This window comes from Syngnathus leptorhynchus, chromosome 9 (assembly GCF_054491065.1).
Source record: "Syngnathus leptorhynchus isolate UIUO chromosome 9, UIUO_Slep, whole genome shotgun sequence".
Lineage (NCBI taxonomy): Eukaryota > Metazoa > Chordata > Actinopteri > Syngnathiformes > Syngnathidae > Syngnathus > Syngnathus leptorhynchus.
Genome location: NC_141203.1, coordinates 3179397 through 3249349, shown reverse-complemented (window position 1 = coordinate 3249349; position 69953 = coordinate 3179397). Strand labels below are relative to the sequence as shown.

The 69953-nt window shown below is 40.1% G+C and overlaps 7 protein-coding genes across 13 annotated transcripts in view; 4 read left to right on the top strand and 3 right to left on the bottom strand.

Moving 5' to 3' along the window:
* The window catches only part of mgat4a (alpha-1,3-mannosyl-glycoprotein 4-beta-N-acetylglucosaminyltransferase A), a 26169-nt gene extending 22380 nt beyond the window's left edge, over positions 1–3789 (top strand). For 3 of the 5 annotated variants that reach the window (XM_085921194.1, XM_085921195.1, XM_085921193.1), the window contains exons 16-17: positions 1025–1137; positions 1226–3789. In XM_085921194.1, the coding sequence (XP_085777320.1) occupies positions 1025–1137; positions 1226–1252 (140 nt within the window). In that variant the 3' untranslated portion in view covers positions 1253–3789. Of the gene's footprint in view, positions 1–783; positions 944–1024; positions 1138–1225 lie in introns of all 5 variants that reach the window. The other 2 variants (XR_015067319.1, XR_015067318.1) reach the window with 2 other exon arrangements.
* Positions 3790–4922: 1133 nt separating this feature from the next.
* On the top strand, positions 4923–6169 carry coa5 (cytochrome C oxidase assembly factor 5). Its single transcript, XM_085921200.1, has 3 exons — positions 4923–5166; positions 5490–5573; positions 5647–6169. Exons 1-3 carry the CDS (start codon positions 5065–5067, stop codon positions 5686–5688), a joined length of 228 nt encoding a protein of 75 aa, XP_085777326.1. The 5' UTR covers positions 4923–5064; the 3' UTR covers positions 5689–6169.
* Positions 5853–9499, bottom strand: LOC147050629 (inosine-uridine preferring nucleoside hydrolase). 2 transcript variants are annotated; one of them, XM_085921197.1, is made up of 8 exons: positions 9349–9499; positions 9186–9277; positions 8612–8703; positions 8229–8416; positions 7359–7538; positions 7003–7114; positions 6803–6939; positions 5853–6688 (listed from the first exon to the last, which is right to left on the bottom strand). In XM_085921197.1, the coding sequence occupies exons 2-8, from the start codon at positions 9227–9229 to the stop codon at positions 6341–6343; spliced, it is 1101 nt and encodes a 366-aa protein (XP_085777323.1). In that variant the 5' UTR covers positions 9230–9277; positions 9349–9499; the 3' UTR covers positions 5853–6340. The 2 variants fall into 2 exon arrangements, with proteins under 2 accessions (XP_085777323.1, XP_085777322.1); XM_085921196.1 differs by having other exon boundaries at positions 9186–9482.
* Positions 9500–12088: 2589 nt separating this feature from the next.
* On the bottom strand, positions 12089–20601 carry inpp4aa (inositol polyphosphate-4-phosphatase type I Aa). Its single transcript, XM_085921192.1, has 23 exons — positions 20472–20601; positions 20339–20383; positions 19852–19970; positions 19668–19784; positions 19498–19577; positions 19301–19418; positions 18129–18219; positions 17905–18052; positions 17449–17579; positions 17151–17255; positions 16901–17009; positions 16795–16812; positions 16540–16720; positions 16110–16379; positions 15882–16029; positions 14679–14711; positions 13965–14137; positions 13769–13892; positions 12984–13251; positions 12715–12812; positions 12524–12636; positions 12288–12442; positions 12089–12221 (listed from the first exon to the last, which is right to left on the bottom strand). Exons 1-23 carry the CDS (start codon positions 20599–20601, stop codon positions 12089–12091), a joined length of 2907 nt encoding a protein of 968 aa, XP_085777318.1.
* Positions 20602–25026: 4425 nt separating this feature from the next.
* Positions 25027–34144, top strand: slc9a2 (solute carrier family 9 member 2). Of its 2 annotated transcripts, none has more exons than XM_085920335.1 (13): positions 25027–25591; positions 26625–26839; positions 26917–27165; positions 28644–28894; positions 29080–29297; positions 29663–29862; positions 30879–30968; positions 31047–31117; positions 31664–31831; positions 31924–32029; positions 32494–32607; positions 32693–32780; positions 33576–34144. In XM_085920335.1, the coding sequence occupies exons 1-13, from the start codon at positions 25309–25311 to the stop codon at positions 33908–33910; spliced, it is 2388 nt and encodes a 795-aa protein (XP_085776461.1). In that variant the 5' UTR covers positions 25027–25308; the 3' UTR covers positions 33911–34144. The 2 variants fall into 2 exon arrangements, with proteins under 2 accessions (XP_085776461.1, XP_085776460.1); XM_085920334.1 differs by having other exon boundaries at positions 32494–32610.
* slc67a2 (solute carrier family 67 member 2) lies at positions 32894–39246 on the bottom strand. The gene is made up of 6 exons (XM_085920336.1): positions 38872–39246; positions 37979–38066; positions 37218–37261; positions 36268–36397; positions 35397–35606; positions 32894–35313 (listed from the first exon to the last, which is right to left on the bottom strand). Exons 1-6 carry the CDS (start codon positions 38956–38958, stop codon positions 34520–34522), a joined length of 1353 nt encoding a protein of 450 aa, XP_085776462.1. The 5' UTR covers positions 38959–39246; the 3' UTR covers positions 32894–34519.
* A 3649-nt stretch (positions 39247–42895) lies between these two features.
* Positions 42896–49831, top strand: tmem182a (transmembrane protein 182a). Its single transcript, XM_085920798.1, has 5 exons — positions 42896–43042; positions 46261–46384; positions 47134–47232; positions 47313–47450; positions 48174–49831. The coding sequence occupies exons 1-5, from the start codon at positions 42896–42898 to the stop codon at positions 48392–48394; spliced, it is 729 nt and encodes a 242-aa protein (XP_085776924.1). The 3' UTR covers positions 48395–49831.
* The last annotated feature ends 20122 nt before the right edge of the window (positions 49832–69953 follow it).

Genomic DNA, 69953 nt, shown 5'->3' with positions numbered 1-69953 from the left:
TGGTAGAATAAAAAATTATTTGAAAAAGTGAAGTCGTTGAATGCCACTGCCACTCTGTTAGAATTTACTGTCAAACTAAATAAAAAAAATAATTTCTCACTATATTTCAAACCATATAAAAGTCTGTATAGCTTAATGCTAACGTACCATGCAGTACAGTGGTTAACAAATAGCATCATTGCGCAGTGTTATAACCATTTAAGCAAATGATATTGGATCTTAATTACTGGTGCGACACAGGTCGACAGATACATTGATATATGTAACCAGCAGCTAATATTGCTGTAATTTATTGAGCTTAGTTTACTGATGCCCTCCATAACAGTATGTCGACATTATACTGCCCCCCAAAGTCACGCCCGAAGGAGCAGCATGATGTCCGTTGAATCGAAGCAAAAAATTTGCCTAAACTGGTTTCACTTTTTTTTTAAGATTGTATTATGATATTGCTGTATGTTTTTCTTAGTATTTCTTTAGGGTACTGTTTTTTTGTATTCTAAACACATTCCAAACACTTTCGTTTTTTTGGGTTGACGGGAGGCTGTAACTGATGATGAGCATTTCCATTTATTTCAGTGAGGAAAGATTATTTAAGATATTTGTTTGGAATGGTGACGGTTTGTTAAACTGAAATCTCAAGACACAACTGTATGTGGTTCTACCGCAAATGCGAATAAACGGTGTTCTGACTGCCATCATACATCACAGGCTCAAGGTCAAAACAGTGGCATCCTTTGTGACGTCACTAGTTATCGAAGCGATAATAACTTGAGTGTTTTACAGCAGCGGTCATCAACCACAGGTTCGCAGGCTATTATCGTGCCAGACAGCAAGACGGATAGACATACAGACAGCAAGATGGATAGAGAGACAGATAGCAGGACATGTTTGAATGAATGAATCTACATAGACACAATGAAGAAGAAAAAAATTCAGCCAGCAGGTTTGATATGCTATTATTGATGTGACCATGAGATGATATGACATGTAACATTGCCTTTGCGCTTTGTATTTAAACACACAGGTCAGTTTGAAAAGGGCGTGGCCGAAGGGGCTGTCGATCCTTCCTTCAATCCCATCGTGGCCTTGCGACTGTCTGTGCTCAAAAACTCGGCTGTTTGGGTCATCATCAGTGAAGTAAGCAAACCAAATAACATGTGCATGGTCTGTGTAATCATTGCATCTTTAACTGTATTTGACAGCATCCCTCTCTTTGTCTCATCAGATCCATATAAAGAAGACAGCAGGCTGACTTTTGTGCAGGGCGGCCTCGAATTGCCGATCCCTGGCAGTGAAAAGCTTGAGGCTTCTCATGTCGGGGCCTCAGGCAGCAATGAAGTCTTGAGACCACTTGGAGCTAGCTCATCATTATTTCTCTTTTCACCCCTTTTTCTTTCCCTGTCTGTCACTCTCTTACTTACCTCGGTAGTGAGAATGTGAATTCTGCTGTCAATGGGCAAAACAGCCGGAACCACACAAGCATTTTGGAACACAATCGGATGAACGAGGACAAAATCATGACGTCAGTCACCTGGCCACTTGTGTCCATGGATGCTGCCAAATCACTCCCGTTCAACTCAATGCTGCCACTCTTGGGCGTGCTGGGGCATTGCACTCTGACTAGCGCCACCAGCTGGTGCCCATGATTGTGCCGGGAATGTATACCCTAACCCACAAATGAGGAAATACCGTTTTAAGTCCAACACCAGCCCCAACACACAAAATACTCCAATATCTTTAAATCCTGCCTGTGCTAATTCTTGAAAGGAAAACAAAGTGATCACCGCCTGTCTGACCTGACGGGGGTCCTTGTATAGAACCCACTCAAGAGATTGCCTTGATGCCGTTTTTTTTTTCCCGGAAGGAACATACTGATAAAGAATTAGATATAAGGATCTATGAAGGTGACTTAATTTATTTAAAAAGAGATCTTTTAATTTCTACAAGAAGTAAATATATTTTTGAATCTATTACGAGATGTTTATGCTTGTGTGACTTTAGTTTTTATGTTTGCTGTGCATTTTCATGACTACCATTTCATTTCACTTGAAGCCAATTGACATTATTCCTCATTTTCATACAGCTCAAAGATAGGAAAGATGAAAACAGACTCAGTTGTGTGTGGAAAATTGTGCCTTATATCGCATTCCCCAAGTGTGTTATCAACTATTTCAATCACATTTGCCAACATCTCACTGGCTGGATATAGTATTATCATTGTTGTTATTGATGTGAAAATAGCAGACAGTGTTTGATGTGACTCCCAAGAGTTTGGTATCACATTACATTTTAAACTGCTTGCTTTGCACTGTTTGTTCGTTGCATCAGCATTGGGACCACAGTCTTTTCATTGTACGAGGACCATTAGGGCCATACTGAAGAATAGGAGGGGGAGGTGTCAAATTATGAGAACTTGTTAACAAGTCGTAACGTTATGGAAATCATAATATTGTGTGGAAAAATCTTTTTCAGAGATGGAAGATATATTGTCATTTTATTACAGGGCAAAAAAACACAAAACTGTACAAGAGCAGAAAAAAAAAGTAATTTCTTGCAGAGCCTTGGGATCGACCTCATACGAGTAACCTTTTTGAATGTGAGGTTAAAACACTTCCATTCATGTAAATTGATTTTTTTTTCTTGGACTACTTACTATTGCAAGAAAAATGAAGCATTTTTAGTTTAATTTAAATAAAATTTCATTTGTGGCTTATTTTTACTTCCCCATTTTTTTTTTTAATTAAACTATCCTGGAGAGTTTATATTTCATTTTAGAATATCCCTATAACTAGTTTTACAAGATTAGTATTGTAACATATTTCCCCCTAGCCCCCACTGCAGTTTTCTTGCTAAATTACAATTACAGTTTAATTTTTTGTTGAATTTGAATAATCTTTATGTGGCACTAATGCTCCTTTGTACTCTTGTACACTTTACCTGAAAGGACATAATTTCTCTCTGGTTTTGGAACGGAATGTCACGACTACTGATCTAAAGAGTGCACCTTTTTGTCGTAGAGTTTTAGCGGAGGATGTCGCCTTCATTGTAAATGTATAAAAAGCAATGAGCATCTCTTTCTGTCACTTGTCCAACTCGCGTAACTAGTTTATTGAAATCCACATCACTTTTTGTTATAACTTGCTGTCAATTTAAATGACAGTGGTCTCTCTTCAAGGAGGTAATGAAGTGCCTTTTGATGAAAGTGGACAGAGCTGTAAGTGTGCTGTACACACACACACACACGTTTGTACATACTTGACAAGTGTTGTTGTTTATCTAAAGCAAGCTTCTGGATTACACTTTCTTGTGTTTCAATTTATTCTAATTGATCCTAATCAGGATGTTTACTTTGTCAAAGGATGAGAATAAGATGCCACAAAGCTTCTCTTTTAACATTTACTGGATTGTCTTTATGCCTAAAGTTGTGAAACTGGTTGCACGTCAGAAAACCTCCCCGTGAATGTTAATGAAGAGTAAAGACCGAAAACTATTTCAATTATTTTAATTTATCCTAATCTGGATATTTACTTTGGAAAAGGATGAGAATAAAATGCCACAAAGCTTCTCTTTTAACATTTACTGGATTGTCTTTATGCCTAAAGTTGAATGAAACTGGTCGCACGTCAGAAAAACCCTCATGAATGTGTTGAGGGAGAGTAAAGACCGAAAACTATTTCAGGCTAGAAACCTCCTTCCCTCCCATCGGTTTGTGTGCCTTCATCGTGTTATATGTTGCCTTTTTTGACATCTTTTTTTCATGGACATGTTAGAAATAAATAAGGAAACAAATTGCCTGGTGTTTGCTTTTTGTGCATATACAGGATTGTCTCAGAAAATCAGAATATTGTGATGAAGTTCTTCATTTTCTGTAATGCAATTTAAAAAAAACAAAAATGTCTTACATTCTGGATTCATTACAAATCAACTGAAATATTGCAAGCTTTTTATTATTTTAATATTGCTGATTATGGCATCCATCTTAAGAAAACAAAAATATCAAAATATTTGAATATTTCCTCAGACCAAGTAAAAAAAATAAAATAAAATTACAACAGCAAAATAAAATCAAACATTTAAAAATGTCCATTCATGCACTCAGTACTTGGTTGGGAATCCTTTTGCACAGATTACTGCATCAATGCGGCTTTTTCCATAGCCCAAGTCGGACGCTTCTTCTGTTGTCTTGAGTTCAGAAGTGGCTTGACCATGGGAATACGGCTATTGTAGCCCATTTTCGGACACGTCTGTGAACAGTGGCTTTTGATACCTGGACTCCAGCTTCAGTCCACTATCTTTGAAGCTCCCTCAAATTCTGGAAGCCTTCACAATGCTGTTAAGGCTGCGGTCATCTCTTTTGATTGTGCAGTGTTTCCTGCCAAATTTCCCCCCTTCCAATAGACTTTTTGTGAATGTGCTTTGAAACTGCACTCTGTGAACAGCTTACTCTTTGAGAAATTATTTTTTGTCTTACCCTCCTGATGGAGGGTGTCAATGACGTTCCTCTGGACAGCAGTCAGATCAGCAGTCTTCCCCATACTTGTGATTTGGTTTACTGAACCAAGCTGAGGGGTTTTCAAGGCTCAGGAAACCCTTCCAGGTTTTTCGAGTGAATTCGACGATTCAAGTGATGAGTTGAATACCCTACTAGTATACATTTTCATGATATTCAAATATTTTGAGATCGGATATTTGAGTTTTCTTAAGCTGTATGCCATAATCAGCTATATTAATAAAAGACTTGCAATATTTCCGTTGATTTGTAGTGAATCCATAATTACAACATTTTTGTTTTTTTAATTGCATTACTGAAAATAAAGAACTTTATCACAATATTCAAATTTTCTGAGATAGTCTTGTAGATTTGTTCTCTGCGAATCAATCCTTATGTCTCAAACTACAACTGCTCCCATGGTGCACTTCTGCCAGCGTTTCCTGTTTCCCATCATGCAACGCGTTTTGAAAATGGCCCCCGAGTGTATTCACAACAACTAAAATAGATCCCTATCCCTTTGGTTTTCGCACCATTGAGGTTATTCGTGTTATTGTTGTCAACAGAATTTTGCAATGCCGAAATATTACGAAGATAAAGAGGAAGACAACCGAGCCTGTGCTGGGCTAAGAGAGGACTTCAAGTCTTGTCTCCTTCAACATGACTGTGTCCTTAAGGTAACCCACACTTGCCTATCAGTATTTTTTTTCCCCCGCTTTGCTATTAATGTGAGCGCTTTTGTGTTAAAAGTATTTAGAAAAAATGCTTGAATTATGCTCCAAATCTTCATATCAATTTACTACTTTTGAGTCACGCTCAATCTTACAATAGTTGGCATCACGGAGGTGAATGTGAGTGATTGTTTGTCAACTATATATGCAATGCAGTCCATTGTGTACCTCTCGTCTTAAGCATAGGCTCTGGATCACCTGCAACAATGGAACTTGTTCTATCCGTATGCAAGTGCATATTGAGAATATATTCCTTTACACCCTTTTAGGAGGGCAAAATGCCCAGTGAATGCTTGAAGGAAGGCCACTGCAAAGCCCTGCAGACGTCATTCTTTGAGTGCAAGAGATCTATGGTGAGTTTGTGAAAAGACCCTGCAACAATCACTGAAAATGGCCATTCATATTCTTCACACTTTTCTATCACAGCTGGATACAAGGTCAAGATTCAGAGGAAGAAAGGGATATTAAAGACAGCAAGACCAAGTGTGCCAGTTAAGCTTCTCCTCTTCCTGCTTGCTTGAACAGCTCAGGATGTCAGGGAGCAACAAAGGACTGACAAAGTTTCAAGAAAAGTGTACTTTGGGACCAGTTATTTAACACTCAAGCAAATTAAGAGAGACATTTTTGCTTTTACCATTTATTAGTTTTTTTCAGGTGGAGTATTATGAAACCGTGCCTATTGTTGGAAACCAGGCAGTAAAGCAACACTGAAAATAAAGTTGATTTATGAGTCAAGAAAAAAATCCCAGTAAAACACAGAATGAATATAAAAATGTTCTGTTTGAATTCTTAGTCACAGTGGCCCATCATTGGTGAACTATTCTTAGAAGTGAACCAGTTGCTGGTCATGTTATCCTTGGGGCTAACAATACACATTAGAGCAAAAATATGTGTGCATATCATCTTGTTCCCTGCATTATGAGTAAAAAAGGTAAAAATGCCTCCAAAATGTTCATTTTAACCAGAGACCAGCAGCTAATCATATTGTGCACGACTTAATCGTCCTTTCAAAAAAGAGCCATCATACTCCTTTTATTGATGTTAAGAAAAACATTAACCTAGTTCAGTGTGACTCAGTTCAAAAAGGAGGCAGCTGGAATCGATCTTCAAGCATTAAGAACTATTTCAAGGCGGCCATCATCATCTCCTTAAACCTCTCCATGTCCACCTTCTTGATGATAAGAGCCTTGTGAGTCTTCTTGAGCAAGCCCACCGTGTCCACCACCATCATCCCCCGTGTGTGCGTGCCTGTCAGCTCCACGCTGACCGGGTAACAGTCAGTCTCGGTGACTAACGCGTCGTCGACGGCGGCGGCCACAGCGTACGAGTCGCAGGAAACGAAGCCGCTGCCTCCCACAAACTCCTTCTGGGCGCGATCGCTGAGTGAGGCCTCGATGCTGTGGCGGAAGATGCGCGCCATAAAGCGAGCTTTGTGTGTGGGCTGCGCCAGCCACGCGTCACAGAACTCCTTTTAGAACATGTGAAGCAGAGAGATGCTGTTGAGGTTCAATGAAGCTTACCTCTATTTCATCATTAACTCTGCTATAATGTTTGTTCCACGAATGACCTGTTAAATGCTCACCCAGGACAGCTTGCTGTAGCACGTGAACTCCCAGCACGCCAAGTAGGTTGGACACTGGTAATCGTTCAGCACGATGTACGCCGCTTCCGGATCAGCTGTGAAGTTAAACTCCCCGCACACCGTGGTGTTCCCTCGAGCTGCTCGAAGCAGCCACAAATGTGTCACTTAACAAGTACTCCACTATTGTTGACTCGACTGACATTCAGTGTTGCCTCCCATGATGTAGAGCCCCCGCAGCTTGCTTGGCAAAGACGGCTCCAACCTCACAGCTAGAGCCAGGTTGGTGAGCGGCGCCGTGGCAACCAGTGATACCTAGCAGAGACGGAAGAGAACCACACACACAGGTCACATAACAGCATGGATTGTATTTTCTTTCGTGGAGGCATCAGCAAGCAGATGTGACAATTGTTTTTCAGACAGACCTGGCTATTGAATTTCACACGAGCAACTCAAATCTCAAATACGTCTCATGCGATGATAAACTACCAATAAATGTACAACTTTATTAGTTAGTAAGGAACTTAGGACCAGTGTACCTAATATAGTGGTCGCTCACCTCTCCAGGGTTCTCATTGACAATTCTTATCATAGCTGACACGGCGCCTTCGTCCTGCACCAGGTCCACGCTGGGAGCATTCGGGTCAGGAGCGTCTCCGAGGCCGTCCAGCCCGTGGAAGTGGCTCGCGTTCATCGTGTTGCCAAGGATTGGCTTGGCAGCACCTTTAAACACTGGAATCTAGCACATGAAATGAAGCACTAAAGGGGTTGAGTTTAAGATTTGACCTGAACAAAATTGACAAGACTAGAGTTGTTCACGTAAGATATTGAGGGGAAAAACATTTAAAGATCAGGAAAATTAAGTTCCATTTTTTTTTTCTCAAGAAAATTGTAGCTTTATGAGAGTGTTTTCCAAGCCTATCCAAGTAGTCTTTTTTTTTGCAGACACAAGTCTTAATGATACAAGAATACTTTAAGTCAAAATACCACGGTGTAGTGATAATGTTGCCAGAAGTTGTAATCGTACATCAAACAGTTGTAATAAAAAAGTAAGTCATATTTTTTCACCAAATTATATGTGAATAATCATAATGTCCTGAAAATCAATTCCATTTTTTCTAACAATGTTACAAAATTTATTTACAAGGAGTAACACTACAAAATAGTCATAAGGTCAATTTCTCAAAAATCGAGCCACATTTTAAAAAGTAATAATGTTGTGAAAATCAAGCCATAATATGAACAAAATCAAATATCTTTGGAAAAAAAAATGTAACAGACATTTACTAACTGAGGCTTCCTGGTTGGAGGACAAGTAAATCATTGTCAGTCCCTGAAGGTCACATGAGCACAGTCAACTCGACCCATGTGATGCAACCTCTTCCAAATCTCCATATTTCCAAGTAAAAAAAAAAAAAAATGGACCCACCTCTAGCCGATCACAAGCTTGCAGAACCCGCAGTGTGTTCCTGCACACGTTCTCCACTGTGGTGTTTCCGTGCACGCACGTCACTCCCAGCAGGTCCACGTTGGGCGCGGCTAGCGCTAACATGATGGCCTGCGCGTCATCCACACCACAGTCCACATCCATCAGCAGCTTCTTGCTCATTCTGGAGGCTTTTTGACACAATTTAACTGGATAGTTAAGTGGGGCCCATGCTTTTATGTTTACAGCAAGTACAGTTCAGTTGCTTGACTCAAGTTGTATTCTATCCACTGTGGACTTCTACGCTACTATGTTTTATTGTTTGTGATGATGGCCTTACTTGGAGAGCCAAGTATTTCTTTTAGGTGGAGAACCATTCATCTTACCTTTTGGGTATGAAAATGAAGTGTAGCGTGTGACTGGTGACGTCTTCAGAAAGTGGAAATAATGACAGTTGATAGCTGTTGTTGCCAAGAAACTGTTGTCGGAATGTTACAAGAAGAAAGTTAGATGATTTCATGTTAAAAGAAAGGGTAAAATGTTACAAAATGAAAGGTTGTTGAAAGGCATGTTGTCAATGTTTTTTTGTTGCAGGAATCTGTAGCAGTACTACATAAAAATATTATACTGTACTGAGAATAAAGTTCAAAATATAAGGTCCCAAAAAAAACTTTTGCTGAGAAAAAGTCATGTGACAAGAAACTGAAAATGACTTTTATTTTCATAAAATTAAGATTTCCAAGAAAACATGTATCAATTGTAATATTTTTAAAAGTAGTGTTGAGTTTACAAAAAAAGTCAAAACGTTGGTTGTCACTTTCTCAGCGTCTGATTTTGAAATCCACGCAAATCTGCGTTACCCTCTCACGCTCACGTCGATACTACAACAGGAAATTCACAGTGCGTATAAAGCAACAATTTTCTCTTCTAATGTTAACAATTGAATGAATTTGGGATTACCTCGGTGCAAAGCTGCGGCACAAGACGGTTACACACGGCGCCATGTACGGGAGGCAAGAGAATCCTCAAGGGAACAAGAACTTGCACTCGAGCTGATGAAGCACGAACATTTTTGCATTTTCAAATGGACAGAATCGGGGAAATGTACACAATAAAACCTTACTCGAATTTAGCATAAAATTTGTGTGGGTTAAAACATATAAATACGGAGGGCTCAACTTCAAGATAGAGGACCGGCGGCATAAAACGTCACTTCCGGTTGTTGCCTTGAAGACACCATTGTTTTGAGGGGATGGTTGATGAAGTGGTACACTCGCTAGCTTGATTGCTAGCACCATGAGTTCGATTCCCACACATGACGGTGTGAGAGAGTGTGATTTAAAAAAAAAAAAAAGCATTTTCTTATGAGCTCATTAACGCGAGCGAGATGCTTTTTCATTATTACAGTATTCGCTGAATAAGTTGAGTGAGTGAGTGAGTGAGTGAGTGAGTGAGTGAGTGAGTGAGTGAGTGAGTGAGTGAGTGAGTGAGTGAGTGAGTGAGTGATTAAATAAATAACATATTGGCCTGGTTCTGAACACAAATTGTTGAGATACAGCTGGACGATCTAATCTACCGTACCTTCTTCCACATAATAGAAAATCGTTCAGTTATGTTGTCTGTCACGAGACGTCATTGTCATATTATTACTTTAAATAAATCAAAATTTTCAACAAATTAGTGTGACAATTTTAATCTGGTTGGGAATCAATGCTTTCAAGGAACTACACGGTGCCAGACCACCCCCCCGGCCTCTTTGACGGCCACGTCTGGCCCATGTACTTGAAACGCAAGAACATCATGGTGAGTCTGTATATAAGAAAACAAGAAATAAACATTTCAGGCCACATATTCTTCTCAAACATTTTTGGAGTTGACCGTCTTTTATTCAGCAGCCATTTTTACAAGCTCTTCCACCTATGCGCATGTAACTTATGCAATAATTTTAATAACAACAACATACATTAACACAAGTAGCTCTAAGCAAAATAACTATAATTTCTAAATTAAAATTGGCAGTGTCTGTTACAGTACAGTGAGGTACATGGGGCCTGCTATGGGAGCAACAAAGGAGGTGCTGTTAAAGCTCAATACAATTTATGTTTTATTGCAACAATAATGCTTTTTCTCAATCCCGTGCAAAATCACTATTTTTTCTAACTGCATAATTATTTCACTGGTTCTTTTATCACAGACAATTTTTTTAGGTTGAATTACCTGACACGTTTCGACGTGTACTTCCGCCTTCATCAGTGTCACTGGTGTAGTTGTGATGCGTCTTTCAGTTGATGGATGAAGGCGTGACTCACCTGTCAGATTTGACAGGTGAGTCATGCCCTCTGCTGTCCGTTCACCCCTCCAGAATGCTGCTACAGGTGGTAGAGAGCATGAAAGCTCCCTCGTCTCTGTTGATGGTCCTCGGGCCCTGCTTGCGGGTCTCAATGGCCTCCCTGATCCAACACTGATTGTTTTCTTCGGTGCGGATCATCAGCATGAAGGCGGAAGTACACGTCAAAACATGTCAGGTAATTCAACCTAAATAATTTGTGATAAAAGAACCAGTAAAATAATCCACAAGTGAAGACAAAATGAACGTAGTACAACTAATGTGCATAATTCCGCTGAATGAGGCAACTCAAACCAATACATGCTGCATGGGGTTCTTATCCTCCAAGCACTTCAAGAGCTTTCAGTGTGCAATCAAATAACATTCAATTCACATCTGGTGCGCTTGTAATATTTCATGCAGCTGACTCCCAATCTGTTTTCCTGCACATTCACTCATTATATCATCGTCTGTGGCATTTAGGTATAAAGAAAAATAATATCAGTAGATTGCTATGCACAAAGAAGTATTAGGACTAAACTGATGCTGTGTCCAAATTCAAAGGGTGCGTCCGTGAAGGTAGCATTTTTCGGCTGTGTGACTTCAGTTTCAGAAAGATTTTAAAAAGACAATTGGTAGGCTGGGTCTTTGGACGCCTTCAAAAGCTCCACTTCATGTACCAAGTATCTGTGGACCATATACATTTCGACAGCAATTGCAATTGCAATCGGGTTGCCCCGGAAATGAAGTCATGCAACCGTAAAACCGGCCTTCCGAGGACGCATCCTGTTAATTTCAACACAGAGACGGGAAAAAGAAAACTGAGAATACAGTCTAATTTTCTTTAGATTAAATTTGTACTGTTTTGAGAATTATGCTGTATATTTTCAAAAAAGACATAAAAGTCGTATTTTTAAGGTTAAAGTCGTAATATTGTAAGGATAAAGTTTTATTTTTCAAAATTTGTCTTAATATGATAATAAAGTAATATATTTTTTAGATTAATGTTATATTGATTTGTATTTTCAAGAATGGTTTTAGAAAAAAATTATGGCAATCTTACAAGACTAAAGTTGTTGTTTTTTTTAGATTAAATTCATAATTATGAGAATAAAGTTTCACATTTTCAAGATAGTTTCAAGATTGAAAATTTAAGAATATTTTTTAAATAAATTATAGCTTCATTGTTACAGTTGTAATACTGCGAGAATAGGAGAAATTTGAAATTTGCTCGTTAAAATTTGAGTTAAGTGGAATAAAAATAATTTTTATTTTAAAACAAAGTATTAATTTTTTACCCGGATAATACTTGACTGTTCTCAAATGATTACTACAAATCTTGTAGTGTTTTTTTTTTCTTCAGTTTGCCACTAATAGTTCTTTGTTGTAATTCAACTGAAAGGAAGCGAAATGACTAGAAAACAATCTACAATAGCACTTGGAAATAAAGAAATCTCCTTATTGGTGACTAAACACAACAACTGTCACTGTGTGTGCGTGTGTGTATGCTGTAAATTTGTCAATCTTTCTTCTCCGGTTACGATTCAACTTTCCCGTACGTGCCCTCCGGAGGGCGATATTCTTTGGGGAAGGCCTTGAGCTGGAGTGAGTTAAAGGCGTATTTGCGACATCCCACGTTCTTCATAGTATTCTCCCGTCTACAGCCCTCACTGCAAGAATGAGTGGGTTAGGGTTAAGGCTTAGCATGAGTGATAAGCATCTGGCGAGTAACTGACCTGCGCATACAATCCAGGGCCTGGTAGAAGACCTGGGGCGCCAAGGCATGTTCCTGCTGCAGGATGTGACACTGCTCCAGTGTCAACGACATCGCCGTGCGGTCCTTGGCACTCTTGCAGCTTGTGAAGCGCACGCCGTTCAGGCGTCTGCAAGCCTGCAGCAAACATGTATATTTTGGGGTCAAAATATGACTGCGTTGAGGTCACCGAGGGTGACAACTTGTTAAGCAGTCTACCTCTGCTGCCTGCCACAAAATTTCCACATTCTTGCTCTTTTTGGCGTTGACGTTGTGGCTGAGCTGTTTGAGCAGATCGGGCAGACTGGTGGTGCTACGTGAGCGAGGAAGACCTACGAGGAGAACGTAAAGCGGAGGTGAGGGAGACATTTTTACTGCTGTCTTGATGCTTTAAAGCAGAGTAGACTGACAATCCTCCGGCAGGACTTCTTTAAAGTGGTCGTAGTACAAGCTGAGACGAGCCATGCTCTCCATATTGATTACGTCCTGCAGAGATGTGTCACCAAACCTGCACGCACACCAACAATCATTCTATGAAATCTCATCCTCATATGAATCAATATTTTTCATCCACTCTAACATGAAAACTTGCTGGACTTGATTGAATTCCTATTAAATCTGCATTTCTATAGCAATTCTGTCTTGTTAATAACAATATATATCATTTGTATCAACTTACTTCTCAGCCAGCGTTTGCTGCTCATTGATGCCTACGTTGAATAGGACGGGTTGCACGCGCAGCAGCATGCCATTTTGGATTTCCCGCGGCAGACTGTCGAAAATGGCGGCAGGGATGGGGACCCTGACATTAAAGCCGTTCCTGTTTCCTGTGATGACAGGAAGCATGTCCGGACTGAAGACCGTACTCGCTTGCGTGATCTTAAAGGTGACGTTCCTCAGGTCGGTCACCCCAATGCTCATGTCCTCCAACATGGCAAGCTCCTCACCTAAAGGTGCCAAAACACATTGGATATAAAGCTGTCTCACCACTGACGCACGTGCCAATATATTGATAGAATATAATCTACGCTTGGCGTAAAAGTGGGCGCATCGTTATTTTCCTGCAGGAGCAATGGTTTAGTTCAGCTTGTTAGTGAATTTGGTCACACGTTACGCCTCATTGGACATATCCTTGCCCATTGGCGCATTTGAAAGAAAGTGAAAGTCAATTCGACACTGATAAAAAAAAAAAAGCAGGTCTAATTCTAAATGCAAACGGCCGAACGTTATTTTGGTGTATTTGATCGAAGTGCAGACCGACAAATCGGGGCTCCACGGGTGTGAGTTACGTCGGCTATTTTAATCATAAATCTATCATTGGTGTGTTGAACAATCCTGCATTAATTGAACAGAATATAACCCTCATTATAGTCGACACGATGCTGCACTGGTTAGCACGTCGCCTCACAATTTAGAAGTGTATTAGGGTAAGCAAGCACACGTCCGTGCACACTCACACATTACCGTGGGTGCTGAGCAAGCTCTCATACTGCACCAATAGGCCGATGGTGTGGAGCTGCTTGAGGAAGCCCGAGTCACACAGGCTGTTCCTCAGCTTGAGGACAAAGCCGCAGATAAGAGCTGTTAGCTGTAAGCACACCAGCAAAAATCATGATTATCTTCATCTTCATCCCGTTGCAGGCGGCCGCAGAGAACTGACGGTCTGGCAGAAGACGACGTCGCGGCGGTACTGCAGTGTGAGGCTCATGGCGATGGTGGGGGCACTGTCCTGCATGAGGAGGAACACCATGGCTTTCTTGGCTTTGTCGCTCATTAGTGAGGCGCGGTCGCTCAACGTGGAGAGAAGAGGGTGCAGGGCCTCGGCCCACTCGCCTGTGGGAAAGAGGCAACGTTTGTGGTATACCACACCTTATTTTCCAACCCATCCTTCATTGTTTGCTGACAAACCCGCCTAGTCGCGTTTCTAGGTGTTTGTTCTGAAATGCTCCAAGAGAAATTATGAACCTTTTTAGCCGGGGTGTCTGTCACTCACTCATTTTATGTATTTGTTAATGTTACTCACATAATAATAATTATTATTCTATTGTATATTTATTCTATACCTCTCTGTGGAAAAATCTAATCTGCCCCCATGCCTACAAAATCCATGGAAATACCCAAGCACAGCAACAATAGTTAATGTTATTAAATTAATGTATATAGAGGGCATTTCATTTATTGATGTTGGAGTTTCCCTCTTAACACACCATAGTTTGGAATAGCCCCTTCTTTTTCAATAAATGCCTCCAACAATTCCAAAGACAGACTCCGTAAATTTCGTTGTACCCACTGAGAGTCTGTAAGTATGTGGAGATCTTGAGTGACATCATGCATGATGGAGAGGTAAACTTGATCGTTCTGATTCAGGCCTTACCTGGAGATGTTTTTCCCCGCTCAGGACTGCTCCCTAGCAGGGAGAGGGAGTATGAGTCAACACATGTTTGTTCAAGTGTTTCTTTTCCTGTATGCCAGAAGATGTGGTCAAAATGTGACCATTTGTTTTTCAGAATGAATTTCATTGTCTGTGCCGAGAATGAATGAATTAATTAATTCATAAAAAGAGTCCATATAGAGCTTACGACCTGACAATTTGAACAGCATAGATTGTTCAGATTTAAATGCAGGAAACAAAAGCTGAACGGTTGGTGTCTTGTTTCATTTCACCGTTTGCTGCCAAAAACAGCTAAATAAATGAATCAGCTTCACTGTTATTACTTGTTATTCCAGTGGTACCTTTCAAATATATGTGCCGTGTCTCATCTGTTTTTTTTGTCACGTGTTGGGAGGAAATGTGAAAAATGTACTCAATAGTGGCAACAAACATCCTAACAAGTAACAGACAATGAACATCCATCCATTTTCTGGACTACTTTGTCCCCACGGAGGTCACGGGCATGCTGGAGCCTATCCCAGGAGTCGTCGGGCAGCTAGCTGGCAGGGGACAGACACCCTGAACCGGTTGCCAACCAATCGCAGGTCACACAGAGACAAACAACCATCCTCACTCGCACTCACACCTAGGGGCAATTTGGTGTCCTCAATCAGCCTACCATGCATGTTTTGGGATGTGGGAGGAAACCGGAGTTCCCGGAGAAAACACACATAGGCACGGGGAGAACATGCAAACTCCACACAGGGAGAACCAGAGTTGGAATCGATCCCGCACACGTTGAACTGTGAGGCGGAAATGCTAATCAGTGCTATACCATGCTGCCGATGATAAACATTTCAATACATATTGCTTGCATCAAGCTGTTTTTAGTCACTCTCATTTCAAATTTGAATCGACACTGCACCCCGGTGGCCGAGGCACAGAAACCAAGGGAAATGTCATTGGTGCAAGTGTTTCTTATTTTAACAAATGCTCAATTCTTCTGTTGGTGCTTTTGTGGAACTGGAACAGATTGCTGGTATTTCCATTTCCATTCAGTTTAATGCTGATGATAAAGTCAATGCACCACTGTATTATGTTAATCATGTACAGCTAGTTTACCATGGATACTTCATTCTTGCAGTAAAACTGCGGAATACATGTGTGAATGACTCCTCAACTACTATGACAACATAAGAGGTTGACCTTTTTTGCTGTTTGTAGTGTCTTCACAGGCCAATGCAAACACATCATCAGAGCTGCTGTCGCTCTGTAGCTGATCCCCTCGCAGCATCCTGTCCACCTTCTGGATGACACATTCTAGACTCTTGTCCACATTCAGCCACACCTTCTCCTGCACACACATTACATAGGATAAAGGTTCGTAAAGAAGACACAAAGTCCACACATGGGGGCTCATGGACGTTCTCGTACCCACTCCTCCGCATTTAAGGAGGCTCGCTTGTTTTTAATCCCCTCGATAGTCTCCGGGGGGGTGGCTAGGCGGGAGGGCGAGGTAGCCGCCCTCGAAGGGGACGACGGGTGGTGAGCTGGCGAGCGCGAGGGCGAGCGCGAGGAAGGCGAGAGAGAGGATGAGGAAGGGGACGGAGTGCCTTGCAGGGCGTACGCCGGGCGGGCGGCGGCCAGGGCGATAATGGCCGAGGACAAGAGCTTGGAGTCGCATACGCTCACCAACTGACGAGTCTGAAAAAAGCCAGCAGATAGATTGTTCAATCAAACTTAAATGTTGAATAAGAGGCAGCACAGCGGAGGCACGTGCGCCTCACAATTCAGGGCTTTTCCCCAACACAACGAGGCGCTCTAAAGCATTGCAAAAGGACCAAATCCTCATTGTTCTGCACACCTTCTCCTTGAGGACAGCCAAAGTTCTCTCCAGCGCGTTGGCCGAGCGCTCCTTGGCCGCTCTCGTCAGACGCTCAATGTAGTAGCAGACTTGGGTCTTCAGCGTGTTAATTTGGCCGATCAGCTCCTTTGCTCTGACGATATCCTGCGGCTGGTACGCCATTCCTCTCGGCCCGGCAGAACTATGCAAAACCGTTTAGATTTGGGAGGTAAATGTGGGGCAACAACACACCAATGACATGATCATCAGTCTCACCTTTCTTCCTCGTAAGAGCTGGCAGTGCAAAAAAAACAGGAAAAGGGTGCCATGTTTATTTCTAATGACTCAATGTGGGTGCGCGGAGTAAATGCGTACTACTTACTGTTGTCTGGCCTCTTCAAGCTTTTGCAGGAACTTCCTCAGGCCGCAGCCTTTAAAGCCTTGATGATGTGCAGCGGGTGCACCGTTAGTCACCACATCATACGTGTGGTCTGATCGAACGACACGGGTCAAGGGTCAGTGACAGCAACACTAAATACGTTATAGTTCCACCTTAACCAAGATAATAATACTCAGCCCTTAATTACTAAATGTCATTCGATTGAGCATTGGGTCCGCAGTGAGTGAGTTACCATAGCCGGAATCTCCTTGTACTCTCATCCTCTGGATGTGCAAATTTGTCGGAATAAATTCCAACTTCCGCTCAGCCTTCAGTGTGCTGGATTTAAAAGAAGGTCCTAAAAGGGAAGAAATGCTACTGTTTATTTTCATTTGAACTCAGTTACCAACCAAAACATTATCACCTACCAAAGCATGAAGCGTAAAAGACCAAGCAGTTTTGTAATGTTTTTTTCTTCTGTATAGAATAATGTGGCTTTGCTTAAATGTTGTGCTCCTATATATGCTATACATTGAACTTGTAGCTCTTACCTTTGTATTCATGCAGGTCACTAATGGTCTCCTGATATGTGAGGATGATGGTCTGGTACTGAGTGATGATCTGCCTCCTGAGGTTCTCCCAGCACGGAGACAACTCGCCCAGTTCTTCCAGTTCACAACACCTGTGAGGTTAAAGGTGGACAGTCTCAGGGAAATGAAATGCAACCAGAAGTTGTATTCGTTAATAACACTCAGAGACATCATCACCACTCAATTGAATATTGCAGAAGGATTCTGGAAAATTGATGATGAAAACAGAAGAGGAAGTGAAGTAGAACCAGGTAGACACGTGTATCCAGACTGCTCAGTACAATGAAGCGAATCTCCAGATATCATGGAAAGGGCCCTGAGCAGTTTACTGTATGTGCACTATGGCTGGATTCTTTGTTCTACTATTTAGTGTTCTAGCTGACAATTATTAATACCATTCAAATCTGTCAATGTTACCTGACAGCATCTTCTTCCAGAAGCAACTTCACAAACTGTCGAGGGATGTGCAGGGAGAGCACGCTCTCAGCCATCTGCTCGAGGACACGGAGATGGTTGCCGTCCGTCGTGGGGAAACGGTACGTGTGCGACATGACACCTCCGAACACTGGTAATGACCGGAAACATCGGTGTGACACCAGAAAAACTTTCTTGAAGTTCGGATGCTCTCTGATGATACTCACCAGCTTTCAGCAGGGGATCTTTACACAGGGACGAAGACTTGGACTTGATACCTTTAGATTCAGTCAGGCTTTCGTCGACTGGAAGAACCATCTAAAACCGGATCCCATTGTTATCTCCTATATGACTTTTCATTTCAACATACTGAGGCAAAGTATTTACACACTCGATGTCGGCAGAAGTATAGATACTTTCTAAATACCCTACCATTTTAGGAAAACAAAAGACACTGAAATGCATTTAAGTACAAAAGAAAAAAAAAGATAATAAATTAATGTATATATGATACTTGATAACTTGGCAGAAGAAAAATTGTCAGCAAGCAAAATAACTCTCTTTCTCTTAACTTATTGCTCATAGTGATACAATAGTGCAAACAAAAGACACTGAAATGCATTTAAGTACAAAAGAAAAAAAAAGATAATAAATTAATGTATATATGATACTTGATAACTTGGCAGAAGAAAAATTGTCAGCAAGCAAAATAACCCTCTTTCTCTTACCTTATTGCTCAAAGTGATAAAATAGTGCTAGAGAGCCAGCTAGCATTGGCTTGGTTTTTACCTATTGAAACAACTTGGTCACAAAGCTTTGCTCACATTGTTTAGTGAATAACAAAAAATGTTGAAGTCGGTAATGATTAACAACTAAAAAAGAATAATGAGTTTTTTTCAGATTAGGTATTAAGTATTGAACACTGTTAAGAAACATGATTTTTAGGCTGGCACAAGACAAGACATTCAGCACAAAGGATTCTTGTTGCCGACAACATCAAATAAGTTTCTTAAAGCGTAAGTCAATTCAATTTTGTTCATTTTGCACCTCCACTTGTCCAAACAAAACATTCTGAATAATATTACAGTTGTGGAATATGAATTAAAAATTAAAATCGACCCGTTTTTATCCATCTCAGTGGGCGGCCATTTTGCCACTTGCCGGTGACTGAAAATGACATGACAGCTAATCATGGCTCAGGTAATGACCAATCGCAGCTCACCTGTTTTCTGAGTTTAATCATGTGATATTCACAAGCTGAGCCGTTAGGCACTGTGATGTCATTTTCAGTCGCCTGAAAAACATTAACAAGGTACTTCTACTTTGTTACTTGCCACTCCTGGATATTGACTGTTTTTTAAAAAGGCAATATCCATAGTCTACCAGCAATTCCACTCACCCTTCCGTTAACAGTGTCTCCTCGCTGTAGTTTGGCAACCGAAGCTTTCTGCTCATCTTTCTCCTCAATCTGCCAGGCGATGACTGTGAGGTTCCCCACTCGCTCATTCTCGGCCGACCTGGAAGTAAACTCAATGAGCAGGATCCCCAGTCCAGATGGGGGTCACTTGAAAGGAAGAAAACACTGAGATGGGCTACCTGAGAGCCAGGTGTAGACGATGGTGTTTGTCCTGCAGGAGCTCCTTCAAAGAAAATATGGCAGAGCCGAGCAAGTACATCTGTTTGACAGAAGGCACAAGTGGTATTTCAGAGAGTTCACGAAACGGTTTGGTTTGATCGTGACACAAAAAAATCCGGATGTGACTTACAGTGCCCTGGGAGCGATCCTTCACATCATAGACAGAGAGCTTGACCTGCGTCTGCTGAGTGATTAGAGAGTCCTGGAAGAAGGCCACGCTGCTCAAGAAGATGGGGTTACTTGTCCCCTGCAGGCAACATGGAAGAAGGTCTATGTTGTCCTAAAGAGGAGCAAGGAAGGAAGAGTTTGTGTACCTCAATAATTTCTGTTTGAGAGTGTTTGGTCCAGAAGGCTTGGGGAGGAGTGGTGCAGCTGACGGCCACGAAGCTGCTGGGCTTACGGTCCACAGTGGGTGTGACCAGCTCGCTGCAGACTGGAGGAAACAGGAAGTTGTAGAGCAGTCACTAATTCTTTGCTCTGCTTTTACATGAATACCATTTGTAATGTTGTTGGTTAAGTAAGATCTAACTGTTCTGGACCCAGTTTGAGCTATCGAAAATCCTCTGGTGCAAATCTAGAATAAGTTCCAAATTTCTAAGCTATTTGATCATATGGTCTCGGAGAGTACAAGGCCAATTCAAGGGATTTTGAATCGTTTTGTGAGTGATCCCCTCGTGATTTGGTCCCAGTTTCAAGCAAGTCACTGGTCACTGGCTCCTTTCATAAATGAAACAAAATACTGGATTTGTGAAGTCTAAGTTCATGTGATGTCAAAAGTCCATCTCCAAAACACATTCTTACCCAAACTGAACTCTAACACTGGCTCGTCCGGGTCCTGACTGTTGCCTGTAGACCGAAGAGAAGGAGAGCTCGATTGGAATAACTTTTCATCATAAATGGAGCGGTGTTACCACGGATACGGTCACATGGTTACCTGACAGAGCCAGCCCCATCATCTCCGATGAAAGATCAAACGTGTTGGCCCGGTAGACTGACCAAGGCCTGTGACGGGGGCTGCGCTCTTTCCCAGACATGGACGGGTCACGTCGCGGCTGAGGATGCATCCTTTTTGTTTTGGTAAAGACCCTGAAGAAATTTCAAGTGAACCTTCAACCTGAACTTCCCTTGCGATATGGACTCCTTGTGCGATGACCTCAGCAGTTACGTATGAGTCACTAATGAAAGGCAAACAGGAAGAGGAGTGGGGGTTAGTCTGATGTTGCCATGGAGACAGATGACACAGACACTGATGATAATGATGCTGACATCATCCTCTCACCCAGCTGGCTGCATTTAAATTGACACAATTATCTGCTTCCATGCACCGACTCTGTTGATGCGCAAATCTAGGCAGTGGCAAACCTTTCCCAGTGTGAACTTTCACACGACTAAAAATACCCCTGCTCAATCTGCTCATGTTAAAAGGTGGAACATTTTTATTCCACAAACTGTGCTCATAAAATTGGAAGCATAGAATTAATCAAAACATAAGTGAGGTGTGTCCCGATATTTTTCCCAATACTACATGACCAGTTGCTAGTTACCTGGGAATGGGAAATAATGTAACACTGGGGTTCCATCTCCACCTACAACCTTAGGTGAGATGGGAAATATTATAAATATTTCTGAGATTGAAGTCTGAAGAGAAGTTTTTAAAGGTCATAAAATAAATTGTAATTTTAAAAAGCATCATTGCAAGGTACCACCACCACCACTACTACTACTACTACTACTACTACTACTACTACTACTACTGATAATAATAATAATAATAATAATAATAATAATAATAATAATAATAATAATAATAATAATAATAAGAAGAAGAATAAAAAGGCTGATAATAAGTATAAAAATACTACATTGACCATTGACTACATTGGAGGATGGGTAAAAATTTAAATAAAATGCTAATCATAATATTTGTAAAATTTCGTAAACAAACGTAAAAGAATTCCTTAAAAAACTATTTCAAAAGAATTGGGGAAAATATATTACAAAATGAGTAATGGAGTGAGTCATAAAAATGGTTATTGTCTACACCAGGGGTGGCCAATACGTCGATCGCGATCGACCAGTCGATCGCCAAGCCACTACTGGTCGATCGCAGGATATTAAAATGTTTTTTTTTTCCAGACACTCAAATGTCGGATTTATTTGGCGGTATATAAACTACCCGTGACTTTCCAAAGCTGCGGTGCGTTCAAAACGCCGACCATGGCTCGTACATCGCCATACTCGGGCTGTTTTGACAATTGGAGGGAACTCGCGAGCTCGCGTGTTTGTGTTGTGTTGTTTGCACACGCATCAAGTGCGAACCCCCCCCCCCCCAAAAAAAAAAAACCCAACAACAACATTTTAATTTCCCCGCGGTCGATCAGTCGTGGCTTGGCGATCGACCGGTCGATCGCAATCGACGTATTGGCCACCCCTGGTCTACACTGTCTAACCGGTAAATAAAAGCATATGTATATAATTAATTGTAAAATCCTCTGAGGTAAGTTTAAAAAAACACATCATAAGTCTAAATTAGTGTCCTGTAATACATAACATCAGTCAATATACAGTAGATGATGATGTGACTTTACACCAACAAATACAGAAGCGCTTTAACCATGCGTGTGCGTGTGTGTTTGAGTACGTGCGTATGTCATTGTGTGTTCATGTGTAAGAGCATCCGCCATGGCGCTCTGTTTTTACATATGAGTCTGTTTTGACGTCACCCGCCCAGTCCCACACATGCTGCATGCTGCTCTTCTGCTCAGTCATAGATGAGAAAGGCATTACAGCTGCTCTATACCTCATATAGCCTGTGTGTGTGAAAATGTGAATGTTGTTAGGGGGGGAATAAAACTGCCCGAGACACGGTGGGATGCTCTGTAGGAGTGTCACAGTCGGTTTGGTACAACGATCCAGGGAGTCATAGATCATTGTGGTGACACATGTTTGACAACCACCACCATCCTCAGATGCATGTGGCGAGCTTCTCCATTATGTCGCTCATTAGGCGACCCCACCACAAATATGAGGAAAGCAAATGTAGAGTGAGAGTTGAGTGAAAGAAAACAAGTCAACCTGAAAAACATCATGTTGCTTTGAATGCATTAGTTGGAACCAGACATGCCAGCAAACAACAATAGTGGAGAATGATGGACTTCGTGGTAACTTATTCACAAGATGCTAATTTCATCACTGACTGAGGGAGTGTGGAGCTACAGAGCTGAGCTCATCCAGGTTCAGCTACCATTCACCACTCTACCTTTATGGACATCATTTCATTTCTATTTAGGGGTTTTTGTAGCACTCCCTGCAGATCTCCAGTGAGTTCCCTGCTGGAAGCCTACAGATGCAGTCAGCATCAGCTGTTCCCCCCAAATATTGGGTTCTCAATAGAAACGCATCATTAACATGAAGCCGCATCATGAGCCTCTCAGAAAACATGCCGCCAGGATGTGTCACACATTATTGACGTCACAGCATCACAGTGCATCACTTGAATGTGGAGGAAAGCTACAGAGTGTTTATTTGCTCAGTCATTGATCAGTCTTTAAGTTTGAACTTTGGACATTTTTCCCTTGAGAAAACCAAATCGAACTGAAGCAAATTCTAGGGAAAAAAAAGTAACTTTGCCCTATAATGTCACATGGCACCTCTTTTCCCACATTTCTGATTCATTCTACCACATTCCAGTTCCACATTCATACTCCTACAGAAATCAAATTTTGTGTTTTGTTTCACATTAGCAGAGCGGACCGGATCCAATATCACTGCGGGAGGTATGGCCCATGGACCTCAGGTTGACTACCTCTGCAACACTGACTTGTCACTGGGGTGGAACCCTTAAGCACCACTTTTACAGCACAACAATGTCTTTTTGGTCCACCTAAAAGGACTCAAACGCACCAAATCGAGTTGTAAATACAATGAAAACATCTCCCTTCCCTCCTAATAATCCACAACCAATGGCCTGAATTTTAATCCCGCATGAAACATGGTGTGTCATCTCGTCTGTTTACTTGGATGCTTTGCATCACTTGATCGGCTACTGCGCACAGTACTACACGTGTAGTAGTGTCACACAGTCACACAACAATATACATTATTCCAAATTTCCGTCATGATGTCTGCTGATGCTTACAAAACGAAGGAGGGGGAGGAGAGAGGGTGAGCGCAGATGAAAACAAAAACAGCCACATCGCTATTCATTTAGCAGCAGCAGCACCTTCTCACTCTTAATGCGTGACGTCATCAGATGGTTCATGTAAATTTCAGAAATCCGACCTTTTGGGAGAATCAAGGAAAAAAGACGTGTTGTCATCGTAAACCGAGCGTTGCTGCACCCATCCTGGCTGCTCGACGGCGTCTGCAGGCTGCACGAGACTCGCCCAGACTCCCTGTGACACCCTGCAATGTCACTTTAAAGCCACTAGAGGAAGCTAAAAGTCTGCTTTGAAACTGCCTTCATAAACGTTCTCTACTGCTGGTAGTTGGTTAATTTGTGGCCTCCATGGTACTGTGGCATACACAATTGGAATGATATCGCCATTGTTGCCGTATTTAAGAACATTATTATTATTTGGTTTTAAAAAGCAGACGCTAGCAGTAAGTCGAGGATAACGTTGTAGACTCCCATAGGATAGTACTACTGTGCACTCTTATCGGATCACAATAGAAAACGTTTTGTTTGTTGATTTATTCGGTTTAATTTTTGTATTCATGACGTTATTTTTACAAAAAAAACAAACATTGTGTTTGAACTATGTGATAGCAATTATGCTTTAGTTTCATAAATATTTGTAGACAACTTTTATGATCAAAAACATTTGGGGAACTAAAGTAGTAAAATTAATGTAATAATTACAGCATGCATAGTGGATATAATAGGTAGACATATCCATGTTCATGCCAGGTTTTTGTGAAAAATAAAATCAAGATAAACCTTTTCAAAATCTTTTCCATCATTATTGAGCCTTATATTTCATAATACTCAGTTTTGAAATAATCTAAGTCAAAGTACACCAGTGAGAAAGTGGCTGAAGTGTAAAAATAAAATAAAAGTGGGAAAATAAAAGGCAATTGACACCCTCTAACATCTCGAGTTTGAATGTGATTGATTGGTCATATCTGAACAGACATATTGTCGCACAACACTAAACCTGTCTGCCCTTTCTGACAAATTAATTCAAAACTCTTTAACCAATTGACTAAAATCTTATTAATTTGTAAAATTGTATGAAACATTACAGTATAATGAAAAAGTGGCCTATACTAAGCAAATTATTTGATAATTCATTGAGGATTAATGTTTAGTAGAAAATGCAAGACTAAAAGGTTGCAATATGTCACTAAAGTGCATTTAATCATCTGAAATTTTTAGACAAGCAAGTCAACTGGGATGAACCTGTTTTGTTTAACAAAGCGGGAAGTTGAAACTTGCGCGTCCACCGAAACCTGGCCATTGAGGGCCCATCAGTTCACGTGACATTCAATCAGTCGTGACCGCGCCCATGTAGAGAAACTCGTGCACGCGCCCCAGGTAGACTTTTCCACGGGTGTATTCTGAGTAGTGCTCAACTTTGGAAGAAAGCAGACACACCAGGGCAAACAGCACACCAAAGAGAGACACCAGACCCTAGGCATTTGGCAAACATGTAGCTGTCGCTTTTGGATGAATCAGCAAGAAAAATATAATGCGTGTTTAAAGAAGTTGTCACCTTAATTAATTGCCTGGCGGATTGGGTGGGCGCAACTCGCCGCGACGGAGACTTAAAATGGATCCTCACCTGAGCAGACCATGGCACGGTTTGCTTCTTATTTGTGGCGTTTTAAGGGTCCTGCATGGCTCCGCGGGGGAAATCTCATCTCAGCCCACACTGGGTGGTGTTGCTGCTGGCGGTGGTGTCACGGTGGTGCCCCCGGTCGAACCGGACGGGCCCCAAGCATACCCGGAGTCCGAAAAGGACAATTTACCCGTTTTCACCATGGACTACCCGAGAATCCAAATTCCCTTCGAGATAACTCTCTGGGTGCTACTCGCCTCTTTTGCCAAGATCGGTAAGCGGCATATCGAAGTAGAACGTTTCCAAAGATGTAAACCATTACAAAGGAAAACAATAATTTTACCTCCCTGAAGTCCAAGGTGGCAGAGGTAGCCTTCTCACACTCAAGTGAAAATACTGATTCAACTTGAAAAGTACTCAAGAAAGTGTAGTCTGAAATGTACAAACTGTTTTCCACGTGTCAATAATATACAATACGCATTTTGGAAACTAGGCAGAACCAAAACTTATCTTAACACAAAATACACTGTGTCCACAAAGCTTTCACTGATCTTAGAGACTCAAGATGTAACTTTATGTCTCTCTCTCTCATATATATATATATATATATATATATATATATATATATATATATATAGTAGCTTCAGATGCATGACTACATGCAGCTTCATCTAATTTAATCACCTCAAATCCACCCCCTTTGAAATTATTAGGAATGCTACTAAACTATAGCAGTCTCTCAGCCAAAGGTAAACATGATTATAATATTTGTGTTCTTTTAAATAAAGGAAAATAGTGCCTCATAATATTGTAATTTACGGTGTGAACCATAGAGTAATAACACAATTAAATATAATTTAACAATTTGTGCATCGTGATAGAATGTCACAATCATTGGGCTATTCCTTCTGGTGTTCCTGCCTTTCCATTGGGAGGCAGTATAATCATGCAGACGCCAAGAACAATTCTTAAAGCTGCTACTTACTACTGTAAGTGACTCTGTAAAATGCAGCCATTTTTATTTAGAGGATAAAGAATATATGACCATGTGTAATATTGCATTATCGGTCGACAAGTGTTCAAACATCTGCTGCTTTTAAAACATCAACTGTCAATCTTAACCATTATGTCAATGGTATTTTTCATTTGTTTGTATTACCATTTACAGTCCTTTAGCTTATAAAAATTGTAACATGACAAGCAAGTTAAGCTATCTCAACTTATAAGTTACAACTGCTCTGGATGGTGCTGATATGATCAAAATGATGCTGGTAACAGGATTTCAGAACATTGCTCTCCTCTCTCAGGCTTTCACGTGTACAACAAGATCACTGTTTGGGTACCCGAGTCATGTCTGCTGATCAGCATCGGCCTCATTGTGGGCGCCATTATGCACTCGGTCAACGAGGAGCCCCCCGCCGTGCTGACCAGCGACGTCTTTTTCCTCTACATGCTGCCCCCAATTGTCCTGGACTCGGGCTACTTCATGCCCACCAGGCCTTTCTTTGAGAACATCGGGACGGTGCGAGTCTGTTCAGAATACCCGGCAGGTCTCGCAGTGATACCGAGGTTAATGTGTCTGTGTGTGTGTATATGTAGGTGCTGTGGTTTGCAGTGGTGGGAACCCTGTGGAACAGTATCGGTATCGGGATGTCACTGTTCGCCATATGCCAGATCGAGGCGTTCGGAGTGCAGGACATCAACCTGCAGGAGAACCTGCTGTTCGCCGCCATCATCTCAGCAGTAGATCCCGTGGCCGTGTTGAGCGTCTTCGAGGACGTGTCGGTCAACGAGCAGCTCTACATCGTGGTGTTCGGAGAGTGTCTCTTCAACGACGCCGTCACTGTGGTGAGTTGTTGATGACGTTTTCTCCTGTTGCTTGTTTTGGTGACACGAGACAATGTGGGTTGTATACAGAAGTTAGTACCAATGTTTTTACCCACCACAAAATGAGGCCTGAGGGGAATATTTGTTGACAACAGTAAATCTAGAATTTAATCTTGCATAAGGAACCCCAAAAAGCTTCCCATTTTTCCTACCACGTTGTTGTCTTGCAAATGTAGCTTTTGAGTTTCTTTTGTTTACACTGAGCCAACCATTCCCCAACTCCACCCTCCATTTTAAACTCCAGTTTGGCCCCTTTTTATTGTCAATTACATGAAAGCTAGACATACTATTGTGTTTCTCTATTCTTCCCCCTCCAAGCTTCGCTCAGGTTTCGGTGCAGTTCTGTGTTCGGTTTTGCCTTTGTGTTTGGGGCATCTCGATTTAAAGAAGTTGGCTCAAAGTAACGTTCTTAGGAACATCGTTGATAAACATTCCACTTTTGCTGTTGGGAGTTTATTTGCGCAGATGTTGCCAAACCAGTTTGTGAGGGCACTCTGGCAAATGTTATGGGAGGAGTTTGCCCGCAAATCATCCGAAACTGGACTAGTGACGCCGAAGTTACCCCCCCATCCCACAGTGCCCCCCCCATCCCACAGTGCCCCCCCCCCCATCCCACAGCCCCCCCCCCTTATCTTATTGTAGTCATGCAGCCTCTATATAACTTGCCATGTAGTGGCCACTTGTCTTTAATGGCTATTGCAGGTAGTCTAGATGAAATGAAGGCAAACATTTAGTCAGCAATAAAGAAGTTACTTAGACCCACTTTAATAGGTACATTTGGAGACTGTCCTGGGGTCAACGGAAGACTTAAAAAAAAGGATATCAATGCTCACTTTGATCGACAATGTCACAGAGTCTTTTTGATTTAATAATTAGTATTGTTTTGGTTTTCCATTTTCTTGCAAATAAAGAATCAACTGTTACTCCACATCTTTGTTTTCCCTGCTCAACGACAGACATCTTGAACAAAACGCAACAGCACATATAAAGGATTAGAGGCTTCCTGTTAAGTGGCGACTTGCTAAAAAATCCTAATTGGCATGAATTATCAAATTTGATCCAAACGCTTTTGCAAATATTGACAAAATAAATATGGCAAAACAGTCACATTTTGGGTGGCGAATTTTTTTTTTTTTTCGATGTTTATAATGTTTCTATGTTTTTATACATTTAATATATGTTTTTTTAATTTTTTTAAATATGCATGTATTTCACATTGTTTTCATAGCATAATAAAAAGTATTAATATACTTGAGGTAATAAAAATGTTTGTCGTCTATTGTATCTCATGATATACCGATTAGACTTTCATAGATGAATTTATTCCAGTGTAGTGATTCTTGCATAATTGCTGTATCGTGCTATTATTAGCTGTCAAATTTTCACAGTAGCTTCATATTACAAATTGTTCCCTATTTCACCTGTGCCTGTTGTTGCAGGTGTTGTACAACATGTTCAACTTCATAGCAGAAATGCCGGTGGTGGAACCGGTTGACGTGTTCCTGGGCATGGCCCGTTTCTTTGTGGTGGGCTTGGGTGGCATGGCCTTCGGCGCGTTGTTCGGCATTGTGGCGGCCTTCACCACAAGGTTCACCTCCAAAGTGCGGGAGATCGAGCCGCTCTTCATCTTCATGTACAGCTACCTGGCCTACCTGGTGGCGGAGCTCTTCGCCATCTCGTCCATCATGGCGTGAGTAGACACTGATGACAAGCAACACAATCGTCCGCTTATGAATCAAAAATGGTGCGAGATGTCTTTTTTGGTAAATTTAGTACATCAAGTAGTAAACTACTTGTGAACCACAGTATTAACTTTCAAATGTTGGTAGTGAAAAACAAATATACTGGTTTCAATACATCTTCCCCCTTTGGCAGCATCGTGACGTGCGCACTCACCATGAAGTATTACGTGGAGGAGAACGTTTCTCAGCGCTCGTGCACCACTATCCGCCACGTGGTCAAGATGCTGGGTTCCATCTCGGAAACGCTCATCTTCTTCTTCCTGGGTGTGGTCACTATAACGACCGAGCATGAGTGGAACTGGGGCTACATCCTCTTCACGCTGCTCTTCGCTTTTCTTTGGAGGGGTCTCGGTAAGGACACGGGGCTGAGGAGGCTGTCCCCACCTTTTATTTTGCGCCATTGCCTGGTTTCCTTTAAAGCAAGGGGTGGAAAAAAAGCATAATGATCTCTCGCAGTTTAGTATCGACCCAAACAGACTGGATATCGATACTAGCCCAATGCAGATGATGAATGTTTGGAATTTTTGAATGTTGTGTTACTGACGTTGATACAACAAGATATTGCAATAGATGTCATGAGTAAATCTCAAGGCTCAGTATTGAGGCATTAGATATTGATACTAGGAAGGCTGGAAAAAATATTGATATTGTAATTGAAGAGCATTTTTATATCTCAAGCCAACTTTTAGTATGAATCTTTGCCCCCTTCTTGGCAGGTGTCTTCGTGCTGACTCAAATCATCAACCCCTTCCGTACCATCCCCTTCAACCTAAAGGATCAGTTTGGTCTGGCATATGGTGGTCTTCGAGGGGCAATTTCATTCGCCTTGGCCTTCACCCTTCCGGTTAATATCGGCCGCAAGCAGCTCTTTGTCACCGCCACCATTGCCATCATCATCTTTACCGTCTTTATACAGGTATGAGGCAACGTATGCTGGAGTACAGGAGATTGATGTTATTTTGTTTTTTTTAATGAAACAATTGGGTACACACTGTCTACCCTTTCATATGTAGTCCAATATTTTGCCTTTACAAACATAACGATGCTTGGTTTTGACTGTCAGAGAAGTATTCATTTAACATTAATATTTTGTCCTTCGGATGTCACAAATGTAGTAAATTCAAAGAAGCTCACAGTAGGATATAGTGCTGAGCTACACCACTGCAGTAAAAAAAAGTTGGGTTAATTAAAGTCTTGCATCGCGACAAAGCTCTGACGTGCTGTTACATTCCAATCCTGTAGGTAGTAGTACTTCACATTGGAAAGTCCGTACACGTTAAGTAATCACTGCACTGGTCAACAGCACAGTTTAATCAGAGGTGGTTATTTTTCGCTCTGATTAAAAAAAAAAAAAAGCATTTTATATATATATATATATATATATATATATATAGCTGCTGAATGTTTAATGAAAAGTGTTCATATGATTTTAGCATCACATTAGTCGTGAACAAAGCCTTACATGCGTGACTTGGTCGGCGTGGTCCCATTGTTTTTGTCATCTGTGAAGTCTTGAGTGTAACATCAAGAGCAAATATTTCTATTTTGAGATTTTGTTTTTAAGTTTGAATGATAAAAGCTTGCGCAGTATTGATTTTACCATGCATTGTAATTTATAGCTTTGGTGTTTCAGAAAAAAAAAAATACTCTTGCTGATGAACTTAACACATAATTCATGAATATTGTTAAATATATTAGTGTATAAATTATTATATGATCATTATAATGAATAGCTGGTGTGCTAGAGAAAAACGTGGACAAATTCAGAATCGGTGTGCTTGATATGACTGTACAGCTTGTTTAGCGTCTTACTTGGTCTAAGAAACTAAGCAATTAAAAGTCGTTTTTTTTTTTTTTTATAGCTTTTGATGATGATGTCGTTATACATGGGCGGGTTAAAGCATCTTATGTTTTCTCTTCTGATCTTTGCAGGGCATCAGCATCCGGCCTTTGATCGAGTACATTAACGTACGCAGAACCAATCGCAATCTGGACACCATCAACGGTGAAATTCACTGCAGGGTAAGCTGCGCATCATGTATTGGTGTTATTTGAATGTATGTTTTTTTTAGCTGAACAAATCGTCCTTTGTGGTCTTAGCTGATGGAACACACCATCGCTGGCATCGAGGACCTGTGTGGACAGTGGAGTCACTTTTACTGGAAGGACAAGTGAGTCTCACTGACATACATGGTCAAACGTCTGCTTTACTTTTTCTTCTTTTTTTTTTTTTCTTTTGTTTCAACCATGCTGCCATTGTCTGCTATGGCACAGTGTGGGAAGTTTAGATGTGGTGTCATGTTCACTTTTGCACAGGCCAGACTGGTTTTTCTCTGCCGAAATCTCTTAAAGGTTCCTCATTGTCTGCTGACTCATTGACCACAATTCACATTTTACTGTTACAAAAATGAAGCTCATCATCTATACCAGGGGTCCTCAAACACAAAACTTCACAAATATATATATTTTTTCGAGTCAGTCAAGTATCTGTTTATTGACGTCGGTGAGGCCACATGAGATAAAACTGTAATATTCAAAACAAAATGTCCTTTGCATTCAGTGACAATTTTTACAAGTCAGTCCAGCAGAGGAAAAAAAAGCAGAGGCTTAAAGTACTCATTTTATTAGCCATTTACTTATACGTCTGTATTCTTTTTCCTCTGAATATTGTATTTTATAGGATTCAATGTATATATATTTTTTTCTGTCATTGTCAGGTTTATGAAGTTCAACACTCGCATCCTGCGCCGAATCCTGATCCGGGACAACCGTGCGGAGTCGAGCATTGTGGCGCTGTACAAGAAGCTGGAGCTGCAGAACGCCATGGAGATCCTGGACACAGTGTCTGGAGACATCAGTGCCGCACCATCGATCGTCTCGCTGCAGTATGAAGCTGTCATGTGTCTCTGTGTGTGATTTTACCCTCCATTTGTTGTGTTGTGATGTACTGATGAGCTTTGTCCAAACAATATTTCAGTGAGGAGAAGAAAGGAGTCACTAAGCCTAAGAAGAAATTCCTGGCTGCTGACCTGAGGAGCATGCATGACATTCTGGCCAAGAACATGTATAAGATCAGACAAAGGGTGAGGTCTTTGTTGTAGTGTTTACTCAATTATACATTAGAATACAAATATTCACCCAAAAAATATTCAATTATGAACCGCACAGTGATGATGTAATATGTAATTATTTTTTTCTTCTACATCTGAAGCAAAGCATTTGACTCCTGCACATTGGGTATCAGTTTAAAGGATGTCTTGTTTTTCCACGTCATTCACAATTTTGCATAACCCATAGAGGTGCTCTGATTCTGCAGTCAAATGAGGGAGTGAGCGCATTCCTAATACATGAACATAATTTTCACCATTCACAAAGTTTACAGTGAAGGAAGAAGAGCGCCATCTGGCGGGGCACTGGCATATGACACTTAAGCCTTATCAGTTGACCAAACAAATTGAATAACTTTATCAACACTATCTAGTTTGGTGTGGTGTTTTTTGGAGAGAGTTTTGTATGCTTAAAATGGTGCTAATTGTTCTCCCATCAGACGACGTCATACACCAGCAAGCACGCGCTGCCCAATGACAGTCGCACCAAAGAGATTCTCATCCGACGTCATTCCAGCATCCGACGCAGCCTCCGCTCGGGAAGCTTCCAGACGGTGGTAAACTTTGACATGCTGGTCTGAGGTTGCTGTGCCCGCTCTGCTAATAAACAATGGATCTTTTTATTTTTTTTATTTTAAGGTGGTGCCCAAATCGCACAAGTACTTCTCGCTTCCTGCTGGGAAGAACCTGGACTCTAATTTCCCGCCTATGAGGCAGAGTGACACTGGTGCGTTGTTCCTTTTCATTCAAGTGGGACAACACAGTCTAGCTAATATGAAAATGGAAACCACTGTTTTCATACGTTTAATGTTATGCAATAGCATTACTAGCTTCTCAGTTTTCATAATTTGAATTGAGCAGGCAGTTTTCAGGCTAAATAAGGGGCCAGTGATCCAAATATATGACACATTATTATTTTACTTTGTTATGATAGCCACATTAGCATCACTAATTGGGATAATTCAATACTTACTCTACATTTGTATACTTTTTCAAACAAATAATTGATCAAAGGTAAATGACCGAAATCTTTATAAATCATTAATTCACATATTAGTGTAACAACTTCATTTATACATTATTTATTGAACAAAGCACATATTTATGTTTATTGTTCACGGCACCCAAAACATCCTAAATACGTTTAGTTTATTAAAAATAAAACGTGCACTATCTGCTGGATCAGTTTGCACCACTTTTTTCCGACGCAAGCGGACAAGGAAAAGCGCATCTACCCAAGTGCAAACATTTTATACCAAGTCATCTGAAAAAAATAAAAACCTTGGTTGTTTATATGCCACATTGATGGTAAAAATAAGTGACAGGTGCATATTCCTAAAATTTAACATTGATTCAATTGTAAACTGTATCTCACATAAAAACAGCACGACTAAACGTAAAAACTTGCATTTTCATTCCATCTTCAATTCAAAACAAGTAAGCTGTACTTAAGCTGTGATTCTTTTGCATCATTATTAATTTTGACACGGACTGCACTTCATTTGGATTGTTTTGCTCGCAGATAATCACGAAACCATGTCGGAGTTGTCGTTCCCTGCCAGACGTTCCCGCTTCGCCCCGCCCTCACGGTCCTCGTCCAGGGTGGGATTTCCTCTGCACCGGCTGGACACGTTGGAGGAAGCTCCCTCCGTGGAGCTCCTGGATGAAAGACGGCCCCGGAGAGGTCTACCCAGAACACATTCTTCTGCTGTTGCGACTCGCCGCGACCCAGACCCATCAGAAAAGGAAAACGACAATGACAGCACAACTGTGGTCGTTGCCTGGGCTGCAGAACCTCGAGAGGACACCACAAGGAACCCACTGCTCAGGAGGCCGCAATGGAAACCCCAAAAGTGAAGAGGTCAACACATGCAACATAAAAGTTTCACAGTATGGCCCTTTTGTTTCTTTTTCAAGAACTACAACTATGCAGCTTAAACTGAGAGGACAGTCAACAATGGCCGATGTGGCCCATCTTTAAAAGTTTAGGAATATATTACCTGTAGCATTTTGAATGTAAATTTTTTAAGGTGACGATTGTGTTTGTTTTTTTTACACATATATATGTCAGTAAATATTGTTTTTAATTCATGGTTGTGTGGGGATTTCCATTTTTCTTTTTAGGTCAACACAAGCTGTTACAAAAAAAAAAAGAAAGAAAACTTTTTCAGGGCGGTGCAATGAATTGAATGATTTTAGATATGATTGTTTTGAATCGCTGGCCTGGTAATGAAACACAAACTTGTAGTCAAGGCACTGCTATATAGTGATTAGGGAGTAGTGAAGGATTCTGAACACAGATTTTGATTCAGTGGTCGTTTAGTGTGATACAGCAGTGATCACTGGTGCTTCGAGTACAGCTAAAGCCATAAAAATAGTTTTAAATATATAACCCCCCCCCCCCTCTGAACAACATTGTACAGTATGAGAAAAAAGTTCAGTGCTTTGAAGAAAAGTCTGGTCTTGTTACTCTATTTTAGTTGCCAATTTTATCCCCCCCATCTTCCTCCATTTAGGGATTCTAACAAGAAGCACGGCCACCGCTGTGAGAGCCAGCAGCACCCCCAGACAGGGGGGGCCACATGGGCTGAACTCCTGGGTGACACCTGAGAGTAAAGGGGCCAGCACGCGGCCCACGGCCGTTACAGACTGTCCGGCGCCGATCAGTGTCCCGCTGTCCCGCGCCCCGCCTCTCCGTAACTCCAGGTCGGTGATGCTAGTGCGCCCAACTGTGGTGGAGATGGCGAAGAAGGTGGAGGTGAGCAGCACCTGCCACACGCCCTGGGCGGTGGCGTAAAGCGTGATAAGCAGACACGTCAGGAGAGTGGAATGCAGCAGCAGGGCTGCCATGTTGTTTCCGTAGAGCTTGGTGACGGGTCCCACCAGGAAGCCGGCCAGCGCGCCCAGAGTGCTGCTGTAGCTGATGAGGTAGCCTGTCATCTTGGGCTTGAGAGAGAAGCGCTCCTCCATGGCCAGCGAGAAATTACTGTAGTACAGCATGATGGCCACGGCCATCAGCAGGCGCACCAGGAACAGGTCCCACATGTCGGACAAGGCCACCATGCGGATCCTGGAGCCCACCGAGGACAGCTGGCGCCAGGCAGGCTGCCGGGAGGACGGCCGCGTCCTCGCAACATCTGGGTCGGTCTGTGCGGAGACGTGGCTCTTGGTTGAGCAACCATTGCTGACTGATTTGCTGGGGTTATTGGTGGCGTTACAATGTAGGATAATGTCGTCCCATGGAAGCAGCCATACAAGCCCTACAAAAGACAAACAGAATTTAACCAAGAACTGCTGCGCTATATGAACTATAGGGTAACTTTCAATATGTTTATCCACCCACCTGCATTGATGAGGAAGATGGCGGCACAGGCGAGAGCAGAGGTGTAGAAGCCGCCCTCGTGCTCCGTCAGGTAGCCACCCACCACGGGCCCCAGAATGAAACCCACGCTGGAGGCCGCGTTGAAGTGTCCCATCACCAAGGGGCGCTCTGCCTCAGACACCAGGTCAGACAGCAGGGCTCTGCAGATGGACAGGGAGTGCTTGAACAATCCTGAGACGGGAGACAGTCGACAGGCTGGCATCATTAACAAACACTCACTGACTAATATACTAGCAGTGTTGACAAATATAAACAAAAAATAATTCAGCAAAAGAAAACACTTTGGTATTCATTTAATTATTCGGGTTAAGGTTAGTACAGTCCACTTGTCGTGTACTACATTTTCCTTCAGGAGCTACAAATGAAACTGGCTTTGGAGAATAGATGGTTGGAGGCTGGTTGTCAACATCCATCCATTTTCTGTACCGCTTTGTCCCCACGGGGGTCGGGGGCATGCTGGACCCTATCCCAGCGGTCAATGGGCAGTAGGCGGGGAACACCCTGAACCGGTTGCCAGCCAATCACAGGGCACACGGAGACGAACAACCATCCGCACTCGCACTGAGGGACAATTTAGAGTCTAGAGGCCTACCAAGCATGTTTTTGGGATGTGGGAGGAAACCAAAGTGCCCGGAGGAAACCCACGTGGGCTCGGGGAGAACATGCAAACTTCACACAGGGAGGGTCGGAGGTGGAATCGAACCCGCACCCTCTTAACTGTGAGGCGGACGTGCTAACCAGTGCCCCACCGAGCCGTGAAAGTCAACACTTTCACCAAATTAAGTTCAAATGTAAATGTATGACTGATTTCTTCCCAAGGCTTGTCACTTACCCACGGGGATCCGTGAGAGCACAAACAAAGTGATGCTGGTGGACTTTCCGAGGAGGCCGTAGCCGAAAGCGCTCAGAAGTAAGCAGGTCAACAGAGACTGACGCCGACCCACCACGTCACTCCAGCTGCCCTGAAAACCGTCACATGCACACAAAACATTTTGAGCACAGACTCAATTACAGGGACGACATTTATAAAGACATCGTTTTGTGTTTTGTTAGTCACACTTTGTTGCATCTCATGATAGGTTTTCATAATGAAGTATTTAGTAATTTATATGAAGGAATTGAGGCAGAATTAATGGCGACTCTATCTCTTATTAGGCAACAGCACAGACAGTTGTATTCAATTTCTACCCTATCTCTAACACACACACACACACACACACACACACACACACACACACACACACACACACACACACACACACACACACACACACACACACACACACACACACACACACACACACACACACACACACACACACACACACACACACACACACACACACACACACACACACACACACACACACAAATAATGCAATTTAGACAGAGTGAGTTTGTCGTGTTCCACGTGCAGGCTCTTTTAGACTTGTCAAGATTCCGCCGCAGGGAGCAACAGATGCCTCCTTATCAGATGATAAGGAGGCGTCTGTCCAATTAGGACCTAATTGGTCGCATGATCCGCCACAATTGCGCCCACGTCAGGAGCTGAGCAGAGGCCTGAGAATCTTGCATCAGATGGAATACTTAACTCAGTGTCTTTTGTCATAGTATTTCCTTCCTCAAGATGAGAAAGGGTCTATTTTGTACATGAAATAGTATATGGACCAATGCTGAAAGTACGTGTGTGAGTGTAGTGAGCGTTGACCACTTTTGCATCGTAATGACATTCCAAAGACAACAATTTTGCAACTATTTTGGACAACTAAAGTTGATCCTTACCACGACTGTGCTCGAGAACAACTGTAAGACGCCATATGTGGACCCTGCAAACAAAATAAAATCATGAGTTTCTGATCAGGGAGTAGTTGAACAATGACGTACACAATATATTTAACAGGGGTAAAAAGAAAAAAAAAAACAAGTGTGGGTTAAAAACAAGATACAGGAAAAGTTACATGAAATCATAAATGTATATATAATATCCATCCATTTTCTTTACCGCTTCTCCTCAGGAGAGTCATGGGCATGCTGGAGCCTATCACAGCTGTTTATAGACAGTAGGCGGGGGACACCCTGAAGTGGTTGCCAGCCAGTCGCAGTATTTATAATATATATGTATAAAAATTTTAGGTATAATACAGCTTATTTGTTTGAGGAGCACTGAAGTTTAAAATAATAATATAAATACATACATACATCTAACAATCCATCTCCATTTTAAGAAGAGTCATCATTACGTTCTGTCACTGTCCAAATATAGTCCAATGAAGATATAGTCTAAACAAAATTATTTCAAACATTTTCAAAACATTTTTCCCATTAATGTGACCAACTCAATTTAGAAATATAGGCTATTTTACCAAAATGTATTTATTTATGTTGGGACATAGTGCCACTAATTAACCACAAATAATGATTTCTAATGGAAGCCTGAAGTTCTTGGACTAACTCTGTAGCAACACAACAATTTGGTTTTATTTGTTGCCTTGAACGTAGTAAGTAAGGTGGGTGGATTACAGCAAGTCATGGCTACGTCTCACCAACAATACCAGCAACAGTTGGACTTGCTCCGAGCGCTTTGACGTGATGACTCAACAGCGGGATGATCATGCTCACCCCAAACAAGTCCTACAAAAACGAAAGGGCGAAAAACCCAAAAGAAAAGCTAAGACAACATCTAAAACATTTATTTATTTGTGTGACGTCATCACAGAAAGGATCGGTAATGGCAAAGAGGATTTCGTAAATGTTAAGATGCGACGTTCTCTTTCCATTTTGAGAAAATGTCTTTCTAAATATGGACAATGGAGATTAATCCTCTGAAAAAGAAAGTTCTGCCTTATTTTTCTTCATTCTCCATTGCTGAGCTCTGAGCAACTGTTGCCAAACTCTTGATATAAGGCTCAAGGCAAGTAATTATGTCTTCTGAAGGCACTGCTTAACGTTATTTGAGAACATTACCTTCCTCAGTGTCTCTTCTTATCCTCCCTACTTTCAATTAGATGAAGGCAGGGTTAGCAGGTTTGGCAAGTAAAAAGTTAGTCGTCAACCCATAGAATTGTTCTTATCACATTTTACTATGGTGTTAATGTAACACAATTGGAGAGGTGCCTCATGCTGCAACATATTTTAGTGACAGCGATGCTTTTGAACAGGAGACCCTCAGAATGCACTCAGAGGTTGCTATGGCAACCTGAAATATGCACCTGACTGTCACCTGTATGACCACTTTAGTTTGGTCAAATTAACAAAAGGCAAAAGGGAAAATATTGTTATTCAGATAAGCATTACCGTTTTTTAAAGGTACATTTAGGTGTGATCATTTTCTTTGCCGAGTTTCCTTAAGATAGTTGTATCTGTTTTACACACAGAAGTGTGTCTGCAGAGATCACCAAACATTCTAGTGTGTTTTAGCTGCTGTCACTTTACTCACCATGAAGCCAACCACATAGATACATTGAAGAATTCTCGTCCGTCCTCGTGGTTTCTGATACAAAGTGCTACATTTGTGGTTGCTCATCCTCCGTCTCTGACCGCACGCGTGACGGCAACGCGGAAGCGCACATCAGACTTGGGAGTTTCACGTCAAAGATTCCATGGTTGTCTCTCAAAGGGGGTGAGCAATAAATAATCCGGTTTGTTTCTTCTTTAAAGGAAAATTTGCCACAAAAAAGCAGAATTCACAATATAAAAAAGTCGACTCTCATACCGAGATGACAGGAGCGTGGTTGTTCTTGTTTTGTACAGAAAAAAAATCGGGTAGACCCGGTCGACTACCCCATGTTAACATGGATGGTTGGTATCATCTTTGACGTCACGTCTAAAAGCGGAAGTGTTTCTTTTCGTAAAAAAAAGAACGATTTAAAATAACAAATTAACACGATTCATATCCTTGGGACTTTTTTTCTACACAAATGCAAAGTTTTGAAGGTAGAACTTTTTTTTTTCTATTTTCACAACGAGTTTGTTTCTTTTCCAAAGACAGAGTTATGAAAAATAAAAATTCTATTCATCTTGTTTATATAATTGACAAATAGATGTTATGTGAAAAGCCCTAGCTGATTTTCTTCTCATTTAACAAAATCTCAAAAACATGTTTGCGCTATAAAAATAAAAATTATACATATAAATTAAAAATTGTAAATAATAATAATTATTATTATAATTTTAAATTATATATATACGATATAATTTTTATAGCATATATATATATATATATATATATATATATATATATATATATATATATATATATATATATATATATATATATATATATATATACTTTGGTGTTTTTTTTTGCATAAGATTACGCGCACTCGCGTGTCAATACCGTTCCGACCTGTGCGTCATGGATAACTGAAACAGGATGTTGTCACCTGTTGTTGTCACTAAGGACTATCATACCTCAATAAATGTTTCAAATTTGATGGGATTGTTGTATGGTATACAACAACCCCATCAAATGTATGCCCTTTTTTTCTTTTAAAATAATATGGGGTTGAAAAAAAAAATCTAATTTTAAATTTTTTTTTTTACATCATTTTAACGTCATCTCGCGGGCCCGACAGAATAGATGGCCCCTATTTGCCGACCGCTGGCCTAGTTAGAAACCCCATTCTTAGAAACCCTAAAAGTAGTTTGAAACCCTCGCCCGAAACCCTAACCCTAGTTTTAAAACCTAGTTTGAAACCCTAACCTTGGTTTAAAACCCTAGTCGGAAACCCTAACCCTAGTTTAAAACCCTAATTAGCGATCCTAAAACTCGTTAGAAACCCTAGTCCGAAACCCAACCCTAATTTAAAAGCCTAGTTAGAAACCCCAATCTTAGAAACCCTAAAAGTAGTTTGAAACCCTTGTTGGAAACCCTAAACCTAAGTTTAAAACCTAGTTTGAAACCCTAACCTTGGTTTAAAACCGTAGTCGGAAACCCTAACATTAGTTTAAATCCCTAATTTGCGATCCTAAAACTCATTGGAAACCCTAACTCTAGTTTGAAAGCCTAGTTAGAAACCCTAATCTTAGAAACCCTAAAAGTAGTTTGAAACCCTCGTTGGAAACCCTAACCCTAGTTTTAAAACCTAGTTTGAAACCCTAACCTTTGTTTAACCTTTGTTGTCTGAAACCCTATCCTTGGTTTAAAACCCAAGTCGGAAACCCTAACCCTAGTTCGAAACCCTAATTAGCGATCCCAAAACTCGTTGGAAACCTTAGTCAGAAACCCTAACCCTTGTTTGACAGCCTAGTTCTGGGGTCGGCAATTACTTTTGGACGCGAAAAAATGTATGGCATACAACAACCCCATCAAATGTGTGCCCTTTTTTTCTTTAAAAAAAAATACGGGGTTGAAATTTATTATTATTTTTTTTAATACATCATATTAACGTCCTCTCACGGGCCAGACAGAATAGATGGCGGGCCAAAAGTGGCCCGCGGGACCCAAATTTGCCTATAACTGGTTTACACCTTCTAAGATTGTAGCACCATCTGCTGGACAAACTAAGATAAAAAAACGAAACAACGAAAAAAAAGAACCAACAAAAAACATCCTGCACTGTGCAAAATGTGCATTTTTATACAATGAGAATAAAGTATCAAATAAATAAAGTGTCAATGTATTATTCATTTTCTTCTTGTGCATGATTTTGTACATCAATCTCCTTTTTTAATTTATTTACATTGCTTTGAAGTGTCTTGAAAAATTTGCCTGAAAATGCTTGAAATTGTATTTTTAACAATGCAAATCACATTATTACCTTGTATTATATAAATTGAGCTCAATATAAGGTGAGCAAGTTTACCATATAGACATGAAAGATTGATTACATTGGCTTTTCTTCATATTCTACAGTACTGCATTACCATGAGCAGCACAGTGTATGAGTGTTTAAATTTTTTGAGCACAGGTTCAAATCTGATGTCATGTGTGTAGTTTGCATGTTCTCTTTGTCTTTGTGTTGGTTTTCCCCAAGCGATCTGTCCTCTTCACACTCTTAATTACAGTTCATTAAAGACTACTAAATATGTTGCAACTGTGATGAGAGTACAGATAGTTGTCTAAGTGTATCCTGTGATTGGCTGTGTGTGCGTCTCCTTACAAAAACTGTCTGCTGATAAAAGCGGTGTAAAAGATTGGATGGATGGATGGATGGATGGATGGATGGATGGATGGATGGATAGATGGATGAGAAAATTACCTTACCACCTGGAAACTTGAAACTGTGTGTTGCGAAACAAATGTTATGGTAAGACGATTAGCCAGCTGATCAGCATTTGGTCTTTCAGTCACGCATAACTGCAAGAGCAAGTGTTGGGTGTGGTTGGGTCACAGCAGTGTGGAAATGAGTCAAGCGTCTACATATAGGTTCACTGCTAAATATTCCCCTGAGACGCTACTTAACCTCCCGGCCAGTTGGTTTATGTCATCTTGTACCTTTTGCCCTGATCGGATATTGAGAAACGAGTAAATATGTTATCTTATGGTATGTTATACTCTGCAACCAATGGTTCCCACTGGAATGCTCAAAAGGGTCAAGATACATTTGTCTATAAAAATAAACAATATTCATATACATAAATACATATAGTATAAATTAATAGTGTTTTGATGCTGAAATTATCTCAGCGTACATGATGTCACGTGCATTGGCTGCAGCAACTGTAGCTTAAATGTACACAAACAATTGCAATTTTCTATAAGCTGTTGGTTCCTCCGCCAAAATATTGTGGCCAAAAGGCTGCAACAATGTGCAAAACTGTTGACTATACCAACTTTCGGTCTGACCAGCCAATAAGAGAACGAGAAAATGTCTCTGTTATTGAGTGCCGAATGTGAAATCAGAAACTAATATCGGTCTGTACTACTGATTTTGAAGGCCCTGAGCAGATTAAATTGTCGTTATCATTGCAACACTAATTGGACAAAAAGTCATCAACATGCATGTACTGGAAGCAGTGCTAAATACTTGGAAAAAAAGAAAACATTTGACTCTTGGGGATAAATTACCGCAATTTTGTGGAACAAATGTTATGTACGACAGTGCTTCTTCTCGTCTTTGGACCACTGACATCCCACCACTGATAATATTCGAAATAACGTGCATTCTGCTGTTGGGGCAGAATGTCGCGTCCTCACGGTCTCACCCTGACATTCCCTCGTCACTCTGGGTGTCCAGTTGCTGCTGCTGGTCCCATTCCTTGCACACTCCCGCAGCAGTTGGAGTGTTTGGGCAGCAGCCGCCTTCACTCAGGCCTCAAAATAGCACAGAGGCCTGTGTGATGGGTGGGCAGGGGTGTTCAGAGAGGAGTCATGTGCTCAAAACAGTCAACTGTCATAGAGCTTGACACGCTGGTGTGGATGTGCTCCAGCATCTGAACATTGTCACATGCGTCTACTGGTGTAGTTGATTGAGCGCATTTCCTGAACCACTGACACATTATTTCTCCCCTGCGTGGCCATGAAGCTCAGCTTGGCGTTGTTCTTTGCGGGTCTGTTTGGGGCCTTGGCGGTGGTCTTCATCCTCCTCTCATTCGGAACTGATTACTGGCTGCTGGCCTCCGAGAGTTGCCATCCACCTTCTGATGACGATCGCAACGCTGAGGAGGTAGGTGATTACCAAATTAATCACTGTATTGTTTTTGTCCCATGTTAAATGAATGACAGTCAAATGGTTTGTGATTCCAATGTTAAACTTGTCAAACCATCATCATTCTTGACATCAGGAAACCTCACGAGAAGCCTCCACAGCAATGGTGGGAAATGCTCGAGGGCCACATTTGTTTTATCAAATGAATGGATGACACCCATAGATTATTGATGAGTTGTTCAAATGTGTTTGTCCCATTAGGGTCCTGAAATAGAATCACTGCATTGTGTCATAAAAACAACCACATAACTTTGCATAAAAGTCTACTAGCTTTATGCTAACGTATAATAAGAAACGGCATTGACAGGCTAACAAATAGCACTGATGCTGCTTTAAAACTCACTCTTTTCAAGACCCACAGGAAATACACCAAACTGAAAGAAAAGCCTTTCTCCTGTCACCAAGAAAAAAACACAGCATTTTTTCATTTATTCATTATTATTATTTTTCAATAATCAGCAGTAGAAAAAAAGGTAGCTGTGCTCATAGCTAAAATGGAACATGATTGTCATCTACCGGTTGTTGTTCATCAGTAAAGTTTGAAATTTACAGTGAACTGGCATCAGACACTCCCCCACCCATCCCCCTTTGAAAACAACGTCATAGAAAAGTATACTTGTAAGTGGCAGTATGTGAACACAAACAGTGGAGCAACATATGTAGACATTTATAACAAACAATATTCAGGTATATATTCTTCATCTTCTGTGAAGAATATTATCTGCGTATTATTTCTGTAGTGTGGCTTACTGAGGAGCTGAGATTGTTCATGGGAATGTGTATGCTAGTGTGTATACACATACTAGCATGTGTATACATACTAGCATACACATACAGGTAGCAGGCTATGTATGTGTATGCTACCTGTCCCCAGGTAGCCAAATCACGCTTACTCGAATAAATAACACAATTGCCATTGAATTTGAACAGGAAATGTAAAAAAAGTTGAAATGTCATAGAACTGCAACAAATTTATAGTGTATACTATAGGGGGAAAAATCTAAACAATTTGTTTGGAATTCCTCTGCATCACTCAACAAATTGTGTTCAGCTTTGGATGCTCTACCATGTATGCTTGCATTCCTGGTGGTTTTGCCTAGTCTGGAATGTCCAATCAGGAGATGATATGCATGGCAGAGAGGCATTGCCATGGGACTTCTTCATGTAATCACACTCACAGTTGAGTGTGTGTGCAGCTATGCAAAGCTTTCAGCACCATAGAAAAACAAATACCGGCAGTCCCAGCGGTGGAATGATGTCAGATTAAATATCACGAGAACACGTCTCGCTTTAGATAGAGCAAAGGGAACCTCTTGCTTTTGCTTTCAATGACAACTATGAGATATATAAAGAGAGGGGGGGTACTGTATACCGTAAATACACCCATAGCCACAGCTGTTAGCGAGTGTAACTCAATGGCTAAAACATTAGGGACACATAAACAATCCAACGATTGCAATGGAAAGACTGTCTCACAAGTTCAAAGATAATAATGCTCACTTTTGATTAATTGATCATAATAATTATAATCATAAATAAAATAATTAATTGAAATATAATAATGCTCACTTTTGATTAATTGATAAGTGAGTGTTTATTATTGTAGTTGGAGTTGGGTGAGGTCAAATATCTTTGACAGAATCATTTAAAACAGAAAAATATTTAGACTCAATACAGAAAGAAATTATTTTATATTTTATTATTATATAATTATTTTATAAAACAATTTTAAATCTAAAACCTCTTCATAATACTGGTAATATGCAGCATTATAATGTCATCTTTTTCCAAAAATAATCACTTGTTTTTAGAATAGAATAGAAAGCTTTTATTATCATTATACAACAACAGACAAAATGTTTAACAGTTTAAGAGAGATGTGCGAGTACCGATACCAGGTATCAGTATCAGTACCAATGGCAGCTAATTTTAAGGTAACCTCGCAATGGTGGGCGAAACCAGTATTGGCTGCTCTCTTGGCTGCCATTTTATGTTCATGAACCCGAAATTAGAAATGAGAAAAAATGTAGAATTGCCATCAATTTCATGTAATTTAAAAGAAAATGTATACCTTGGCATGCTGTTTATACCGTCTTTAATATTATCTGTCACTGTTTTTAAGGGTAAATTTTCAATAGTGCTGGTGGTATCGGTACTTGTTATCAGTGACTACTCAAGATTGAGTTATTGTACTAGTATTGGTCTGAAAACAAGTCAAATCAACCATCCCTACAATTCATAGACAGTTACAATTGCATGTTTTTTCCCAGTGATGCTTTTAGTTGAGAAATGTAATTGAAAAGAATACAAAACAAATAATGTATAATAAAATAATTGCATTTTATTCCTCTGCAGTCTTGTAGAGAAAATCAAATAAATAAATAAATAAATAAATAAATAAATAAATAAATAAATAAATAAAATATTAATATAATAAAAAAACAATAATTTGGAATCATACAAAAAATGCTATTATTAATTTACAATATAATCATTGCATAGTACAACTGAAACAAAACAAAATAACAGTATTTGAAAACGAAACGAAAATTTAATGAAACGAAATGAAACAAAACAGAATGGCATTATATTTACTTTTCAAAAATAAAAAAAAGTTTTTGTTTCTTTGATTTATTTGCATTTCATTAAACGTACAAATGTGTCAGATCATTTTGCCGGACCCTGTATTCGTCGACAATTGTTCCTTTTTGTTTTGAAAGATTATAAAACATATTCTTACAATGTTGTAAAATGTAACAAGTACATGTATTTCTTATTAAAGCCGGAATGCCACATCAAACATTAGGATTTTTTTAAACTCTTGTTCTTCCTCTTCTTCTTAACCTGTAGCCTGTGCATAAATCATCATGCAACCAGTCCAGGGAGCAATCGAACCTTTGCTCAAAGTCACCTGGGATAGTTTGAAATTATCTGCTATAGAAACCGAATCGTTGAATAGAACCAGCAAGTATCAATCAACACAAAGTCTGCTGTTTGCGGGGTAAAAAGATGAGTTCCAGACAAGAGACTTCCCGACAAGGTCAGCAGCAGGGGTCGGCCCAGCTTGAACCTTGAACCCCATCGCGGCACCGCTCGTTGGCCACCATGCATGAGTGCACACCTGCCCGCCATGACATGGAACACCTCATGATGCGAACATTTTTTTCCCCCTCCAGCATGGTGATATTTTGGTACAGAACGCCACCAGTTGGGTCACTTTATACCATGAGGGCTTCTTCTGGAGGTGCTCTTTTGGGGGCAGCGTGGAAAAAGAAGACTTGCAATGGACAGTTTGGTTCAGTAAGTCAGACTTTGTGAAAAATTGGAACCCCGGCATGGTCAGTTTTATATTTTATGTCTATAAAAAAAAGATGAGTATATGTATTTTATTACTGTTTCATGCTGTTGTTTCAATCAATAAGAGTGTGACAGTAGTTTAGTCCCCAACTTAGAATATGTTCAAATACCTTAGCCAAACATGTGAAGAAAAACTTCGAGAAATGTACCTAATATTGTCAACGGGGCAACACGGTTCGGAAGTGGTTAGCACATCTGGCTCACTCTCAAGAGGTTTTAGACCTCACCAAGGTTATAACAGTTGGGGACTTTTTATAATAGTTAGTTTTTACTTTGTTTTGAGTTTTCTTAAAACCGTCAGTTTGATTTAGTTTTTGTTGAGGTTAAAAATGCAAATTTTTAGTAATATATATATATATATATATATATATATATATATATATATATATATATATATATATATATATATGACCCCCAAAGGTCACATTGCTACTTTGGGTTAACACGAATTGGGTTATCGTTGAATATTTTTCACTTTGTTGAATACGGTTTACTTTTAATTTGTTTCTATTTACTACCTCCTCAAAAGAGCTCAATATTGTTGTGTTAGAATCTCACATGTATGACTGATTGGAGAATTTGAGAATTAAAGCGTTGAGTCTTACTGCACATTGTAAAGATGGTCATGTTCTGCCTGATTTTTTTAAAATGCTTTTTTTTCATTTCATGTCCTTTTTACTTTTTCTCCACAGCAAATCAGCCTTACTCCAAAGTGTGCATCCAAGCCTACCTTTTTCCATTCCCAGTGTCCCCTCACATTCACAACTCCACGGCCTATGAATCCGCCATAAGTAGATATTTTTATCTTGTATATTTCATTCCATGATTATTCCGCAGATCCAAGTGCAATAAATGTGGTTTCTTTTTTTAGTCTACAAAGGCTTCTGGAGCATTTTCATGCTCATCGGCGTGGCGGCTGCGGTACTCGCTGGTTTCATCATCATCTGCGCTGCCCCTTTTGCGAGCCACTGCTTGTACAAAACGGGAGGTGGCTTCTTTCTGGTATCTGGTGAGTTCAACAGGACCTTGTTGATCTCTGTACAATGCTGTGGAAATGTGCTCTTTTTCCAGATTCCATAAATTTTTGGATCATCACAGCAGTTAAAATTCAAACACAACCCAAGCATATAATGGTCCCCAAAAAGGACTTTTTCCTAATAGGGCTGACAGGTTTGAATTTGGTATTAAAATAGAAACAGATTTTACTTGGGCTGTCTTTGTGAGGTATTGCGTTTAGATTGATAATCCAAAATGTGTGTGTCATAAAAAAAAAATATATAATTCAGATCATGGGCAAAAACATTTTCCCTATACTGTATAGCACAGGTGTCAAAGTCAAGGCCCGGGGGCCAGATACAGCCCGCCATATCATTTTAGGTGGCCCGCGAAGACAAATTGTGCATCAAATTGCCAATTCCAAAATTTTTAATTGTTTTCACTTTTAAAAAATTGAGATGATAGCAATTTTTATTACCATTCATTTTTTTTAAATAATTTTTATTTCTAGATATTTGATTTGATTTCAATATTTCATTGTTAAATATTTGAACAATTTTTATTAGCCTATATTTTGAAAACTAGTTATTCAGCAGTTTGTTGTGTCACCTATACTATATATACACAATATGAGACGTTCATACATTTATTTGGGTTGACAATTTTAATGGCCCTTTGAGGCAAACTATGACTATGATGCGGCCCGCGACAAAAATAAGTTTGACATCATTATTAGGTTTCTTCCTGCTGTGTGCGGTGGTGATGGACGCAATCTGGACCGTGGTGTTGGACGTGGTGGACGTCTACGAGAACTACCAGCGTTCCACCATGTGTCCAGATTTCCAGCTGAGCATGAACTACGGCCTCTCCTTCATGTTCGCTCCCATCGGCATCTTCTTCTCGCTGTTGGCCGGCCTCCTCTTCCTCTTGATTGGCCGAGCCATCAGGATCCACTAACTGTGGGGAATCAAAAGGGAAATGCTTGAAACTCAAAATACTTCCACAGTACTGTGCAAAAGACAGCCCTTCTACAAAGAAAATATACAGCCAGAAAATCACGCAGTCGGGTGCTACTTCCTTGTTCATGGAGGAGTCATAGCTATGAACAATTGATAGTGTGGCAGGCCTAAAAACTTTTTTTTCAATCCGTGACACATCTTCTTTATAGACTATATTATTTTTAAAAAAATCAACAAAAATAATCAGAATAAAGTTTTCTTTAGCTTTTTTATGATAAAATATAGTCCAAAAGTAAAAGCAGAAATTAATTGATTGATTGACACTGTCAGAGAGGTATAATTTAACAGGTCTGAATGGTGATCATTAAGATTCTTAAGGGTGGACTTTTACTTCTTACAACGACCCTTATTTATTAAACTATACCTGGTCATTTATCAGCAATCTAGGGGTGGGCAAACTATTGCTTCCATTTTTAATCTTGCTCCCCGGACAGTTATTTTGTTGCATCAATTGAAATCTATTGCCTGAAAATGGTTAATCCCAGTGTATTTTTTTTCCAATTCATTCAGGACATTAAATAATTGGTTTAATTTCTTTCTTTCAGTTTTTAATATTTAGTTTTGTGTTCAATATGCACTTTCACAAATAGAACCCTTTTCCTTAAAAAAAGATAATTAGGCCTTTAAGCACAAGAGTTTGCCCACCCTTGCTCTATAAAATCTTAATGAACATTTTTGCTGCTATCTACAGTATGTCAAAATAACTGATGTGAAGAATTAAAACAAAGTTAGTAGTGAGGATTGACCCAAGACTTTTGTACAGTAACTACATGGTTTTTGGTTTATTATATCAGGATAATAAGACACGTTCAGTACCCACCGTATTTTCCGTTTTATGTTTGATGTCTTTATATTCATGGCCTAGTAATGTTTTTCACATAAATATATTTTTTTTACAACAGCATTATCATAGGTTAGTGATAGACTAGCGGCGTGCATACAAATTCAAGTTTCGTTGGCTGATGGAATGGCACCCCGATGTAAAAACCCTCCTGTAGTCATCTGGAGCTTGCGTGATGACTGGTGGTTAACCACCCAATTATCTCAGTTATACCTCGTGTGTTTCATTTAATCTTACTGTTATATAATGAAACCTTTGAAGTCAGTTTGCATCCAAAGGATTCTCTTCAAATGTGTGTTTTATGTGATGGCAGCCTCTCACAAAACGTTGTTTATGTCTGTTTTGTAATTTACAAAGCAGTTATAACATCACTATTGCCCTATTTAAAAAGTTTATACGACTTTCATGACATTTGGTGGACTATTGTGAAGTGGTAGCCCAACGGAGAGTAAAGTCAGTACTTGGTTGCACAAATATTCCAATATGTACAGAAAACTGTACACGCTTTATGTGGATTGTATGAAGCTTGTTGTTTGGCAGGATGACTCTGCATATATTTTGTGTATACAAATAATAAATTTGTCTACGAATTACTGCTGGTCAGCGTTCATAATCATATATGAGGTTTCTAAAAACAAAATTAAATGAGTCGAGGATGACTCGAGCTGCCACTTAACCAAAGTCAGTTGCGATAGGTTTCAGCCCACCCACGACCTTAATGGAGGACAATGGATATAGAAAGTACATTGACATGTAGAAAAATGAGGAGAAAACGCTTCCAAGTAGCCACAGGAAGGCAGTATAGTGCCATGTGAGGCTCCCCTGCGGCCCCTTTAAGAGTGAGGCAGACGCCCTATTTTGCTTCTGCAGCCTCCATACAAAGTGCATGTGGTGTTATGCATCTCATCACAAGTTGAGAGGCAGCATGAGAGGAAGATGAAAGAATTCACACCTCCTGGCTGACAGACGGATGCTAATTTCACTCATGAATGGAGCATTTGATCAGGAATGAATGGATGCCGCCATTGAATCTTATGTGTCTCAATCAACTGTGCGTCTCATTCCCATATAGTAATATAATTTTCATATGTCAGTGTTGCTGACAAAAAAAAAAAGAAGATTCACACCTCCAAAATCAACTGAGGATGTATAGTCCACAGGTCCACCAAGGGACTGCATGTGTGGAAAGATGTAGGGGAGCCATATTGACGTGCCACATATTTGTCTTTATTAAACATGCTCAAGCCAATCTAGTAGGTCCAGACATGCCCAAAAATAATCAATACTGTTCATCAGAAGTACCTTGAGATACGAGTGAGATGACTCCAACCCGTTTATTCTCACGATTAGTAATTACTGTCAAAATAATCACAAAGGGAATCACATGTGGTACTCAAAACTAGCACACAACTTTGACCTCTGCGAGCTGCTCAGTGGTGTTCCAATCTCTTGATTTGGCCTAGATCAACATTCAGTGGTTTTCTGCTTTGGTTACACCAAATGTTTTTTTTAAATCAACTTTCGTGGATGGGTGCCAACAAGCATGCAAAAAAATCTACGTATGCATGCATGGTGAAAAAAAAAACCTACTTAAATTTTTATAGTATGCGGGCCAGATTATTATTATTTTTTTTTAAGTAGTGGGCCACAAATCCAGCCCGGTGGGAGCTTGGACGCTAAATTTTATGTAATCCAAAATTGCAACATATACGATTGAAGAGTATCTCAGGTCACAACAAGATCAAACTGTCAAGGAGGCTAGATGCAGATATAATGTAAGATATGATCACATGATTTATAAAAATAGATATTTTAAGATTTTTAAGATTTTTTTTCAAGCCACAAATCCAGGCCGGCCAAAGTTTGCATCCAAAATGGAATGCAATTCAAAATTGCAAAATATACTATAGAGGAGTATCTCAGGTCACTACAAATCAGACTGTCAAGGTTGCTAGATGCTAATATAATATAAGATACGATCACATGATTTGTTCAGGGTTTACCTGCAAAAAAAAAAAAAAGTCTCTTGGGGATGATATTCCTTATCTGTTTCACTTCCTGGTTTGAATGAAATCCTAATAAGATTAAAAAAGAAAAAGTGTCGCTACATCCACAGCTTTTAATGCTGCTGTGAGGCATGCTGCCTTCCACTCCGCCATGTCATCAGAGTGGGAGTTCCAGCTGAATTGAACACTGTTCTGCATGATTGCCCGTGATAATTGTGTGTTGATAGGGAACGCCGGAGATGGAGTGTAATTTCCACCGAGAGATTCCTAAACAAATACCTGACGTGAAGCGGCAGCGGCATCGGAGGGACAGGAAAGAGGCGAGGAGAATATAGAGGATGAGGTGACACACATGATGATGAAAGGTCGGCACAGGAGGAGGAAGAGGAAGGATACATAAAGTAACATGGAAATCTGTGGACAATCACACTAGAACTGTAAGATTAGCCTCAAACCTCCACTGGAATCTATACAGGCCTATAGGCCTACTATATACAGTGTGTTGGCAGTGAATTTGTGAACTAATGAATAATTCTTCATTAAAGGAGGCCAAGTGATGTTTATTGATACTCCCAGTCGAAAAACTAAAGATAAAACAAATGACATGTAGTGTATGAAACCCTCCATCCATCCATTTTCTATACCGCTTTGTCCCCACGGGGGTTGCGGCCGTGCTGGAGCCTATCCCAGCGGTCATCGGGCAGTAGGCGGGAGACACCCTGAACCGGTTGGTGTATGAAACCAATCTCCTTAATTTAGCCTTGCTGAAGTCTGCTAGCTTAATGCTAATACACAATGCAAAATGCCACAGATGGACTAAAAAAGCTAGATCGATGATGTGTTAGGTCTAATCCTTTGCAAAGCCAAAGATATTTGAACACAAATGATGTTAGAAATGTAAGTTAAAAAAAATATTTTGATTGTTTGACGGTAGAAGAAATTATTAGGGCCCGGGCAGCTGCGTGGACCCTATTTTTTTGTAGAAATTAGTATTATTAATCTCCATAAAGACATTTTTGAGGAACTAAACGTGAACAAAAACTCGTAAAATTTTGCACAAAAATTAGGCCTGGCAAAAAAATATACATATTTTAAAGTTACCATAAATGAATACAAAAAAATGGCTCTGTCGCACCTCCGGGAGTGGTTTACTAAATGTGAATAAAAACTCGTAAAATTTTGCACAAACATTAGGCCTGGCAAAAAATTTTATATTTAAAGTCACCATAAATTAGTACAAACAATTGCTCTGTAGCGCCGCCTAGAGCAGTGGTCCCCAATCTTTTTTGCGCCACGGACCGGTTACTTGTCAGAAATATTTTCGCGGTCCGGCCTTTATCTAAATAAATAATACATTTATATAAATAAATAATACATTTATAATAAATATATAAATACGATGAAATAAAATGATACGACTGGCATAAAAACAAGTATAAAACTCACCATTACGTTGAATTAGTGGGAGCACTGAGCTTGTTCCTCAGAAACGAGCCAGTCCCATCTAGGCGTAATCGGAGACAATGACACCCAAAGTGGTTAAGGCTTGTCTTTTAATGCAGGATGTTTGGTCTCCATGTGCTGAAGCAGTTTTGAACATGTCACGTGACCGGGACGAGCGTCTTAACTTCAATTAATTGATCGTCGTTAAAAAAAATATATTTTTTGTTTTCTGTGCGGCTTGGCGGCCCAGTCCCAAGTGACCCACGGACCGCCGACCAGGGGTTGGGGACCCCGACCCTAGAGTGTTTTATCGGAGCCCTGTCTCAGTGTGTTCGACCTGCGGCTACGAAACATGTTTAGGATAAAAGGTTATTGAAAGCTTTCTATTTCAATCCACACGGTTGTCATAGTCGACAAGTGTCAAACTCAAGGCCCGGGGGCCAGCAACGGCCCACCACATCATTTTATGTAGCCCGCGAAGAAAATTGTGCATCAAATTCGTGTCATTACTAGAATTGAATATTGTCTTCACTTTTAATAATATATATATTTTTTAAATATTTGACCAGTTTTTACTCATCTGATTGTATATAATATGAGGTGCTCATACGTTTATTTGGGTTGACAGTCATAATGGCCCTCATGCTGTTATGTTATTGACCTGAGTGAAAACTCATGAAACTTTGCACACACATGTGCAAACCTGGTTCGAAAAGCAATATTTTGGAGATTTCATGTACTCGTTTCAAAACATTTCTCTTCAAATTTTTCCCAGTTCTACGTTTCCCCTACATCTGTGAAAATTGGGAGTTTTATGCAGCCATATCTCAAAGCTAACAGGAAGTTTGCCATTTTGACGTTATTTTAGACTTGATCAGCATTTTGGGTCTTTCAGATTTTAACCAAGCGCTCCTAGATATTTAATCAGACTGTTTTCAAACTTTGGGTGTTTCATCTAAACCTGTTTGGAATGAAAAGTTATTGAAAGCTTTTTATTTCACTGCATGTGATTGTTGTTTACAAAACAATTGCTGCTGTTTTTGAGAGTCTGAACCTAGGCCAAATTTAAGAGGGTTATTGTGTCATGTGCAAGTACCACAAACAGCAAGTACCCTAACGTAGCGAGGGCTCCTTTAAGTTGCTCGCAGCTCTAGGTTCTATTGCCATTTTTTCTCATGGAATAAAGTGGATTTACAAAGTGCACACGGCAACTGTAACTGTGAACAAAATATGAAGTTTTCTCATATTTACATAGTACTCTTCTGAAATGAAACAAATCTTCATATTTATAAACTATGTGGCAGATTCAGTTGTGGAAGTGACAGGATGGCAGACATTTGTGAAAAACTTGACTTTTTGATGACAAATGCAAAAATCTAAATCACCATATTACTTTTATTTGATTATTTCTCACAGCTTTCAAGGTGAGTAAATAAACATACACATGCTTCCACTACGGGGCACAAAGCAGTTGAGGTTGGCTGTTTAAGTTCATGAGGATACATGAGTGTGAATTAGGAGTTATCATAGCTCTTCTCCCAAATCTGTCCTAATCCCACACGACACGCAGGTCAGGCTCCATTTAAATACCATCATACGGCCAATGTATTTGCATTGCATGAACAGTATGGCAAGTCACATTACACGCGGTGGTCCTCTTTGGAGATAGTTTTACATAATTCCCCATTGGTTACTGAAATCATGAATAGACAATGGGCTGTATAATTGTGAGGATTTACAATTCAGAGGACTCCATCATCATGTCATCACCATGCATAATTCAGAGAGCTGAGAGCGTGGGGTGGGCTCCTGCATCCCCCGCTTCACCAAAAATGAAACTCAGGTCACCAAACAAACATTTAGAAATCAACACTTTCATTAGTGCAAAATCACTGACAGTTTAACACTGCATTCTAACTGTACCACAATGCTTCATTTGTCCGTTAAAAATATGTGCACAGCGATATTTTGAGAAATTCATTTTTGCCTTGACTGAATTCCAAATTATACTTTTGACTTTTAAAATGGGAAATGTCACATAGATTGAAATCTGACAATGACAACGGACAATGAAAGATCTTTCTCTCTCTTTATGTGTATATATATATATATATATATACACACACACACAATGTGCAAGTGTACTTAAATTCTTTTTTAAAAATCCTTTAGTTTAGAGTGGTTGACACGCTATCGTAATATATCGTCATAAAAATTCAAGATATTGGTACAACAATGCTATTATACATACATATATATATATATATATATATATATATATATATATATATATATATATATATATATATATATATATACACACACACACACAATGTGCAAGTGTACTTAAATTCTTTTTAAAAAATCCTTTAGATTAGATTGTTGACACGCTATCGTAATATATCGTCATAAAAATTCAAGGTATTGGTACAACAATGCTATTATATATATATATATATATATATATATATATATATATATATATATATATATATATATATATATATATATATATATATATATATAGGAAAGGAAGCTTTTCTAAATTGGAGATGCTTTTTTTTAACCGTTCAGTGACCATATGTTTTTCTCATTTCTTTTTTTCTTTTGCACGTTCACAGCAACTCCTTGATGTGTTAAAACTTCCATTTGAGCCACTGAGCGCTCCACCTGCATCCAACCCCCCCCCACTTGCACCCTCACATCCTCCGGCCTCCCGTCTCACTTTGTGCATACAAATGACATTCCAAAGTGTGCATGGATGGCTCTTGTTCATAGTCAAGGTCTCTTGTTTCAAAGGCATGCTAATGTCTTTCTCTTTTAGTGTAGGAGTTGATTTGGACTCTTCAACCGGCTTTTCCGCTTGCATATTCATACACGTTTTACTATTTTGCCACAAATGCTCAACAACACCCCCCTAAAAAGTTGGCTCATTACAAATCGAGGGCACGTTTAATTGCAAAAAAAAAAAAAGAAGTTGACATTTGGAGAGAAGCACAAAAAGTTTGCGCCGAGTTGAACATTCATCACTTTTTCCAAATTTTTCGTTTCGGCGGATCAGGCAGCATTAATGCCCCTTGCTCTTAATTTGGACCGTAAGGCTCACCTCAGGCAATTCATTAATGCAGTGGTGCAAACAGCTGATGGATTCTGCCATAAATATTCAAATATACCTCTTGCATATTATTTCTTATTTGGCCTAAAACTATACAGTCAAAAAGTTATAATCCTCAACAAGGTCTTGTCCTATTTGATTGATTTTGTTGATATTTATTAATACCGTGGAATAATGCAAAGGATTTTTAGTTTGTTTTGACATCATAGATTATTATATATATACGTATATGATCAAACTTTATATTGGTTGTATTTATTTTTTGAGTAGTCCATTTAACATTTAGTACACCTCTCTAAATAATTATAGTAGTGTATTTATATAGTTTTATTGTCTCTGTTTTATTGTGTTAATTATAAAATAAAGTGTTTTTAAAATTTAAGATCTTTAAATTCAAACATTGTACGGTAGAATAAGTACGTGACACAGGTCTTCATATATTTCATAAACATTTCAGAACGTTGTTTTGCTTCCTTCAATAAAGATACATTGCATAATGCCCCTATTTTAAGAGTTTTGTTTGAAAAAAAGAAAATCACAGTTCAGGACAATAATATCGCCAGTAATGAAAATGCTAGATTTGCATGGAGTGAATCGTTCTATTTAATTAAATCAACTTTCCAGAATAAAAAAATTCAATCAACACAGAAGTACAATTAACTTTAAGATTTGCTCATGTTATAACGTGCAAGTAAAATGTTAAAAACAGGAAACTACAGGCAAGCATTCCCAAAAAGGTAAATTGTAACGTTACCTTAGGTCTTCCATTGTGTTGAACCCAAACGCCCTCAGACTGTTCTGATGTTTATTAATGCCATTTAGCAAGAGGGCGCTGTCATATCGGTTTGTCTTACGCATATCGTTGCGTATAAACACGTTGGGGGAGAGAAAAAAATAAAACAGCTTACCATATTTAATAGAGAGAAATTATGTACAACTCTAATGTAACTATTCAAATGACTCCTACTCCCTTTGTCTGGCTCTTCATGTGTATTCATAAGAGTGGCGGACTCACTTCATTAGAGCAACATTTATGAAAATGGCGGATTAGGCATTTAAATGATTGCAAAGCAAATACGGGCCCTATTATTAACAACTGAACTACAACGCTGCTGACATTTGAGTCGCATCGCCCGGGCTGTAATGTAGGTGACGTGTGGCTTAAACTTAGTTCCTGCATGCAAACAACACTGACAAGGAGGTGAACTCTCTTGCGTGTGGCTTGAGGTAATACACAAAAATAGAAAATGTACGCTAAAAATGTTGATAAAGCATTAAAAAAGAAAAAAAGTACATTGTAACATCATGACAGCGCTTTTAAAATATATAGATGCCAGACAAGGCGAAGTTAGTTTCATTACAAACAAATAGTTAATAAAGACAAACCTGGCAGTTTCCCTTGAAATCCTCTTTTGGTCGACTTTTCCCAACAGGAGAGCGAGGTCATCCGCCGTTGATTCGGCAAACAAGAGACTTCCTGCTCAACTGGCGGCTCCTACCCGTGTGCTTTTTATATACGGCTTTCAACGTGCAAAAATTATACCTTTGACCTCGAGTGGGGCTGACATTCTCTGAAAGTCAAATCAAACTGTCGAGTTTTGCAATGGTAAAAGTATACTTTGTATTAATTGAAGTATAATGATACCCCAAGTGTGGACGCCCAGGACGGGCGCACACGGTGAATAATGTATCTCCATGCAGATGGTTAACGCTCACGTATTCATGTATTCATTTTTACTTATCATACAGCAATTGAGCTTGCTCTTATACCTTAATACCGTTATTTTGATTCATTTTACATACTCGATGCTTACAAGTAGGACAATTAAAAAGAAGACATCAACTTTTACTCTGGAAAGTTTTAGCAAAGTTTCAGCACGTATAGCATGAGGAACTAGCATCGGGCCCGCGGGCGGTGGGTGACATAGTGGGCCACAGGGACCACACAAAAGACTGGTAAATGTTACCGCCGATAAATAAACATTATTTAAAAGACATGTCAGCTCCTGTTAGAGCGCTGCCCTGCTTCATTTGTTCCGCCGCTCCGAGGGTATGAGGAATATTTAATCAAGTCTTCCGAGAGACATGAATAATCACACGTGGACGCAGACGATGTTTAACATTTACATACTAACGATTCACTTTTGATTTCAGAGAAGATACATTAGCAAGTATTAGTGTTCGCTCAAGATTAATCTGGTTAGGCAAGATACAAGATGATGTTACTAAAGTAGTTATTAGTGGTAAAATTAATGCCAGCGATTTCCTTAACCAGGACAATGAAAATGTGAAAAATAATTGCGGGAAGACAGAAGACAATTCTGAGGATTTTGTCTTTTTAATGTGGATTGTTAGGGCAAAATTTTGTTTGAGGGTCTTATGTTTGTTACAAATTAAAATGTATTTACGAGCCTGTAGTGTGAATTTAAAAATTTACTTGTAAATACAGTAGGCCTATACATGTTTGCAGATAGTTGCCGGATAAATGAAAAGACAAAGAATTACAATGTGGTGATGACGAAGTACTTGATGATATAGTAGTATTAAACTGTTTTTCACCTGATTTTTGTGGGGGCATGACTAAAACAACACAGAGTGACACATTTTGAGTTGCCTCTTCCCCACAATATAAAAACTTGAGCCTCTTATCTGGTAGTCAGTGCAATTTCAATTTACTTACCTTACTTGAGGACAGGAAATGTTTTTTTCAGATCAGAAACCCTTGGTCAGATAAAATTATCGTGACTTGTGGGGTCCTACGAGAATCTATATCCTGAGACCCCTTTCACTAATTCTGTACATGCCATTTGGTCAGTTAGCATGGAGTTGTGCTGCCTATTAGAAATACACAGACGACACTCAGATTTACATTTCCCTGACAGAAGGTGAATATAGGCAACTGGACTCTTTCTGTCACTGCTTCTAACAAAGAAAAAAAAAAAAATCAAGACAAGTCTGAAGTCATTATCTTTGGCCCACAACAATCAAGAGAAACCGTCAGGAGTCATTTTAAACTTTTTACAAAAGGTAGATTAATTGTAGTTATATGTAAGGAATTTGTTACAAATAAAAAGTTATAGACTAATTAATGTATGTGAAATTACTTAAGGACCGATTCAAATCAATGACAGTGAGCAAAATCGAAACAGTAAACTCCAGATTAATTAATTAGGCAGCGCCGCAGAGCATTTTATCGTGGGATTGTGGGATTCTGTTAAGAACGAATCAGGGAGGCACTTCAGGGTTTAAAGAGCATGTCAGCCATGGCTCATTTGCTGAACAGTGAAGCAGTACACCGTTTACAGCACAGGTGTCAAACTCAAGGCCTGGGGGCCAGATACGGCCCGCCACATCATTTTATGTGGGCCGCGAAGACAAATTGTGCATCAAATTCATGTGTCATTACTAGAATGCTAATTGTCTTTACTTTTAACAATATCTTTTTTGATTTAGGGCTATACAAATAAACTTGACTTGACTTGACTTTATATTTGACCAGCTTTTACTTGTCTGATTTGAAAAGAAGTTATTTGTCAGTTTGTTTTGTAGCTTTTACTGTATATAATATGAGGTGCTCATACATTTATTTGGGTTGACAGTCATAATGGCCCTCCGAAAAGAAGCTATGACTACAATGCGGCCCGTGAAAAAAATGAGTTTGACTCCCCTGGTTTACAGCATCATCATTGCTCCATAAATTAGAATAAGATAAACTATAATACTGTATACCTAAATCTTTTTTTACAACTTTTGCGATGTTGCCCTTTGAGGTCCCACGCTATTAGAACAGATCTCTGTGTGATGTAGTGCAACTTCAAACAATGATAAACCAAAAATGCTGTTCAAAGAATACCTCGAAGCGTTCTTTTAACAGCATTTTTGGTTCATCGAGATCTCGATCATTGGTAATCAAAAATGTGTATTATCATTAAAAAATTGAATTTTTGTCGCAATTCTTGCACTGGATCGCAATGGTGTATCTATGTACTGTATATATCTTTGTTCAAGTCAACGAGTGTCATTGTCATACTTTGAGGCTATGTTACTTTGAGTATATGTTGGTGTCCTTATTTAGAATACAAGATAGTAAAGTTACAAATGACGCAGCGTAGAACAGTAAGGTCAGCATGATTAAAAATCTAAAAGGAACGTAACAACATTGCGTCTTGACTTGGGAATGAAAGCAGAGGACGGGCAGCTGTGTTGGACTGGCGTGCGTTGATGCACTTTGGCTGCTGATAAACACTCGCAGTGTTCTTTGGGCTCCATGTGTAGTCATGTGTATAATTGCTCTGGGACTTGAAATGCACCATGTGTGAATATAGTGGAAGACTAGGAAGGCCAATCCAAACATCACCGCATCAGTTTGTGTCAGACAAGATGCCCCGGTTAGCGGCTAGCTGGTTAGCAACTAGCTTACCAGAGCTAATTGATTGTTTGGCTGAGACAAACAGAGAACATGCTCTTATTGATCAGATCAAGGCCAAGGGCAGGAGGAAGCTGACGTGTCAAGACGCTGACCTCTGCCGCCTTGCCGTTGGCCCTGAGCCTAAAAGTTGAACTTTGACCTTCATCGGGCAGCTCTTGAAATGGAGCCAGATGTGACTTCTTGCTTAAGTTAAGAAAAGGAGTGGAGCAGAATTCAAAACAATGTGAAGACAATCTGCAACTTCTGTCTGGGGAAAAAAACCCTCATAGAATTCACGGGAAAAAAAAACATTAGAATTTACTTTCTGTCTTCACTGTCTTTCAAATGTGATTCTACTATATCCTATTCAATACTAATCCCCAAACCATGACAAAGGTTAAAGGCAAAAGGTCAGGGCCATTGGTTGACTGATGGTCATTCCTTAAGCAAATATCAGCTTTACTAATGCATTTATCTCTGAAAATGATGGTATTAGTACTATTAGTGTATGTGTATTGGTTATTGATTACAACTTCCATCTGTATTTGGTCAGCGTGAGACAAACATCTCAGCAAATACTGCAGTGGAAGAAAGAAAATGACATTTTTAAAATGTACTTATTCAAGTTGGCAATAGTCAACTAGTTTAATGTTAAAGGTCCTCGGACAGGTCCACGGGCTGGACCTCCTTGCTCCACATTGTAAGCCTTGTATCGCCTTTATCCATCTATTGTAGCCCTGAACAAAGACCTTCATGTTCAAACAGCAATTACTGTCTCATCTCCTGAGACATCAGCACTGGTCTAATTGGATTTAAATGAACCCCCCCCTGCCCAAAAATGTCCCTTTGTTACAGCAAATAATATGCAAGGCCTTTTAATTAAGATGTGATAGGAGCCCACATGGAGTGGTTGCTTTCATGTGCCCGTCTTCAAATGGAGGCTGATGCTAGGTCCGCAGCAAAACGCTTTGGTGCAAAAGTTCGCTCTGTGTTCAAAATGGCTTAGTAGATTGGACGTTTTACTGAACTCTAAAACGAAGAAATATTTTAAATGTTGGCCTGCATGACAACAGTATTTTTTTTAATTACAGAAGATTTTTCAGATCAAATTACAAAACTTAAATTCACACTAAATACATCACTTGAAATATATTTTTATACTTAGAATATCGTTGTTATTCAACAGAGCCTCAACAGACCTAGACAACGCGTGACGTCAACAAACAATTTATGTTCAACAACACAGAGTTCGGAATGCTATTAGAACGACCAAACTGACTGGGAGGCACATTCACATTCATTAAAAGCTTTGCCTGATCTGAAAAGCTTTAACTTTTGTTTTCTTCCTTATATCTAAAATCAGTCACCGGCAACTAGCAGCCAGGCCTCCATAATGGAGTACTTTTGCATTTTTTGCTGGTCCATATTCAGATGCTTGTGACAAAGTTGTTGTCTCTAATTTTTTATTTTTTTTTAATGGCACATCAACATTTATTGCAAAACTTTGTTCTGAATAGATGTTTTGTCAACGTAGTATTAGTGTGACAGATGGAAGAGCGTAGACAAATTGTTGTATGATTTGTTCCATTGTCAGTATGACAAAGTCACTCTAGACTAGGAGACAAAAGGAATGATGAAAAGGTTTTGATGATTCCTACAAAATCCAATTTGTGGAAAACTCGGAACATGACATTTCCAAACAAGACATTATCCTTTTTATTCCACAGAAAGATTTTTCATGAATACCAGCAAATCCACAGCCGAGGTTTTTTTTACATAGTGTAGGCGCATAGGCCAAGGATGAAGTTGTTAAAATTCTGGAAAAATAATGTTTGAAAAAAATTATTTTGAGGGTGAGTGAGAGTGGTATGAATCCTTGACTGGCAGTTGAACCCAAGGGAGGGCAAGAATTCTTAAGAGAACAGTAAAGATACTCACAAAATAATTAAAGGTCCAAAAATCTTTACTCACAGAAGAGTTCAGGGTAAGGCGGAAGCTCAGATGAGTACAGAGTGAAGTTTCGCAGGAGGGAGCACTGGCTGAGGCAAACGGGTGTGCTGGAGGGGACACGAAGTGCAAATAGGTGAGTGTAAGTGACCAGGGGGTTACCAAGGTCCGCAATCCAAAAATCTGAGTTCAAAATCCAAACCAGGTCCAAAGCCAGTAAAACAAGAATGGACATCAGGCAGAAGCAGAGGTCGATTAAACAGGCAAGGTCAGAAGTCCGAGTAAGTCCAAACAGGTTCTAAAAGGAAGAGAGTACTGCAGCACACAAGCGACAATCTGGCAAAGAGGACAAGGCTGTGCAGAGAGATCCAAGATAGAATTGATACTAAAGTGAGTATCCGCATAGCATTGATGACCAAACGGCTAGTATCGATACTATTCATTTCTACGATTTCAGTTATTTTTATATAATTATTGTGTACAGTGACATTTTACGCTAAGAGTAATATTATGCTTTGTTTGAGCTTTGTATCTACCAGCTAGCTGTTTATTATTGTGGCACAACATAAAATATACTGTCTGAGTGAGAATAACTTGATATTAACTGCAAATAAACGGCATGCAAGCTGCGCAATTTTTCCTCTTGCGTTCTCTCTGATTGGCAGTACAAGGCCAGTGAAAAGGAAACCCAAACAATGGTCAATAAGGTTGCACTGATTAACTTATTTGACAAATCCAATAAAAAGGAAAAAGAAGTTGAAGAGGTGAAAAAACTAAATTGAATAGAAGGTGTCTGGGACTATGCCTATTGAGATTATTACTACTTTGTACATTGCAATTTAAAACAACAATCCAGATATGTATAAACAGATTCGTTTGTTCAGACTGCTAGCAGTTTCGACTGCTACGGTTCTGAAGAAGACTGGAGTAGCATTCAAAACTGTCAGCAGGTAAAAACTTAAATTTTTATTGTCTGAACAAAAGAATCTGTTTGTATTATTACGAAGACATGATGAATCTCATCCAAATAATTTGAGGAAGTTATGGGACGGCTCTGAAGAAGACTGGAGTAGCAGTCGAAACTGTCAGCAGGTAAAAACTTAATTTTTTATTGTCTGAACAAAATAATCTGTTTATATTATTACGAAGACATGATTAATCTCATAGAAATAATCCAGGTATGTTTCTATTGAAAATAATATGGAGAACTCAACAAAAATGTTTAATTTGCACAAAACATGTTATTTAATAGGACAAGCAATTTGAAATAGCATATTTTTTACCCTAAACGGTGCCAGTATTTACTTGGTATTGATCGATATCAAAATTTTAGGTATCGCACAGCTCTAACAAGGGCACAGGGCTGGTTACATACTGCAAGGGACAGGTGAAATCAATGAGGCTGAAACAAGATGAGTAAAGATGCGGCACAAGAAACAGTCTATACAGTAAAGTTAAAATCAAAAGTCCCAATGATCATCGTCACACACACACATCTGGGTGTAGTGAAATTTGTCCTCTGCATTTAACCCATCCCCGTGTGATTTTGATCCATCCCCTGGGGGAGAGGGGAGCAGTGAGCAGCAGTGGTGCCAATCTCAGGAATCATTTGGTGATCTAACCCCCCAATTCCAACCCTTAATGCTGAGTGCCAAGCAGGGAGGCAATGGGTCCCATTTTTATATTCTTTGGTATGACCCAACCAGGGTTTGAACCCATAACTTTCCAGTCTCAGGGAGGACACTCTACCACTAGGCCACTGAGTCGAGTTAACACAATAAAATGTGGTCATGAAATCAGCAGAACATGAAACTTCTAATTATTTGTTACATTTGCATTGTTTTACATTAGTCTGATTTCATTAACTCTCTAGAGTTAAATACATTGAATTTGTTCTAGTTTAGATTGAAATGTTCCCAAAGAAAACTCTACGATGCACCCTTAAAACTGATGGGTTCAAAATTGGACTGACTCAGGACTGACTATGGGTTGTTTTGCAAAAAAAAAAAAAAAAAAAAAAAAAAACAACAACCCAATTTTGAGGTTGTTTGATGAGTGAAACTCCATTTTACCTGGCTTGCACTGCTGCATCTTGCAAACACACTAAAAAAGTGTTTTCTTTGGTGCCCAAGCAAGGTGCTGAGTCAGCTGTCAGCGCGTATATTCACTTTGCAGTGACAGTGATCATTCGCCGCCTTGAAAGTGATTAGATGGCAACTCCAGAACGTTCTCTCGGTGGAAATCTCCTGTCACGGATAATATGATTGATTGATTGATCGGCTACTCACGTCCTCACAGAGTTGCTTGAGCAGCGCCGCATGCGACGAGAAGTCTTCAGTCAGCCATCCGCTGCCATGAATCATTCAACCTTTGACTTGATTACTTTGTCGAGTCAGCTTTTGCCAATTGCGCGAAATGCGAGAGAGGACACGAGATGATACCGCGGGTGGGATTTTGACACTTGTGGAGCTAATGCTGGATGGAATCCATCATTTGCTTTGTGTTCATTAGTTGGTTTTCACTTCCATCCATCCATCCATCCATCCATCCATCCATCCATCCATCCATCCATCCATCCATCCATCGCGGGCGTGCTGGAGCCTATCGGGCAGTAGGTGGGGGACACCCTGAACCGGGTGCCAGCCAATTCCAGGGCACACAGAGACCAACAACCATTCGCACTCGTACTCACACCTACAAGAGTAGAGTGCTCAATCAGTGGGAAGAAACCGGAGTGCCCGGAGAAAACCCACGCAGGCACGGGGAGAACGTGCAAACTATGCACAGGGAGGGCCGGAGGTGGAATCGAACCGGCACCCTCCTAACTGTGAGGTGGACGTACTAACCAGTGCGTCACCGTGCCACCTGGTTTTCAATTTTTAATTAAATCTAAAAAAAACAAATCAAAATCAAAATTACATTTTATTTGTTATGTAACATACCCCTTTTCAACTCCGTCTACTTCTGATCTTCCAGTCACTGAGGTTCGATCTCTGCACTGAACTGTGTTCCGATTCATCTGTTTTTGACTGAAGCTTTCACGTTGGTCCATAAAATGCATCAACAACAACTTATGTGATGTGGGGCAAAACCAAATCGGTGCTAACTAGGGATGGGAATCTTCACCATCAAAGCGATACGATACACATCTCGATAGACGATTCGATGCATTCCCGATTCATGGAATTGCCAATGATAAAATGCAATACGATTCTCCCATCACCTGCGATACGGTGCAATACAGTACGATTTAATTTTAAAACAATGCGATCCAGTGCGATACGATACGATGCAATTCCATCTTACAGGTCGTATGGATTTTCTGATGCATATCGGTGAATCTTCCCAACCCTGGTGCTAACTATTGTATAGGTAAAATCGCCTGCTCTAGGAGTTGAAGGGAATGTATTTACATTTATATTACACCGATGTTCCACGTTATATATATCAGACATTTCAAAAGCCTGTGCGAACTGTTCAAGAGTGAATTAGGTTTGACTAAAACAGTATTGAAGCAAACATAATCGAAAGATAACCGCAGCATTAGAACATTTCACTAAGTTTCCACTGAGTTACAAAGAGAGAACTCTTGATTGTATTTGCACTTAATAATAACATTGGAAGTTGAGCACCGGTGTTGAATTGTCAAATTTGCACTGGACAGGACTGTAACGGAACACTAAGAGTATGGATCAAATTCCACTTGCATCTATGAATTTGGAAATACTGTTTGATGATTGAATGATTAGGAGGTATGTCATCTTTTCTCTCACAGCTAACAAAATATTCTTTCTGCAGCTTTTGATAATGATTCAGCATATTTTCACAGAATATAATGTTAAATTAGAATGATATTTTCCAGTTTCTCAGAACGCAGCCAGAAATATAATCACTTTCCTCATATATAATCATTTCAATATATGCGCAGCTGAGAGCATTATATGCAGTATTTAAAGCGCAAAGTAAGTGCCTGTCTGTAACTGTGAGCTGTTGGGAAAAGGTAATGAGGCAAAAGATGAAAGTTGGTATGGTTTTCATGTTTGTGTATTGAACAGCAGCAAGCAGAACTGAGACTTTTCCCTCTCTTCAGTATTCCGTTCTGGTTCCGTAAGGTTAAGTTGAACGGTTCCGTGTGGTTTGTCAGTGAATTAATCATGATGATTAATTGGCTTTCAAGTTAAATATCCAGTGAGTGGTGTCAGGCTGCCAGACATCAGGCCCAAATTGACAGGTCTTTAAGGAGAAGCAGATTGATTTACACAGCCGCTAATGAATCCCCCCCCACCTCCACCCACAAGGGGAGCAAAGGTAAACAAGTCTTGTGCTCCTCGGCCTCGAGCGAGTACACTTTTCAGATTGAACTTTTGAGACCGCCGATCACGTTTTGCCAATTTGATGCTATGTGCAAATGTAGGTTGACATATGTTCTGTACCACTTTGGTCCAAACTTAGCTAAAGGTCCCATGATTGCATTTGCATATAACAAGACTTATGGCGAATTGTAGTTACGCTTGCATCTGTTAATACTGTATGGGAACTGTTTGTGTGGGTACTGTTGTAGTTTTAAGTTGTTATAGCACCATTCACCACTAGATGGTAGGTAGGTATGTCTTATTCTACGCTAGAGCAAAATATGAGTAGGAGTAATAATTTACTGGGCATTGATTTGATATGCAGGACAAACATAGTACCTCATAAATATTACAATTTTGAATGAATGATAAAAAATCTAATATTTTGAGATCATGTATTTTGCACATTTTGCACATATGCAAATATTTTGCTCATATTCAAATTAGCATTTTTGTCATTTAGGAAGGGTGTGGTCCTATATGGCCCACGAGTAGCACTGATGAAAAATTGTGGCTCCCCCATCCAAGATTTACCGTAATTTTTGGACTATAAGTCGCTCCGGAGTGTAAGTCGCACCAGCCATAAAATGCACAATAAAGTGAAAAAAAAAACGCACCGGAGTATGAGTCGCACTTTTGGGGCAAATTTATTTGTCAAAATCCAACACCAAAAACAGACATGAACCAGGCTAAACGATACGGTATGCTAACGTGACATATACACAAACGAGGAGCTGAGAACAGGCTTGACGTAACATTCAGTTATTCAAGTAAGTATTACATAAATAACACGTTTATAAAACCATTTGTGTCACTCCAATTCATTAAATCCATCGATCTTGCTTTATGTAAACAATGCCGCGTATGCGCTGCATATGCTGATGTCGGACCCATTGTAAGTTGCATTTCTAATTATTTCACAGACCCATATAGCGATACATAAAGTATATTTCAAATAACTATCATATTACAACAATATTATCAAACCATCTGTGTCACTCCAAATCATTAAATCCATCGATCAAATTTCTCGTTCTTTATGTCAACAACGCTGCACAGATCTAGTATAACTATATTGTAGCGTTAACAAAGTACCAGGAAAGACGTGGGTTTGGTAAACGGCTCTTTATTTAACAAAACAAGAGTTCAACGAGCCAACAACTACTGAACTTCCAGCCACGGAGGTGGAAGAGAGCTCCATAGAATCGCAGCGGGCGTGCGTAAAAGCCATGTCCGAGCCCCATCCACCGTCCCCGGACAGCCACTCGGCCGAGCGCCGGCCCCCAACTTCCATCCACGGAGGTGGAAGAGAGCTCCATAGAATAGGAGCGTGCGTGCGTAAAAGCCATGTCCGAGCCCCATCCACCATCCCCGGACAGCCACCTGGCCGAGCGCCGACCCCGACTTCCATTCACGGAGGTGAAAGAGAGCGCCCGTCGAGAAGGATCGGGCGTGCGTAAAAGCCATAATAGTTTTTCAAACCTTCTGTGTCACTCCAAAACATTAAATCCTTCAAACTCTTCGTCCTCCGTGTCACTTACAAACAAAGCCGCTAATGATGCTGGTAGTACGTGGGGCCCTTTGTCATATTCGTCAACCCGTGATCGAATCCTTTGCCCTTTATGTAAACATCCACCGCGCAGCACGGGTGACGTCACTTGCAGTTCAAATGACAGTAATCCCTTGCTACATCGCGGTTCGTTTATCGCGGTTTCACTACATTGCGGATTTTTGAATTTTGAAAATTTGTGAAAAAAATCACATATAAGTCGCTCCTGAGTATAAGTCGCCCCCCCACCCAAACTATGACAAAAACCGCGACTTATCGTCCAAAAATTACGGTATGTTGCACCTTCCTGATCTATGCTGTAAATGTACAGTCATGTGTTGGCTCAATACACCAACATCAACATTTTTGCACAACAGGAAGCTTGTAGATGAAGAAACCATTTGCACTTATTATCATCATTATTAATATTGTGTGTGCGGTTTTGTTCTTGTGCTTCTTTAAATTCCAAATTATTAACCTTGCATCAAAACTTTCCATGTTGAATGTCGAAGCGGCTGCTGCCGCACGAGCAGGTCATGGCTGGAGGAAAACAGAAGCTCATGTTTTGATGTCGGCTCCTACCTACTCCAACCCCCCCACCCGAGCTCCTCTGATCTATTATGCAGCTAATTAAAACACCCTCTCCACCTCCGCCTTAGCATCAGAGTCATGGTCAGACTCCTTTGTGTAGTATGGCTGGAAAAACAATATCAATAACAACAAAAACAACAGTAGCCTTTGGTCCAAGGAGGAGAGGAGGAGGACGGTCTTTGATGATGCACATCAAAGACACGCGATGAATCGGACCACGTTTTACATGCCAAGGTCGTCTCTCATCCCACTTGTGTGGCGTTGGCACGTTGGTGCTGGCCCTAGATGGCGGAAGGTGAGCTGCGGGGTCTGCGGGATGCATCCTCGGAGAGTGGAAGTCAAATTGTGCACATAGCAAGTGCCTGACGGGTGAAACTGACCCTCTGAATGCGACTATCAAGCGAGTGAGACAATCATTTTCTAGCGTTTGTTCTCATTAGGGTCAAAAGTGAGCAGGAGCCTATCCTGAGACTTATATATACACAACTCCTTAACAATCCACATTTTGGAGATGATGAAAACATTTTTTATCGTGTCACTTGCCTCCTGTTTTGTCTGTCGCCATTAGTCTTCTTTTCGGTGAATTACTTTTCCTATGGCGGATTACAGCAATTAGTATGGTGACGTCCGGCCCATCTTTGAATATGAGGTGCTTTTATTTTGAAAGTTGCACATTTATTTTATATGAACAGAAATGGATGCTAGTAAAAGCAAGGGAGCAACCAAACGCTACAAACAGTGTATGCAGTGTTGCCAATCTTGCAAAACCCACGATGGCCCATGGAGAACACGCAAACTCAATACAGGAAGGCTGGAACCAAAGCCTGCCCCTCTGAACTGTGAGGCAGACGTACTAACAAGTGCACCACAGTGCCCCTCCAGCAATTTCTTTCCAGAAAAGAGACTCGCAAAAATTGACAACAGCAGTCAAAATGACTAATGCCTTACGGCTCAGCATGCAATGGTCACATGACCAAACCCAGAGAGCAGGTGAACCATTGGTCATTACCTGACTACTCAGGCACAGTGACATCAATTTCAGTTGACAGGAAGTGGCCAAACAGTATTATCGTATTTTCCGCACCATAAGGCGCTTCAGGTTAAAAGGCGCAGACTCAATTTTCTGTACTTAATCTACACATAGTGTGCACCGCATTATAGGGCGCATCCATGCCATGACTTACGGTAAACAAAACAAAACAAAATGTCACGGAAGCAAGACAGTGAGTTTGGTAGTACTTTATT

What these genes read in the sequence shown, in the direction of transcription:
- coa5 (XM_085921200.1), top strand. Translation starts at nt 5,065, where the DNA reads ATGCCGAAATATTACGAAGATAAAGAGGAAGACAACCGAGCCTGTGCT. An exon ending in AACATGACTGTGTCCTTAAG is followed by an intron (nt 5,167 to 5,489) that starts GTAACCCACACT and finishes ACACCCTTTTAG; the next exon opens with GAGGGCAAAATGCCCAGTGA. An exon ending in TTGAGTGCAAGAGATCTATG is followed by an intron (nt 5,574 to 5,646) that starts GTGAGTTTGTGA and finishes TTTCTATCACAG; the next exon opens with CTGGATACAAGGTCAAGATT.
- LOC147050629 (XM_085921197.1), bottom strand. Translation starts at nt 9,229, where the DNA reads ATGGCGCCGTGTGTAACCGTCTTGTGCCGCAGCTTTGCACCGAG. An exon ending in AAGCTTGTGATCGGCTAGAG is followed by an intron (nt 7,539 to 8,228) that starts GTGGGTCCATTT and finishes TTCATGTGCTAG; the next exon opens with ATTCCAGTGTTTAAAGGTGC. An exon ending in GCTACAGCAAGCTGTCCTGG is followed by an intron (nt 6,689 to 6,802) that starts GTGAGCATTTAA and finishes ATGTTCTAAAAG; the next exon opens with GAGTTCTGTGACGCGTGGCT.
- inpp4aa (XM_085921192.1), bottom strand. Translation starts at nt 20,601, where the DNA reads ATGCATCCTCAGCCGCGACGTGACCCGTCCATGTCTGGGAAAGAGCGC. An exon ending in GAGACACTGTTAACGGAAGG is followed by an intron (nt 18,220 to 19,300) that starts GTGAGTGGAATT and finishes ATCCGGTTTTAG; the next exon opens with ATGGTTCTTCCAGTCGACGA. An exon ending in TGGCTGTCCTCAAGGAGAAG is followed by an intron (nt 16,380 to 16,539) that starts GTGTGCAGAACA and finishes GGCTTTTTTCAG; the next exon opens with ACTCGTCAGTTGGTGAGCGT.
- slc9a2 (XM_085920334.1), top strand. Translation starts at nt 25,309, where the DNA reads ATGGATCCTCACCTGAGCAGACCATGGCACGGTTTGCTTCTTATTTGT. An exon ending in CGCCTCTTTTGCCAAGATCG is followed by an intron (nt 25,592 to 26,624) that starts GTAAGCGGCATA and finishes CTCCTCTCTCAG; the next exon opens with GCTTTCACGTGTACAACAAG. An exon ending in CCATCGATCGTCTCGCTGCA is followed by an intron (nt 31,832 to 31,923) that starts GTATGAAGCTGT and finishes ACAATATTTCAG; the next exon opens with TGAGGAGAAGAAAGGAGTCA.
- slc67a2 (XM_085920336.1), bottom strand. Translation starts at nt 38,958, where the DNA reads ATGAGCAACCACAAATGTAGCACTTTGTATCAGAAACCACGAGGACGG. An exon ending in TCTATGTGGTTGGCTTCATG is followed by an intron (nt 38,067 to 38,871) that starts GTGAGTAAAGTG and finishes TCGTTTTTGTAG; the next exon opens with GACTTGTTTGGGGTGAGCAT. An exon ending in CATCTTCCTCATCAATGCAG is followed by an intron (nt 35,314 to 35,396) that starts GTGGGTGGATAA and finishes TGTCTTTTGTAG; the next exon opens with GGCTTGTATGGCTGCTTCCA.
- tmem182a (XM_085920798.1), top strand. Translation starts at nt 42,896, where the DNA reads ATGAAGCTCAGCTTGGCGTTGTTCTTTGCGGGTCTGTTTGGGGCCTTG. An exon ending in GGCCTATGAATCCGCCATAA is followed by an intron (nt 47,233 to 47,312) that starts GTAGATATTTTT and finishes TTCTTTTTTTAG; the next exon opens with TCTACAAAGGCTTCTGGAGC. An exon ending in TGGCTTCTTTCTGGTATCTG is followed by an intron (nt 47,451 to 48,173) that starts GTGAGTTCAACA and finishes CATCATTATTAG; the next exon opens with GTTTCTTCCTGCTGTGTGCG.